Raw genomic sequence first — 72,089 nt, 5'->3', positions numbered from 1 at the left:
ATCTTCTCCAAATTGGATTTCACGACAGATGGGTTCACTGGGTATTACAATGTATTTCAACAGTCTCCTTAAGTGTAAAATTCAATGGTGAAGCTCTACCTCATTTTCATCCGTCATAGGGTCTGAGACAAGGAGATCCTCTATCACCTTACCTATTTGTACTGATGGCCAATGCCTTATCCTTGCTTATCAACCAGGCAGTGGCTATGGGGAGTCTCAAAGGTATCAAACTAAACCGATGGTGCCCTGTCATATCCCATTTATTTTTCACAGATGATGCTATCATCTTTCTAGCAGGAAAGACCCTAGAGTGCCAGAATTTAGCTAATGTGATAAATGAATACTGCTAAGCCACAGGACAAATAGTGAATCGCAACAAATCAGGTATGTTTTTTAGTAAGCTATGTCCTATTAGCTTGCAAGAGAATTTAGCCAGAGAACTTAGAGTCTCACTGCTAGCCAGAACTGGCAAGTATCTTGGTATACCTTCAGATTAGGGACAATCTAAAAAGGAAATGTTTGTGTGGATATTGAGTTGGGTGCAATCCAAGTTAGAAGGCTGGAAAGAGAGGTTGATATCAAAAGGGGGCAAGTAAGTTTTAATCAAGTCAATTGTGCAAGCAATTCCCAGTTATGCTATGTCCATTTTCAAAATCCCAATGTCAATTTGTAGAACAATTGAATAGAAAATATCCAGATTCTGGTGGAAATCTAGTAACAATAGATCTGGTATTCATTGGATGAAGTGGGAAGCACTTAAAAATAGAAAAGATGAGGGGGTTTAGGTTTTCGAGACCTTATTGCTTTCAATAAAGCCTTACTAGGCAAACAAGCATGGAGACTATCGTAGCAACCTTTATCTATGTCTACTAAAGTATTGAAAGGAATGTATTTTCCTTTTCAAGAATTCCAGAATGCATCGAAAGGTGCTCGACCCTCATGGACTTGGCAAAGCATACTAATAGGACGGGATTTGATTGTAGAACATATGCAATGGTCTATGGGGGATGGAACTCATATCAAAATTCGACAGGATAGATGGTTGGCCTCCGACATCATTGGGGGACTGCACCTAGTGGAGAACCAAAAACAATCGCAGATTTAATGGTTCATAACAGCAATGAGTGGAATACCCCTCTCCTAAGAAAGAATTTTGATAGTCATACAGTGGCAGAGATTACATCTATCTCAATTTGGCCACAACATACAAAGGATAGACTCATCTAGCAAGGCAAGCAAAACAGCTCTTTTACGGTACAAAGCAGCTATAATATTCTATGGAAGCAACAAGTCAATCATAACCAAAATCAAGCGCCGTCCTCTTTTCAGATACCTCGCAGACTATGGAATGAAATATGGAAAATGAACTCATCACCAAAAATATGTTCTTTCCTATGGTCAGTATGTCATAACGCTTTGCCTACTTGAGAAAACCTCCATCATCGACACATTATATAAGATCCCATATGCAATTTATGTGAAGATCAGGCTACTGAGACACTAGAACATTTGTTCTTGTTTTGCCATTGGACACAACAAATATGGGAACATCCAGAAATCAACATCAAACAACATCACAACAGTGGAGTATATCGGATAGAAGCATGGCTGGTCAAATTAACAAAACACAAAGCTGACTCACCTGACTTGGAAACGATCACATCCATCCTTTGGCACATTTGGAAGGCCCGCAATAACTTCATCTTTTGCCAGAAGCAACCCCAACCGGATCGAATAGTGCAAACAGCCATAGCCAGCGCTACAACAAATCGCAGCCCATCTCGGCAGAAACAGAGACAAAGAGGGCAGCAACCAGATCAAAACTCATTATGGCGTCCACCAGATCAAGGATAGATGAAACTAAATATTGACGCAGCTTACCAGCCTCATAAAGGAGAAGCATCGATCGCCTGTGTTTGCCGAAGCTCATTAGGCATTTTAATCGATGGCTTCACTCGATCGGTGGTCGTCTCCTCTGCCCTGCAAGTAGAGGCAATGGCGTTAAACTACACGTTCCACTTCTTGCTGCAGATGGGGAAAAACTCAGATCGGATGATCTTGGAAACCAATTGCTTAGCTCTTGTTGAGGCGATTCGTAATCCTGAACTATCGCTTTGGGAGATTAGATCTTTGATCGAAGACTACACGGTGTTGCTCAAGCGTTGCCCTAATCTCCGAATCGACCACTGCAAGAGGGAAATGAACAAGGTAGCGGATAGGGCCGCGAAGGCCCATCAAGCTGATTCACTCCTTTCGAATTGGGTTCTCAATCCTCCTTTGTTTTTGCGTGAAATGTTGTCCTTTGATATTATGCACAACGCTTCTTCTACTTTTCGGTAGTAATAATATTACCCTTTTCTGGCCCAAAAAAAAAAAAAAACTCGTACCCTGCAACACATTTAATTCAATCCAATTAAAAATTTAAAACAATCAAATTATCATTTCGTAACATATTCATTTTTCATTAATTTTATCACCCAAAAAATCTCAAATCTCTTCTTATCCGACTCGACATCCACACAAGATCTTTTTTTTTTTTTGAAGGAGTTGAAAGAAACATATCGTTCATTTACCAAAATAATAATCGATATGTACATAGAAAATTTTCAAGCTTAACAAATTTCAAATAATTGGGGAAAAATGCATAAGCCATAAAGCAAATTACAAAGCACAATTTGCAATTAGAAGCACACTCATTTTTCTCAAGAAAGCATCTGACGTAAATCAGCGATGGCCAATCACCAAATTTAGTAATGAGCACACACCAAAATCTCCCACTCTATTTGCATTGACTTATGACACACATCTACATTAAACGTCCTCATCATTTTTGCCACGTAGAGACACCAATATCAAACTGTTGAAAGAACATAGATCAAATACTTGTGAAGAGCTTCAGAATCCATATTTTGATCAAGTTCAAGAGAGTAAAACTCTTAAAACTTGACCTAAATCTAAATAGGAGAAAAAGTGGTCTAATTTTGGAGAGGTTATTGAGCCATGTTATGAACATCCTCCTTACTGACTATTAACTGGATGAAAGGCCAAATTGATATCCACGTTCACACAAGATCAGCTTAAAAAATTTATTCACACACAAACTCCAAGAGCAGATCATAGGAGAAAAGAAGGACAGAGCACTTCAAAAGAGAAAAGCGGAAGATAAAGAAATGCCTCTCTCTCTCTCTCTCTCTCAAGGACGGCGCTATAGAGAGGCGGCACCCTCCACATAACATATTGCTAATGGTGGGTAGATTTGGGTCAGAGATGTCAATTTAAAAATCTTCATAAAATAAAAATTAATTTAAAATAAATCTATTATGAGGCACTAATTTAATATTTTTTAAGGGAATTAATCTTATCCGTAAGAGAGGCCACAAGCTTTCTCCGACAATATTTTATGGAAGTACTACAAATTCCGTAATATATCTAATAACGATATTATTTTCATTCATATTTGACTCCAGATACAAAGGTCAATTGTATTTCCATCTTTTGGAAGTACCCTATACGACATTTAAGAGGTAAAAAGTGTATTTTTATCTTGTATTTAAATAAATAAAAACTCTTTTTATCCTTTACTGTTGTAAAAAATGAAAAATATAGAAAAGAAGAAAATATATTAACCAAGATATTAATAATAGAAAATAAAAAATTATTGACAATAAATTTAGAAAACTTGTTAAGTAAAAAGCCAAAATAATTCTGGGAGCAATCGTTTAAATTTTCTTTTTGGGAAGTTGCAAGAGCTGATATACGTGGGAGCCATTTTTTACTGTAATAAAAAAGTACAAAATAATTCTGGGAGCAATCGCGATTGTCCCTTCACTGACCACCCCTCCCATTCCATCATCTTGTACATGAGTTTTTCTTTTACGGCACTTCAAAAATTGTTTAATTAGTTTCTGTGTACATATAAATACGCATTCACATGTTAACTTTTTTTTTTTTTTTTTAAAAAGAGGTTTTTTATAGTTCTCAACTCTTCCAATTGTGATACGAGCTAGGTTTATTACAATAATTATGGAAGGGATGACATTATCGAAAACTTATATTTCTCAATTTTAAAATTTGTAGTAGAAGAGAGAAAAGTATAATATCACGTACACCATCAAAAGAAGAGTACAAGCCCTCTATATTACAGAGTTGAGGTGAACCACTATTAACCTAATCCTAATTCGTAATCTGAAATTTCAAGCGTTTGGTAAAGAAAAACTGCTAAAAGAACATAATTAACTTTTACAAAACTAAAATTACGCTAGCAATAGCTGAGTTCATAAATTATGACTACATATTATTGATTAATATATATGAGTCCTTTGTTTCGCTCGATATTTTTATGGATGTCTCAGTCTATCTTAACCATAGACTTTTGTCAACATTTACATGCATCAATGGTTGAAAATGGTCAAAGCAACGCACGATGCAGAAGAATAAACTATTATTCTGAGGCTTAATCCCTAGATGGTTAAGATATATTTAAATGGCGGGTATATCGGTTAATTAACTCCAAAAAAGGAGTTATCCAGATAAGCAAAAAGCTTATAAAAAGTTAGAAATTGTCTGCATCGTCCCGTTATTTTCGCCTCGTTACATCCACGGCAACATATGTCCTTATTTTAATAATTGAAAGAATATTTAAATATGGATCTATGTATTCAATAATAATGCGAAACTACGATTGGATCTAGCGGGCACGAACTTTGACTTTAGCCATTCACTATGCTAGTTTTCTCTTTTCTCACCTTATTTTGGAGTTTCTGCACCTACAAATTTGTAAAATTATATATATCGAACAAAGCCAAAATTTTATTGATTTAAGATATCAAACGGGTTAATATTATTCACTATGCTCGAGCTTACGACAATCACCTTTAATTTGCCTGGTGCTTTTATCATCATAGTATAAATTCAAAAAAGGATAATCTCACCAAAAATCATAAACTTTCGTATGGAAGACATCAATGCCTTAAAAAAATTTCATCTCATCAATACCTCAAGCTTGTAGTAGTAACATAACAATGCTGGCATTGCCCAAGCATGCTGCCATGTCAAATAATATTTAACACGGATCAGTGATGAAATGAATTTTTAGTCATTGGTACAAGTTTAGAGATTGATGAGACGAGAAAATGTTTCAAATATGGGTATTTCTCAAGGGGAAAATTTAGGGTTTATGAGATTTTTCTGAGCAAAAAATGGCTTGCAGAAAGTCCTTGATTTGCAATGTATCTATTGTCTCTACAACAAAATGCTCATATGCCTAGGCATGATCGGGTCCAAGGTGGATAGGGTCTAGACCTAGACCATGTACCCAACTATGTTATAACCGGTTTCCCTTTTTTGGATCCTATACCCGATCCTATTTGTATTTGTTGACACCTAAATTTTGACGATTTAATTAATTTATTTATTGCATATGAAATTATGGTTTAATTTTATTAATTGCATAGCATATAGATATAGGTTGCATTTATTTTTGTTATTTGCATTTTTTGAAGGCGGATGGTTTCAAATTAGTTGGACTAAGCCCATGAAACGAGCAGGTCGGCCCAAGCCCATATTTTTAATGATCGAAAATTATCTCGTGGGAAAATTAATTTTGAAATTTCAATCGGGATATGAATTTTTTAGATAGAGCAGACGGGTAAAAAATATTGCGAGTTGGCTTTGAAAGATTTGGATTTAGAGAAAATTTTTATCTTAATCTCGAATCCTTATCAATAAGGGATGAATTTTGTGAAAAATATTGCGGACGTTGATTCGAGGGATAATTTGAAAATCCAATTCCTTCCCTATAAAAGGCCATCCGCGTATGAGCGCAAGGGGGGGACTTCTCTGGAAAAAAAATTTCAGAAAAAGAAAAGAAAAAGAGAAGCTGCAGAAAGTAAATAGAGGGAAGAAAAAGAACGTGAGAGTGAGAGAGAGAAAGAGAGAGGAGAAAGGTGAAAAGGCAAAAGGTGATTTGACCCCTACTATTCATCATCTTCCTCAAGTCCGCTGCCCCTCCTCTGCAACTTCCATCCGCAGGGCTTCCACAGCCGTGCGTCCGCACCGCCACTGGTTCGCTCGCCTCGCCGACGCCGCGCCGCTGCGCCGTCCCCGCTCGCCCGTGCCGGCATCCGAGCCCCGACGTCCGTCAGCTGCACGCCGCTCCGCCTGCAACTTCTCGCTGACCTCCACCGCGAGCCCCGGTGCCTGAAGCTCGAGCCAGTCCCGTCAGCCGCAACCGCCGCGCCGCCCCGAGTCCCCGACGCCTGAGTCTTCCTCCGCCCGAGCCCACCGTGCCGCGCCGAGCCCTGCCCCTGCTCCGCTCGCGTCACTCCGCCCGTCCCCGGTGCCCAGCAGCCCGTCTCGCCTACAGCCCGCGCCTAGCCGTCTGCTGCTCGCGAATCTGTTCCCTCAACTGCGACGCCGAGCGACCCGCAGGAGCCCGCGCCACGATCCGCTTCTGTTCAGCCCCAACGACGACCCACGGCCTCCGACCTGTTTTTGCCTGCAGGTCACCGGAGTTCCCCGACGCCGCTCGGATCCGAATCCCCTGCTCGCAGCACCGCTCCAGATCTGGAGCCTGAGCCACCATACGCCCATCCGATGGAGCGACGTCCCCTGTAGCTCGCACCTCCGCGCCGGTCCGTGACCAGTCGCCGCTGCAGACCCGGTGGTCCGCTCGACGCCAGCAGGCCCCGAACCCGTCGCTGCTCTGCCTTTGCTCGACCTCCTAGCGATCCGACGCCCCTGTCCGCGAAGCCACCGCCAATTCACCTCCGCGCGCTCGCCCACCGCTGATTCACCTCTTCACCGCTTGCCGTCGCCGGTTCACCCTCGCCGGAGTTCCTCTTGCCGGCCCGACGACTCTCTCCCCTTGGAGATTCACGGCTGTGTGTGGAAAGGAAGAAAAAAAGAAAAAGAGAAAAAAAAAATCAGATTAGGTAGTTTCTCTTTTATTTTTTTTTTATTATTATTTCTTTAATATTCTGTTTTAGTGGAATTGTTCCTTAATGTATTAATATCTCGATATGAAAGTGCCCCTCAAGCAAGGGATTGACAGTCCGATTTTCGCGCCCGAAATCCGACTCGCAATCCTTATAAAATCGACAATCCGTCTCAAGCCCGAGATTTGATTCGCGATTTAAAAATTAAAATTGGTCAACCCGATCTCATGCGCGAGATATGGTTCGCCAATTTTGGATATCAATATTGTCTTGCTTGATTTGATATCGTGTGTTTGGATCAATTTTATTTTCATAAAAGAAAAAAATTCAAATTAGGATTAAGTATATTTTAGAATATTCTTAGTCTTAGGGTTAAAATCGCAATCTGATTTCGAGTTTTTTTAAATAAGAAAAAATCAAAAGGAAAAATCCGAGTAAGGACTAGGTTTGTTTTTGTTATCTTGCATATTAAGATTGCAATCTTATTATGAATTTTTTAATAAAAAATCCAAAAAAAGTGCATTCATTTAGGTTGTTAGTTTTTATTTGAATTGCATGTTAATTAGGTATTAATTTTAATTTCGAGATTAAAGAAAACCATAAAAAAAATCATTGTGCATATTAGATTAGAATTGCATGCTTCATTTTAAATTTAGATCATCTTTTTTAGATAAATGGCATTTTAGATTTAGATAATGTTTTAGTTTAAATTAGGAGTTAATATGACTTAATCCTAGTTTAAATTAGATAGAATCTTAATCTAGCTAGATCATTTGAAATTTCATAAAATTTGTCTTAGGATAAATTAGTTGCAATTTCTAGGATAGATTGCATTTTTTTAATAAAAAATGTCATATGCATATGTCATGTAGAATTAGGGCATTCTTTGCACGTCATTGCATGCTAAGATTGCATATTATAGGTTTAGATAATTTCTCCTAAATAGATTGCATGCTTATTAGGAAAATAAAAATCATGTGCACTTCATATAAAATTAGTTTCATACAATGCACGTCATTTAGTGATTTCTGTTAGGTGCATTTAATTAGAAATTGCCCGTCATTAGATTAATTTAGATTGCATATTTAAATGTTGCATTTCTTTAATTTCGAATCTCATAAAAAATACAAAAAAAAAATTATTTAGAATAAATCATCTCATGCTTAGGATAGACTACATGCTTAATTATGTCATATTGCTTAGGTCATATAGCTAAGTCATGTTGCCATGTCATATCATTTCATGTTAAATTAGTGGCATGCATTGCATATTGCATGATTTTCATTAATTAAGTGAAAACAAAACAAAAATTGCGTGTTAATTAGAAATCATATTTAGGACTGCTGATATGAATTCTAAACTAACAACGCAGATGCTTTTGTTGCTATGAGGTAAGTCCTGCAATTTATTCATTTGCTTTCTTGAGTGTTAAATTTGTGGTTTGCGCACCCGCATGATCGCCTCACATGTTAGGGAAATAATTTTAAAATCAATTCAAGCTGCCTGCAAAAACATTTTTTCATAATAAAAGAAATGGTACCGAAAGAGCGTTGGAGAAATCTAGCGTAATCAAGTCCCCGTACCCAAATCTACGGTTCGTAGAAGTAAAGTAAATCTCCCATTACTTTACTTGGTTTCTAATCGACCCACCAAAAATAGATTAGTGGCGACTCCTAATTAAAAATCATTTGCATGTTATAAACTTGAACTTAAGTCGCGAATTGGTATGGGCTTGGGAGAGCCCGAGTTAAGTCTAGGCTTAACAATCCATTAGTCAAACCATAGGTGGTTCACCCCTCGAAAAAATTGGTCGCGACAGTATTGAACCCTGTACCCGATCCTGTTTGTATTGGACCTTGTACCCGACCCACCCTCTTTTTCTAGTCTGGTTCCAAGGTCAATCATGTTTCCATTAGAACTTGTTTTGCAACCTCCCGATATCCTATACGATTTCAAATTTTACATTAATACACGAGAAAATAATATAATCCTCCTAATTTGTATTAAAGCATTAAGCACTTATAATAAATAAATATAAGAACTTTTTAACGAAACAAAAAAATTAAGGATCCACAGGGCTAATTATCATAAATAAAATTATAAGGCAAAGAAAAATCATAATATTGCATAAACATTAGCAACAAACCTAGGTCTAAATTAGTCTTATTCCCACAATTATTACATGAAGCTGTTCATTTATGCAAACATAACTCCTCCTACAAAAGAGAAGTTAGGCAAGTCAATCCACGTGGTACACAAGAATTTGGTGGCAATGAACGCCGTCCGTCCGTCGGATGGTACGAGAGGGAGCCATTGAGGGAGAGAAGTGAGTGAGGAAGAGGAACGACGAAGGAGGAGTGTCGTACGTGTCTAAGAGAGCTAAGAGGAAAAACGCCGTGTGATTATGAGAGTAAGAATAGAAATCAGAGGAAAAATAGGATTTTTTACCTTTATTTACAAAACCGGTTCGGGAACGGTTTTCAAGTGGGTGATCACTCGAAACCAGTTCCTTGACCAGTTTAAACCGATTTCAAAGTTTGAGAACCAATTCCCGAATTGGTTTAAATCGGTTTCGAATTTTCAAAACCGGTTCCCAATCCTGTTTTCCAGGTGAACCGGTTTGGTTTCCGGGTATATCCGGTCCGGTTGCACACTCCTACTGTTGATTTATTCTACATAAAACAAATGGGATTTAGAGATAATGTTTGGTGTACTATACTTGAGATCTTTTTGGAGAGAGTAGACGTGTGGTCTTGTGTAACCTAAACTAAATTTATTTGCACGTGTTTCAATTATCCGAAGGAATAGATTCTTTCCTTCGGCGTGATGTCATGATTATTGACAATCCTAGCAAGAATCTTTCGGAGGTTATGTTAGCATTCAACGCATTTGGGGTTCTTGAGACTAGTATTTAAATGAGATTTTCAATCAATTCATCTATCAAGGATCAGCCAAATTACTTTAATTAAGGAGATCAAATGAATTGCAGTAACTCTAGATTGTATTGAGAATTAATTTATAATTCTGTTCGCTTTGCGAAAAATAAATTATTTTTCAAATAATTTTCAAAAAATGATCGCTCCTATCATTTGAAGTAATTAGTAAATAAAAAATATTTTCATCATCAACAATAATTTATATTTAAATATTTTTATTATGTATTATTTACTTTTAAAATAATATCAGCAATTCATTCATTTTTTATAAAATAATTATATTTTATATTTTTATCGAGCATGAAAAAGAGGAAGTTTCTCTTGGAAATGACGTGATGGAGTGGAGAAAGATATAGTTGAAGACAAACGACACTGGCGGTCCACTTCCATTTATTTCATGATCATCCATCGATCTTCCCATCGCTCTCCCACCTTTTGGGCCCAAAAGATAATTTACTTTATAATTTACTTTTTGAACTTTGTCCATCTTTAAAAAAAAAAGGGGGGATTCCAGGGACCTTGAGGAAAGGTATAAATAAGTCGAAAATATAGTAAGCTCAAATCGAAAGAAGAATGACGAGGAAACGTTACGTACAAGTGAAAAATATCAGATATACAAATACTAACCCTAGTTTTCAATCCCCACCCATATAATAAAAAGGCCATGCTGTCCTAATTGTGAACAAAGTTTCATTTTCACCACCTCCACCGTTGGATAAGATGTTCTCACGTATAGATGATGTCGCGAGTTCTGGGAAAGTATAGCTATGTTGCACCAATAGGATCGGGGGAAGGTAGCATCTAGTGCCAAGAGATAATGGACAAACATAGACGATGAAGATTTCATTCCGGTAGCATCGATAGCCTCGCTTATGACATATGCTCTTTTCACAAGTGGTGATGCAGAACCCATGGCTCATTGTGAATGTACTGTAATAGATTTAATATTTGTTGATAATGCTTATGGAGATTAGTTAATGACAGTAATACGTTTGTCTCGTAAGGAAAACGATAGTAAAATGAACAAAATTTCATGTCGGGAGACAAAAGCTCACTCAATCCATTATATCAATAAATATGATCAAGAAATTGATGGAGCATACAAACTCTAGTGACATCAATTACTTCAAATAGGGGGAAAAAAAGAAAACGACATATTCACGATATGGTACCACAAAAAAGCCTTAAAAAACAGCTTATACCATAATTTCTTAGTTTTTTGTCTTTCTATCTCAACCAAATTTATTCGCTTTATTTTCCCCCACGAATTTCCAACTTCAACACGATCCCGACCGGCCCTTGTCGACGCTCGAAACCAAGACCCACCACACACGAATCTCTCCATCCAGGCTTCCGCTGAACACAGTGACGAGGCCGTCACCATCGGAGACGGAGGCCAGCGACTTCACGGGCTTCCGGTGGCCCTACAACACGACCAAGCAACAGTACTTGCCCTCCGCCCCCGCCGCAGATCCTCACCGTCCGGTCCGACCCGCCCGCTCAGCAGCGGGGACGACGACGCTGGTCAGCGAGAGGATGGCCTTGGCGTGGCCCCTTAGGGCCCCCGTCACCGCCATGTGGTTGGCGCTGTCCTCCTGCTCCCACACTAGTATCGAGCGGTCGCACACGCTGAAGAACAACATCGACTCGTCACCAGTCAACGCGAGCGCGTTGACTGCTGACCTGTTCTTCTCCAGCGTTGCCACCAGCGAGTGCCGCTCCTCGCCAGCCTGCCTCGCCCAGACCAGAATCCTCCCGTCCGTCGACCCGATGTAGACTGTCCCACTAGCGGCCACCACCACGGCGTTGACGACGTCGTGGTGGGCCTGGATGAACTCCAGGCAACGGAGGTCGGAGCCACTGTTGCCACCACCCAGCCATGACTTGAGGGCCTTGTCCCAGGAGACGAAGTAGACGACAATGTCGTTCATCGCAAGGGCAGAGACGACGTCGGCATGCTCAATCTAGAGCTGCTTCCAATGGCGGCGCACCGTAACTAGAGGTGGCAAAATTTTGCACCCCTATTTTTCACAAATGGGTCGAATGTGGGTTATGAAGTTGTAATGGGCCATAACCCACATTCAACCCATTTTAAGTTCAATTTTATATGAGTTGAAAATAGGTCACACTTCGACCCATTTTCAACCCATTTTTAAAACCTAAAAAACCCACATTCGCTGAGTTAGGACAGCCCTTCAACCTTCGTCCTCCGCCACTTGCCTCCGCCACTTGCAGCCGCGGCTCGCCTCGTCGCCCGCCTCCAAGGCTCACCTCTCCCGCTCCCTCAAAGGTCACCGACGAGGCTCGAGGTCGCGGCATCGAGGCAAGACTTGAGCTCACCGGCGTCAAGCGAGGCTCGATCTGGCCAGATCCGTCGAGGCTCGGCCTTGCCGACAACTAGCGAGGCTCAAGCTCACCGGCGTCGGGCAAGGCCTCGGCCTCGCCCAGATTGGCAAGATCGAGCCTCGCCCGACAACGGCAAGCTTGAGTCTCCCTAGATCCGGCGTGGCTCAGCCTCGCCGACAAGCGGCGAGGCTCGAGACACCCAGATCTAGTGAGGCTCAATCTCTCCGGCGTCGGGCGAGGCCTTCGCCTCATTGGATCGGCAAGATTGAGCCTTGCTCGACGCCGGCAAGCTCGATCTCGCCGTGGCTGGTTCGGTTGCCGGTTGTCGTCATGGCCGATGGTTGGCCGAAGAAAAAGAAAAAAAAAAAAAAAGAGAAAGAGAAAAATTAAAAATAATTATTAAAAATTAAAAATATTTTTAAAAAATAAAAATAATATATATATTTTAAAATAAAAATAATTAAAAATTATTTAAAAAATTAAAACTATATTTTAAAAAATTAAAAATTCGATTTTAAAAAAATATTTTAAAAAGAATTATAAAAATCTTCCATTAAATTTGTATTGCATTAAAATTGTTAAAAAATGTGTATTGCATAAAAATATTTTAACAATAAGTTTTAGCAATACGAGTCGGGTCGGATATGGGTCGGGTACGGGTCGGGTCAGGTATGGGTCATAAAATTTACACTCTGTTGACACCTCAATTTTAATTAGGTTAATTTTATTAAGTTTTTAATTTTATTTCGGATAAATAAGATAATTAATAAACAAAGCAAAAAAAAAAAAAAAAAAAAGCAAAGCAAAAGCCCAGCCCATCTTTTTCTCCTTTTCTTCTCCCTCCACGTGGCCCCTACGGCCCATCTTCCTTCACCCTCGGCCCGACCCCTTTCTCTCTTCTTCTTCCTCCTTGCCTTTCATTCGCCGCTGCAACTCACGCGCGCGAGGGAGGCCAACGCGCAACGGACGACCTACGGCCGAGTGTAGGGCGACGTCGGCTGGAGGGGATAAGATCGCAAGCGCCATTAATGTTGAGCAAGCTTCGCTGGAAAGCTCAATGGGACACCGGTTTAGCCGAGCGGAACCGGTGGGCAAGCCGGAGGCCGGCGACCGAGCCCTTCCGTCGACCGGATTTCCTTCGCCTATAAATAGGTGGCCGCAAGCATCGTCGGAGGGTGTGGTGAGCTCGGAGATCCTTCATTGAGAGACATCGGGAAGGGTTGAAGGGCGAGCGCGAGAGAGCTCAGTCGCGAGCTCAGCCCACCTTCCACCGAGAGACTTCGGGGAAGGCGCAGCGAGCGACTTCGAAGATCGGATCCAGCCGGTGGAGGCTCGGATCGCTTGAGTGAGAAGAAATCAAGGCCGAGGAAGGTCCAGCCGAGATCTACGCAGCAGATCTGGTTCTTTTTTGCTCTTTGTTGTTGCCGCCGAACGCCGTTCGCCTCGACCAAGTCCCGACGCCGTTGCCTCGAAGGGTTTGTTGTCATGTTCCCCCGCGGAGCCATCGCCGTGATCGATCCGCCGAAGCCGCGCCGGATCGGGAAGCCGAGTTGCCGCCGTCGTTGCCTAGTCTTGCCGTCACCGTCGTTGTTCACCGCGACCTCCACCATCGCGAACCGCCCCCGCCGTCGCCATTCCGTTTGAGAAAAGGTAAAAAAGGGCATCATCGTTCATCGTAGCCGTTTTCCGTTGACCTAGCTGTCGTCGCCGTCGCCGTTGTCACCTCCGTTGTCGCCGCCGTAGTCACCGTCGCCGCCAAGCACCTCGATTCCCCCCTTCGGCGCCACGGATTCGCAAACCCTAGGGTTTGCGATTTCTGGTCATCGAATCGGATCGAGTCTCGAAACCGAGTAGGGTTTCGCGAGATTCCGGGGCGGTGGGAAGCCGGGTCGCGAAGTCGGGTCGGACCCGGGTAGGGTTTCGTGGGGAGTCGGGTCGCGGAGCTAGGTATCGGGCCGGGCCGGGTGTCCCCGAAGGCCCGGCCACGTCGTCGTTTTAATAAAAAAAAAAAGAAAAAGAAAAAGATGGAAAATCAGTCGGGCCCGCAACGCGGCCCGTCCTCGTTCGGATCGCCGGCACAGGTCGGACCCAACCCGTGGATCCGGCTCGGGTTGGTTTTATTTTGTTATTTTAATAAAATAATTCTAATAAATAAAATATAAATATTTTATTTTCAAAAAAATCAAAAAAATCAAAAAGTGTTTTATCTTCAAAAATTATTAAAAAATGTTTTAATTTCCAGAAAATCGAAAAATATTAAAAAAAATGTCGAAAAATGTTTTATTTTCTAAAAAATCGAGAAAAATAAAAAATAATTTATTTTCCAAAAATATTTTAAAAATATTAAAAAATAATTTTTTTTTTTTTTGGTAAAGGTAAGTAATAAATTGATTTTGCAAGAAAGAAGACAAGAGGGAGGCCTGGCACCAACAAAACAGACACTCAAGAAGACAAAAGTCTAGAGCGAGTGTAAGGGTGCCATGGTTCCCAAAAAAAAGGAGCAACAACAACAAAAGGAAACAAAAGACAACAAAAACTAGAAAACCTCCATCAATAAAAAATAGAAGGATGGATGTTCCAGCTTCGTTGAAGTCTTCTATTCATGGGCACATCAGGAACATGCTTAAAGGTGATAGCCTTATCTTTGATAGCCTTCGAAGATGCATTTTCATCATTTGGAAGAAAGAGAGTCCGATTCGAAAAAGCACATTGTTCCGCTCTTTCCAAAAAATATTAAAAAATATTTTATTTTCCAAAAAATGCCAAAAATCCAAAAAAAAAAGCCAAAAATTCAGAAAAAGCCAAAAAGACTTGTATTTTTCCAAAAATACCAAAAATCCATTTTATGTCCAAAAAATGAGAAAAATACTCAACAAATGTTTTTCCTCCCAAAAATGCATGGAAAATCTCTCAAAATCCAAAAAGCCTTAGGGTTTAAACAAGATTAGGTATCGAAAGGGCATTAGTGATTAACTAGTGTAATCAAGTCCCCGATCCTAATTTCTTTGGTTGCGCAGGAGCGAGTATTTCTCCCGATACTTCGCTTGGGTTTCTAATCGACCCACCACAAACCGATTAGTGGTGACTCCGTTTTAAAATTAATTTACAGGTTAAAAATTTAGATTATTAAAGTCGTGAATTGGTGGACTTGGGAGAGTCCGGGCATAACTAATTTCAGCCGAGCCATTAGCCTCCTTTAGGTGCTCGTACTCGATTGCGGGCGCGGAAAAAAAAGAGGTCGCGACAACACTACAAAAATATGAGTCAAGACAAGTTAAATGGGTCGATCCATTTTTGACCCAACCCATACCCGACCCAACCCACCCATTTGCCAACCCTAACCGTAACGTAGTTCTTCGGGAGCATGAAGCGGTGGAGGCGGTCGCCTACGGTGGGTAGGGTTGCGACCAGCCCGTGCCGCCCCTCCGCCACCCCCACTTGCCAGACGCGAATCTTCAAGTCCTAGTGGGCGGTGAAGACCCGGCTGCCACAGAAGGCGATCGACTTGACGGAGCCTGAGGACGAGGCGCGGACGTTGAAGACATCAACATGGGAGATCTCTGATAATGCTAGTACGAGTACCTAGAGGGGGGTGAATAGGTTTATAAAGTTTTCTTGGAGATTGCACAATACTTAAACAGATAAAAAATCAATCGTAAGACTGAGTAACGGAAAGAGAGAATTAAACACGAGGTTTATAGTGGTTCGGCTTAATTCAAGCCTACGTCCACTCTTCTGCACCGACAGCCAATTGGCTGGATTCCACTATGAACAAAGAGATGTTACGGTGTTGATCTTCCTTGATTTCTCGATGTAGATGATCTACTACACTCGCTCAAGGTATCACCAAGTATAAACACTCTCGTGTGTACAATTTCGCTCGAACCGTATCGACTAACAATCAAGGTTTTCGAGACTCTGGAATTTTTCTATCAATCACACACTTAAAACAACTAGAACGTCTTCCTTTTATACTCCTTTATGCCATCATAGCCGTTGGCACTTACCAAAGGAATTCCTCCAATCTACCCGTTGGACGGAATCAATTAAGAAGATCATCCGAGCTATTTAAGGAATCGATGATAGCCCATCAATCCCTGTTCACCCATACAATCAGGATTTTGGTTTCCAAGAATAGAACATTCCAAGAATGTTTCGTCGACCATCGGATCTTCTATTGTTCTTAGATAAGAATCAAAAAATCTGAAGCGATTATCCAACCAAGGGATCTTTTCCAGAGGATTGGATCGAATCCCCAACCATATACTTCGGCCGGATATCCTTCGCTCTTTGGATTAGAAAGACGTCGGTGAGAATAATTTTGAGTCTTGAGTCTTGAGTCTTGAGATTACAAAGTCTTGAGACTATAAAGTCTTGAGACTTTAACTATCGATATCCAGACTTAGATCGATAGAAATGTTTTGTCGGCTTCAAAATATTCTGGAAAGATTTCTCCAACAATCTCCCCCTTTTTGATGGTGACAAAACTTTCTTGTAGATTTGAACAACTTTGACCTGCAAAAACATTTTTCAAGCAATATGGCTAACTCATAAAGATTAATAAACAACCAGACTCGCATCCACAGCAAATTGGTTAGTCTTTCATGAGTAATACCATATAACAATACTTGATATAAATGCAACCGGTCAAGCATCAAAATCCCTGACCAATTGAGTCTAACACTCAAGTTCAAGTTCTCAAGTCATACTCAAAAATAAACATAAACACAAAAGTCAAATAAAGTTTTAAAATAATGTTTGTTCAAATTGGTTCTCCCCCTTTTTGTCATCATTAAAAAGAGGGTGAGAAAGGAGTCATGTCTCGCTTGGGAATGCGCACGATCCGGAATTCTCCCATTGACCGGACTACGCCTTCCAGCCTCTTCAAGTCCTCCCTTAGATGAGCTACCTCCTCTCCTTTGGCATTGGCTTGAATTTGCGGAGCGAGGTCTTTCATCTTGTCCTCCAGCTGATCGAAGATGCTTGTCCAGCATTCTTCATTGCTTGAATTTCACATTCCGAGCATATATTTGGCCACGCATTTCCGAAGAATATCCATGATTCGATGAAAATCTGCAGAATTGTCGTACGTGCACCGGCATGAGCTTTTTCAGATGATGGCACTTCGTATAGTCTTGCAGATTTGGTGTCGACGTATCACCTTCTTCGGGCAATTGAGAAGCCTGAAATTCTTCTGGGTCTGCTGGAGAGTCTTGGACCTTCACTATCTGCGGCATGAGGTGTAGACCTTTCTTGCTCGCCAACTCCCCTGTCTCTAGGACATCCAAAGGGGAAGAATGATGATCATGCTCCAGATTTCCCTTCTCTCAGATTCAGCAAAGAGACTTTTCTTTCTCTTCTTCAGCTTCCTTCTCCTTCTCTCTCTCGTTCTTCTTCTTCTCTCTGGTTCTTCTGAAATTCTCTCGGCTGAGACACAGAACGTCTAGTTCTTATCAGTGCATGGATCGTAGGATCTTCATCCTTTTCATCTTCATCCTCCAGGATGAGAGTTCTTCTCTTCTTTTTTGATGAGGCTCCAATGGCCTCTTTTCCTTTTCTCTTTGAAGCGCATCGAACGGGGAGATTTCACTTTGAATTTCTCCATTGCCTTGGAAAGTTCTTGCAGACGCATCTTCGTTAACATCTTCAAACCTACCACCATCTTATCACACGGTTGAACACAAAGAGATTGAGGTGGTTCAATATTCATGTGTCTGAAGATCTTGGTCACCAGACCAGGATAAGGCAATTGTCCTTTGTCTTTCGACATTGCTCTGTACATATGAAAGAGAATAGTGTGCGGGAGAGAGAACTTAGATCTGTGTTGATTGCGTACATCAACTTTGCTTCAGAAAGAGACACAGAAGTCTTTGACGTAGACTTTGGTCTAATACAGTTGATCACAATCTTATGAAGCACAATGTTGATGGCATTCATCCTGGAATAGGTAACTTTCTTCTCTACATCCCTATCTTTGACCAGTTCCAGAGTAGTACGAGCAGGTGAGACTTTGATTGGTAGGTAGCGTCCTCGTTCAACTCCAACTATATCAGCCAACATATTCACATCTACCACGTAGACTTTGTCTCGAACACTAAATGATATTCTATTCGCATCCAGAAAGCTAAGATTGGAATAGAAATAAGCAGTCAAATGAGCATACCCGTCCGTAGAGTCAGAGCAAAAATTCTCAAGTTGAAACAAATTCAACTTTTCTCTTAAGTTTATGTTGATGGCGTCCGGAAGTCAAAATCGACACTTCTAGGGTTTATCACCCCTCTTTTCAACAGCACGGAATACACTTTTTCTTGATCTTTGGATTTGAACAAATCCATCCGATTTCCTTTCACCTTTGCTGCCACTCCCATTTTCGGTTGAAATTCAAGGAACATTCTGTCATCATCGTTCCCTTCAATTAAGTTTTGTCTGGCATACGAGGATCACTTGGAATGTTCGCAAGTGCTTCCTCCGCTTTTTCCTTTTGGGGCAATTCCCCATTCCTCCATTTTCTTCAGAAAAGATACTCATTCCCATAATTTTTGTCCTTAAGGAAGTCATCTATATAATTCAATGGAGTACCTGTGCTTTTCAATGCACGATAAAGTTTATACAAAAAGGAGGGCTTTTGAACTCTTACTAGGTCGGCATCCTCGATTATCTCTTCTTCCAGATTATGACTTGCACCTTGTGGGGCAGGAGGCGTTGAATGACGTGGATGAGAGCGAATCGGACTTTGTCGCTGACTTGTTAAGTCTTCTTCCTCGGTGAGATCGAAATGAGTCGGTCCCTTCTCCATTCTTTGTGGTCCCCGCTTGCGATTCTTGATGATTTCCTCGAAGAAGACATCTTTCTTTGTCGTTTGGAAGATTCCTTCACTTGCTTTCCCAAGAAAAATGACCACTTTCTCGACGACGAATAAACAAAAGAAACAAGATCGGGAGGAGAGTGCCTTTTAGGGTTTTGAAGATTGGGGAAAAGAAAAACTGTATATATATAACTCAGTTTTGAAAAAGGAAGTTCAATCGGTGCAAGGAAAGTGAACGATCACTTCTTTTCAAAATCAATAACTGCCAAAATTATTAAACGAAAGATCGTACCTTTTCGAGTTAATATAACTAAATGACAATTAGTACCTTTTAGATGAAATACAACTTACAGTCTATAGCCACGAATGTCTGAGTCTGAGGATTTAAAGTCTGAAAGATTAGAGTCTTAGAGTTGGTGAGTCTTTAGACTTTAACTTCTTCAGGCTTCAAAATGTTGAGTCTTGAACGGATAAAGTCGAATTGATTTTCTCCAAAGGCTTTGTGAATATATCCGCTAGTTGACTCTTTGAATCAACAAATTGAATCGAGATTTCTCCATTTTGAATATGATCTCTAATGAAGTGATGTCGAATCTCAATATGCTTTGCTCTTGAATGAAGGATTGGATTTTTGGTGAGATTAATCGCACCTTTGGTGTTGTCACATCTGATTTCGTGCATGAGTCTTCAATCCCAAAGTCTTGTAGCTGTTGTTTTATCCATAGAATTTGCGAACAGCAGCTTCCAAGAGCTACATACTCGCTGCACGTCGTTGAAAGAGCTACAGTGCTTTGCTTCCTCGAAAACCAAGACACCGTTCTATTTCCAAGTAGTTGACAAGTTCTAGAGGTGCTTTTTCTATCGATTCTGCAACCGGCTAGATCCGCATCTGAGTATCCTAGAAGATTAAAGTCTCCATTCTTGGGATACCAGAGACCGATGCTTGAAGATGAGGCAACATATTTGATAACACGTTTTACAGCACCGAGATGGGATTCTCTAGGATCCGATTGAAACCTAGCACAAATACAAACACTCAACAAAATATCAGGTCTAGAAACGTAAGATAAAGAAGTGAACCGATCATGCCCTGTACAGCTTTTGATCTACTTTCTTCCCTTCTTCATCCTTGTCTATCTTCTGAGAACATGACATTGGTATGTCGGTCTTTTTACACTTTTCCAATCCAAACCTTTTGACAAGATCATTCGCATATTTTTCTTGATGGATAAAAGTTCCTTCCTTCATTTGTTTCACTTGAAGTCCAAGAAAGAATGTTAACTCTCCCATCATACTCATTTCAAACTCATCCCGCATAGACTTAGAAAATTTCTTGCATAGACTTTCATTAGGTGATCCAAAAATAATATCGTCCACATATATTTGAACAAGTAAAAAGCTTTTGCTTTCCTTTTTGATAAACAAAGTAGTATCTACTTTACCTTTGACAAAACCATTCTGTAATAAGAACTTACTTAGTCTGTCGTACCAAGCTCGAGGTGCTTGCTTTAAACCATACAAGGCCTTTTCACCAAGACGAGTCTGGCTTCTTTGGGTCTTCAAACCCGGTGGTTGTTCCACATAAACTTCCTCATGGATGAATCCATTTAGGAATGCACTTTTGACGTCCATTTGGAATAACCTGAAATTTTTATAACAAGCAAACGCAAGTAATAGACGAATAGCTTCTAACCTTGCTCTTGGAGCGTAAGTCTCATCATAGTCTATTCCTTCTTGTTGCGTATATCCTTTGGCCACGAGTCTTGCTTTGTTTCGTACGACTTTTCCTTCTTCATTCATCTTGTTCCTGAATACCCATTTGGTTCCAATAACGGTTTTACCTTTTGGTTTAGATGTCAATTCCCAGACATCATTGATGTTGAATTGTCTGAGTTCTTCTTACATAGCTTCGATCCAGATTTCATCAGATAAAGCTTCTTCTATGCTTTTTGGTTCAATTTCAGAAATGAGAGCCACGGCACTAGATTCTTCATGCCTTTTTGATCTGGTGCGGATTCCTTCATTGATTTCGCCAATAATGAGATCTTTAGGATGACTGGATTTATGCTTCCAGTTACTGGTTGTTCTGCATGGTTGATGATCTCTTTCTTTGTTTGAATCTTCATGTGCTTCTTGATGTTGGACTTCCGAGACCGAGATGCTTCTTGAGTTGTAAGCATTGGAAGGTGGGTAGGTTCGGACTCTTCATACCGAGTCCGGCTGGATTCATCTTGCATAGAGTCTTGGAATTTAACATTCGTTGATTCCTCCACCGACCGGCTTTTCTTGTTATAGACTCTGTAGGCTTTGCTTGATGTAGAATATCCAAGGAAGATGCCTTCATCTGATCTTTCTTCAAACTTACCAACTCGATCATTTACATTTTTCAACATAAAGCATTTGCAACCAAACACATGAAAGTATGAAACAATAGGCTTTTTACCTTTGAACAATTCATAGGGGGTTTTCTCTAAAATAGGTCTTAAAAATACTCTATTTATAATATAGCATGCTGTTGAAACACTTCAGCCCAAAATCGTGAAGAGATTTTGCTTTCAATTAAAAGTGTTCTAGCCATTTCTTGAAGAGATCTATTCTTTCTTTCCACAACTCCATTTTGCTCTGGAGTATATGGAGAGGAAAACATATGATTAAAACCAGATTTATCACAAAATTTCGTAAAATCTTGATTTTCAAATTCACTTCCATGATCTGTTCTTATGCTTGAAATTGCACATCCTTTTTCATTTTGAACCTTTTTGGCAAATTTTTCAAAATACGAAAAGGTTTCTGACTTACTTGTAAGAAAGTATACCCAAGTAAAGCGAGAGTAATCATCCACAATTACTAGGCAATATTTCTTACCTCCAATGCTCTGGGTTCTAGTTGGTCCGAAGAGATCCATATGAAGCAATTGTAGTACATGATTAGTAGAGACATGGTTTATTTGCTTAAATGAATTTCTTACTTGCTTTCCCAGAATGCATGGAGTGCATGAATCAGACTTTTGGTATGGCAATTTAGGTAGACCTCGAACAAGCTTCTTTGATGAGATTTTGGCTAATTGCTTCATGTTGACATGGCCAAGCTTTCTGTGCCATAAGACTGCTTCATCTTGAATTGAGATTAGGCATTGTGCTTCATTTGGTTTTACATCAAGAAGGTAGATATTTCCATGCCTTCGACCCATGAAAGACTGAGTTGAGTCTTTGCTAATTCGAACATATGCCTTCTTGAAAGGAGATCTTGAAACCCAGTATCACACAATTGGCTAATACTTAGAAGATTGTAGTTGAGTCCTTCCACTAGAGAGACATTGCTTATTGTGAGATTTCCAATTTTCACAGTTCCAAATCCCACAATGCTTCCTTTGCTGTTTCCTCCAAATTAAAATTTTTCCACCATTCACTTGAACAAGCTTTATGAAGCATTTTAAGTCTCCTGTCATGTGTCTTGAACATCCGCTGTCAAGATACCACTTAATTTTCTTTTTGACAGAGACCTGCATTCAAAAGAGAGTCTCAAGCTTTCTTTGGTACCCAAATTTTCTTGGGTCCTTTGGCGTTAGTAGAATAAGCATTACTAGGCCATACTTTCTTAACAAGCTTCCAAACCATAGGACACTCTTTTTCAAAATGATCTGATTGTTACACTTTGAACACCTTAGAGCACTTCGACCTATAGACTTTACAAAGACTTTCTCGAAATGATTTTTGTAAGCCTCTTTTGTCGGTCTTTTCTTAATTCTTTCTTTTACTTTTGGAAAATCAATCAAGGAAATTGTTTCTGCTGTCATACCCAAACCAGACTTGTTAAAGTAAGGTCTTTGGACTGAAAGAACTTTTCAAGTTTTTCAGACCCTATTGAAAATTTCTTTGAAATATTTGATAAGTCAGTTTTTAAGAAAGCATTCTCTTTTGAAAGTTTATCTTCATTCTCCTTAAGAGTAGAAACATTCAAGTCTAAACTTTTCACTTTTTCTTCTAAAATATTTTCCTTTTGTTTTAAAACTGAGTTTTCCTTTTTAAGTTCGGAAATCCTTTTCGAGAAGTCTTAAGACTAAAACATAGTTCATCAATGTATTTAGAGACTTTGACAGGGATTTTATAATCACTTACCTCAAATTCACTGTCAGAGTCTGATCCAGAATCTGAGTCTGATTGTGCCATTAGACAAAGGTTGGCATATTCCTCATCACTTTCTTCACACTCTGTATCGCTCCAAGTTTCGGCTTTGAGAGCTTTACGAGACTTTTCAGCTTTTCCTCTTTTCTTCTTCGGGGAGAGGACAATTTGGTCGATGTGTCCCTTTTTCTTACATTCGAAACAAACTACATCTTTGTTTGGTTCCTCATTATCAACAAACTTGGTTTGCTGTTTCTGAAAACTTTGTTTCCTTGAGTTGAACCTTCTCCCTTTTCTATTCAGCTTTCTGAACCTTCTAATCATAAGAGCAAGCTCCTCATCGTCCAGATCTTCTTCAGAGTCTGTATCATCAGAATCATCGTTAGATTTTAATGCAATGGATTTCTTACCTCTTGGATCTTCGTCTTCATTAATTCGTTCCACTTCATAAGATCGAAGAGTTCCAATCAGCTCGTCTACAGATAATGGCATAATTCTTTGCGTCTCTCTTATTGAAGTCTTTATATGATTCCAATCCTTGGAGAGTCCACGCAGTAGCTTGTTCACCTTCATAGGATCAGAAATTTTCTGTCCTTGATTCTCAAGACCATTGACAATATCTCGTAAAACGGCTAAACATGTCGGTTATAGATTCTCCTTGTTTCATTTTGAAGGCTTCATATTGACCAAGGAGAATGTTAATTCTGGTCTCCTTCACTGGCCTGTCCCTTCATAAGTGATATGTAATCTGTCCCAGACTTCTTTTTCTGTATCACAAGAAGATATTCTGTTATATTCAGTTGGTGATAAAGCACAATATAAAGAGTAAATTGCTTTTGCATCAAGTGCTTGTCTCTTGAGACATTCCGCTGGTTTCAACGGTTTCTTTCCCTCTTTCGGATGCGATGCAGCAAAGTAGGAGTAATTCCTCTTTCCACCACATCCCATTCCAGAGGATCCTTTGATCGTAGAAAAGCTTTCATCTTGTTTTTCCAGATGTTGTAATCCTTTCCATCAAAGTAGGGTGGTCTGGTATTGCTTTGCCCTTCCACCAGCCCGGTGCTAGCATACTAGCCATGGATCTTTTACTCTGAAGTAAAACACTTCAAATAAAGTGAGAACACGGGCTCTGATACCAATTGATAATGCTAGTACGAGTACCTAGAGGGGGGTGAATAGGTTTATAAAGTTTTCTTGGAGATTGCACAATACTTAAACAGATAAAAATCAATCGTAAGACTGAGTAAAGGAAAGAGAGAATTAAACACGAGGTTTATAGTGGTTCGGCTTGATTCAAGCCTACGTCCACTCTTCTGCACTGACAGTCGATTGGCTGGATTCCACTATGAACAAAGAGATGTTACAGTGTTGATCTTCCTTGATTTCTCGATGTAGATGATCTACTACACTCGCTCAAGGTATCACCAAGTATAAACACTCTGTGTGTGTACAATTTCGCTCGAACTGTATCGACTAACAATCAAGGTTTTTCAGACTCTGGAATTTTTCTATCAATCACACACTTAAAACAACTAGAACGTCTTCCTTTTATACTCCTTTATGCCATCATAGCCGTTGGCACTTACCAAAGGAATTCCTCCAATCTACCCGTTGGACGGAATCAATTAAGAAGATCATCCGAGCTATTTAAGGAATCGATGATAGCCCATCAATCCGTTCGCCCATACAATCAGGATTTTGGTTTCAAGAATAGAACATTCCAAGAATGTTTCGTCGACCATCGGATCTTCTATTGTTCTTAGATAAGAATCAAAAAATCCGAAGTGATTATCCAACCAAGGGATCTTTTCCAGAGGATTGGATCGAATCCCCAACCATATACTTCGGCTTCGGATATCCTTCGCTACTGGATTAGAAAGACTGTCAGTGAGAATAATTTTGAGTCTTGAGTCTTGAGTCTTGAGATTACAAAGTCTTGAGACTATAAAGTCTTGAGACTTTAACTATCGATATCCAGACTTAGACTGATAGAAATGTTTTGTCGGCTTCAAAATATTCTGGAAAGATTTCTCCAACAATCTCACCGCCAACAGAGGCGTTGGAGGCGTCATAGACGTGGATCTCGTGGCCGCAGGTGGCGTAGAGGAGCTTGCCGTGGAGGAAGAGGGAGGCGACGGGGAGGAGGCAAGGAGGAGAGAGGGCGTGGAGGAGGTGGTGAGAGACAGAGAGGTTGAGGGAGTCGGCGGTTAGGGTTTGGAGGGAAGGGACGAAGGGTAGCATTTGGAGGGAGAGGTTGGATTCGATGCTGCTGTTGCTGCTGGTCGCGCGAGAGCTCAAGCTCGACAAGGAGGAGGACAATGACGATGGCGTGGCGCCGCCGAGAGAGTCGGAGGAGGGGCTCGTGTCGCCGTCAAACAAGTGGTAGATGGACAATGAGACGGTGGCGTCGGCAACGGTGGCGATGCTGGAGGAGGAGGAGCAGGTGGTGAGCCACGATTGGAGCTTCATGGCGGTCATCCTTGTCATGAGGGAGGGGGCGAGAGAGAGGAGAGGAGTCTAAGGATTGCGTAGATAGAAAGGAGCATGTGAGGGTGACTGAGGAAACGATATTTAGCGAAGCTACATAGACATGATCAACCGTAAAGAAATAAATTTTTGCAACTTGCATTATTTCTTTATTTATTATCTAGGGTGAACGTTTCTTTTTCGTAGAAAGTGTGATTGGAGACCAAAGACATCCTAAACGCGCTTGACGTCCGATAGGATTTGCGAGATTTTTTTAGTACCGACTAATTTTTATGAATGCTTAGTCATTTTCGTAAACTGTTTGTATTATTTGAATTATTAATCGATGAAAAATATTTGTATTATTGAATTAATTACAATATCTCATCATTTATGCGAAAAATGAAATTATTTTTCAATCATTTATTTTTGTAAGCGGTATAAGTAATATTTTTTTTGAGAAAATATTTTTCAAAACATAGAAATATTTAATGCAAGCATTTAAATTCGCGCATTGAACGAGGAGAACAAGTAGTGGTAAGTTGAGCCACCGGGAATGGAGGCACCGTTACTATAGTCTCAGTCAAGTGGAGGGCACGTGTTGCTCATTATTTTCGGCCGTTGGTTTGCATTTTATAAAAATTATTCCTATTTGAAAACCAGAAGGGCAAAACCACCATTGGAGCAGCTTCTTTCTCTTCGAACCCGTCACCCTGTTACCACCACCATCGCTGGACATGTCGCTACTTGCCACAACTTGCCCCGCCGCACGCCGCGGACGGAACCCCACCTTCCTCCGAGTGCCACGACGTCGTTGGCAACACAGTGCCTCCCCTCCGTCTCATGCAGGGAAACGAAGGTACCGTACGTGGGAACAATACCCTTGTGCCCAAGCAACCACAATCTCGAAGTTCACTTGGCTTAACGATTTCTAGGGTTGAACAGTTTCAATTTCCGTACATATTCTACCTGAAATCAAGAACCTACTTATTGATATAAATTTCTCATATTTTTGGAAATTAGAATCCACTCTACATACTCCGAATCCATAACTTATGTTTAGATACATGAAAAATATAAAATATTAACAAACAAAAGTCTTGGACATGAAATTTCATCATCAAGCGTTATGGAATACTACAAGATTTGACGAAGACATAAATAAAATAAAATAAAACACAAAAATTTATTACAGGTTCTACCAACCTAAAACCTGAAATATACCCATGAAATATATTTCTCAATTTTTAAAACCTGAAATCTATCTTACATATCTTCGAATATATTTTTAATGATCCGATTCTCAGGTTTTATATTTTATCTTGAAATCATACTCATTCTAAGCGATTCATTGTGAAGCCCAATGCCTACATGAATGGTCGGCCTTTGATTTAACTGGGAAGGTAGAGTTAGAGTCTAGCACATCAAAATTAGACCAGAAATACCCCCAAGATTGTCGTGCCAAGATGAGATAAGAAAAAGAGATCACCAATAATTACCATATTCCAGCAAGTGGGGGTGAGAGAGGACGTGAAAAGTGATGCGCTGGAAGATGATAGAAGGATAAAAAAGATGAAGGGGGACACGATTTGCTAGGACAATGCGTCCGAGGTTGTCAAAAGGACGAACCAAAGCATCTGGAATTGGTTGGCTCAGTGCGTTCCGGACGAGGCGTTGTGATGTTGAATTTAGTGATCATCTTATGTCATGTCATATGCTCTCCCTTGATGGTTTCATATATGTATGAACATGGGAGTCAAAAAAAAATAAGGCAAGATTCGGATTTAGAAGATTAGATCAAGGAGGGTGTTTAAGTACGTTTTGGATCAATGATCAGATCATTTAGTCCATTAATCACGTCTGATTTTCATGTGTCAACTCGAACTTGACCTAAACATATCAATTTTTACATGAGACGGCCCACAGAGTCACACGAACACATGGATAATAAATTGGTAAGTTGATAATTTTTTTTCTTGATCTCAAGGTAAGGTATAACTTATCTGAGCAAAAAGAAAAATATGCTGGTTAAAATGGAAGTTAATTGGTAGACAGGAAAGGACTCTTAATCAAAATGGGAAGTAAAAATAGCGCGGCTTAAAGATTAATTGTCAATCACCTAATGTTAGGTCGTAAATGATTATCTTGCAAAGCAAACAAGTCAAATATCTATCAGAGTGGCTACAAGAATGGAGAGCTTCCGTTCATCTTTTGAAGTCCTGGCATTTTGACAATTTCAACCATGATGAGATTTAGAAAATGATGAGAAAATGCGACGGTCCCGGCGTGGAGTCAGAGGCCGAGGGGGCTGGGCATGGCGATGGTCGCCCCGTGGAATCCAGCACTGGGCATGTCAAAGATGTTAGGGGTCGAGTGGCCGCTTGGCAAAGGCGAGGGGGAGGGGAGAGTGCACACGCACAAGATGCAAGGGTACAAATGAGAATATAAATAGTTTTGTGTGGGCAATATCGGAAGAAAAAAATTCATTAAATCCTGAAAATAGCATTTCCAAAGCTCAAAGCCCAATAAGATTTGCCTTGACCTTTGAGTATTTTCAAAACTCAATTTTATACTGAAGGGTCTTGAAATTGCGAGCCGCTTGGAAACGCCGCACCAATAGTGACCGACGAGGATGCAGAGCTTTTGTATTATTAATTGAATGATTATAGTGAATTATCGCATTTAATAACTATCACTTGATGCCACAATTCACTAACCGTTACTCATATTTAGACACACAAAATATATGAAATATTAACAAAATAAAAATCTCAATCATAAAATGAAAACTCAAGCTAATGTTTCTAGATTATACATTCACCATCAAAAGTCAAGAAATACCGCAAGATTTTACGAAGACGTAAATCAAGAAAAACACAAACTTATTCCAAGTTCCACCAATTTAGAATTTGAAATCTGCCTATTAAAATAAGTTTCTCAATTTTTGAAACCTGAAACTTACCTTATATATTTTGAATACAAGTTCTCACCAATCTAGTTCTCAAGTTCCAGGTTCTATCTTAGAATTATGCTCACTCCTAGTGATTTCTTGTAAATCCCAATCCCAACATGTATGGTGTGCCTTTGATTTAATTGGGAAGGTAGAGTTAGAGTTTAGCACGTCAAAATTAGACCAAAAATACCCCAAGATTGTCGTACCAAGATAAAAATAAGAAAAAGAGATTATCAATAATTACCATATTCCGGCAAGTGGGAAGAGAAAGGACGTGAAAAGTGACGCATTGTAAGATGACAGGAGGATAAAAAAGAGAAGCGAGACATGACAATGCATCCAAGGTTATCAAAAGGACAACCAGGGCATCTGAAGTTGGCTGGCTCAATGTGTTCCCAACGAGACGTTGAATTAGGCAAGCAGCTGTTGAATTTTAGTGATCATCTCAAATCATGTTATGTACTCTCCCTTAGTGATTTTATATGTGTATGAACATGGTAGTCAAAAAAATAAGGCAAGATGTGGTTTAGAAGATTAGGTGAAGGAGGGTTTTTTAGCACTTTTTAGGTCAATGATCGGACCATCTGACTGATTAATCTTCTATGATTTTCATGTATCAACTCAAACTTGATATCAATATACTGGTTTATGCAAGAATGCCCACAAAGCTTCTTTGACACATGGATAATAAATTGATAAGTCAACTCTTTTTTCTTTGATGTTGGAGCAAGCTATGATAACTTCTTCGAACTCAACTCTTGAGTTTGTTAAAACATACGATGGATTAAACCAAAGAGAAAACAAACTGGACAAAAAAAAAGAGTATGTCTTAATCGAAATGGGGAGTAAAAAGAGGGCCGCTTAAGGATTAATTGTCAATCGTCTAATGTTAGATGGTACATGATTATCACGCTTAAGGGTATTTTTCAGCTATGATAACTTCTCCGAGCTGTGGATTTACACGCTGCAGAGCGGGCTGGGGATCATGGGGTCTAATCTGTACTTGCAAGCCGGCGAGGTGGGGAAGCCGGTGAGCCTGGGTGAGTGCCAGGGCCCGTGCCCGACGGACCCCGGCATGAAATGGCATCCAAGTTGCACTTGTCGTCCAAGGCCAAAGACGGAAGCGCGGTCTGCCTGGACATGGGCGCCAACAACACCGTGGTGGTCGAGGCCTGCAAGTGCTTGGGCGGCGACAGCTCTTGCGATCTGGCAAGCCAGTGGTTCAAGCTGGCCGACACCAATCGGCTCTGGGAAAGCAAGCTCCAAGTTGGGCGGTACCTTCATCGCTAAGAAGAAAGCCTAGGTTTAAGAAAATAAAAGACATACAATTAGTTATCAGCAACGAGATGTAACGGAATTTTAATTTTACTTCAAAACGCATTTTCCAATAAAGTGTTTGAACTTTTAATTACCTAATCATATCCTTGAACTTACGTAAATTCATTAATCATGTTCTCCCGACACCAATCGATCCAATTTATCCAAGCTGGTGGGGCTGTTGGACAATGCCTCATTTTTCGTGGTAGCTTGTCGATGCAACAATGTAAAATTTTTCACGATGGCTCGTCCATGAAGGGACAACTTTTTCTCCGCATCATACCTCGACATAATCCAACAGCCACGTTAACTCTGAACCGATAAGAGTTGATGTCGGCGGGATTTGATTATGAATTAATCATGCATAGGACCCTACAATTAGGTCTTGACACCACATTCAATCATTTTTCATATAAAGATATTAGGCAAAAATTGTCCAAAAAATCCTAAACCCATTACACTCTTAATGATTCAGTTCTAAACATTTCAATTTTGGCAATTCAATCCTAAATCTTTTTATTTTTGTCAATTGAGTCCATCCGACCAATTTTAATAAGAAATTTATGACATGACCGGTCGGTGCTAATGCAACACTTTTTAATATTTTTAATGTTTTTTTTTTTTTTTTTTTTTCTTTTTTTCTTTTTTGGGGTTTGGGGTTAGGGCCGGTGATGGTTACCAGCCAACCGTCACCAGCCCTAGGCAAGGGTGTCGCCACCCTCGCCATCCTCACCAATTCTAGGCGAGGGCTTGTGACCCTCGCTTTCATCGGTGAGGGCGTCGCGAACCTTGCCTAGGGCTAGTGAGGGCAATGATGCCCTCGCCTAGGGCCGGCAAGGGTCGGTTGGCAACCCTCACCGACCCTAACCCCAACCTCCCCCTAAAAAAAAAAGAAAAAGAAAAGAAACTTTAAAAAAAAAATTCAAAATTCAAAACAAATTATTAAAAAGCACCACGTCGATCTTGGCCGACTACGTTAGCAATTTCTAACCAAAATTGGCTGAATGAATTCAATTAGCAATAAGTAAAAAAAATTAAAACAAAATTAATAAAAGTACAATAGATTTAGAAATTTTGGATAATTTTCCCAGAGATTATAGCCAAAAAGAATATATCAACAACATCCAATAAGTGATGTCGAAATTCATATACTTATGTGAGTATCAAATAAACAATCAAACTTGATCTTAAACTAGATTAAGAAATGATTGTGTGACGGTATTTAATGTAATGTGAGAATAACAATCTATTTTGAACTACAAAAAATCAAATCACATATAATTATAAATTATTGTGAGACCCACTTTTCAAGAATTTGTGGCTCACAATAGATTGTAATTTTCACAGTATCCCAATGATTGTTATGCTGGCAAAGCCCAACTGAATTTATCAAAGGAGGGAAAGAAATCTCTCTCTCTCTCTCTCTCTCTCTCTCTCATATTGAAATTTTTTTAACTCGGACTTATTAGCATGAGTTAAAAATAATGATATCAATTAAATAGAGTTAATAGTACATATAAAGTTCATAGGGTTAAAGGCAATATATCATACATGAGGCCATCTTGAGCTAGGTTGAATGGCTTCAATTAATAGCACGTGGGCAACAACTAAGTGAGAATTAAAACATATATTCAAGCTAAGGAGTGACAAATGGCATGATTTCGGTGAAAGAGATTGAGATATTAGGAAATTTTGAGTAGACCTTTGACATTGCAATAAATAAATAGGGAAAATCAATATTTGTTTGAAACGCTGGTAAATTAGAAAATTATTTTCAAACCACTATTATAAACAAAAGGTATATAATAATAAGGACACCTTAGTTAGTAATATGTTAATGCTTGAAAATCATTCGATACATGTTTTGAAGCATATCAGTCATCCTTGACAATTACTATACCAATTATAATTCCTTCAATAACTCTCATTAACTTAATATCTTAAATATTATCAACTACGAAGCAAATTTTGGATGTCACGTATCTACCTCTGGTGAAATTAGGGTTATATTGAAAAATTCTGATATCACATATATCTGTCCATTAACCAATCCTATATTAAAAAGGGTTTCAACGGCTAGTGCCGAACTTACAATCTGACCATGTTAGTAACAATTTTTTTAATATAACAATAACGGAACCATTCCTAGCTACATGAGGCATGAGCACATCGTGCTTCCACTTATGGGAAATGGTTGTGCACAATTGTCTCATGGCCCATGCACTTCCCATGCATTGCGCATTTATAGCACTTAAATGACCATATTCGGCATACCCATGATACATGGAAATTTCAGCAAGCCAAGGAAAAGAGTGTGTAGCCGAAGTGCATAGTGAGGCCATGCTCAAATGGGCTAAATTTTAGGAATTCAATTAGGGAAGAGCCCAATTTGAATGAAATTCACAAAATCAAATAAATTTAAAATTCAATATAAACAAGAGGTTTCTAAATAAGAATGTTCCTAATTTCTAAGTTTAGGAGAACGCAGTAAAGATTGAGAATTCAATGTTAATATTTTTGTTCAATAATCAAATTATGTCAATATCAACAAGTTTGATATCCAATTTTCTTGTAAAATTGGTGAGAAGTTTACGACCGAAACACTTAGGCGTCAACAATGAAAATGCGTGGCCTGAGTCTTTTAAGTTCTAGTTTCACTAATAATACCCATGGAGCTAAAAATCCCAATATTTCCACGAAAGGCAAGTAAAATCAAGATATCCGCATAACGCATGAGACGAGTAAAAAAAGTATATCATTCAATAAATTCACCAAAGTCATAAGATATTATTTTAACTTGAAAAACTTTAAAGAATGCCCTTACTATATACTTGTGAAAACTAAGTAAATATGCCTGAATGTACAAATTGTTAGTAATATGCCCTAAAGCAACCATGTAATAGTTACATGTTAGGGATTTTAGTTGTATTGTCAAATTAATGGCAAAAACGTATTCATTTATTTGTCCAATTATCTATATGAATGTTTCCATATGATCAGTTGTGACTGGATTTATTCTTGAGATGTTAAGAATATTCACGATGGATTAATAATTAGACTGAAAATTTTAAACCATTCTCGGTCAATGGATCATTGAGTGGATATTAATGATCCTATTGAGACCGGTGTGTTCTTAGATTCTCCATTAAGTATTGGATGCTTAAGGTAATGATGAGTCATGAGTCATTGGGTATTATGATACTCGAGTTAGAACACGGGTGCTTGTAGCAGACAAGTTCACTAAAGGTGACACACATAGAACGATTAGCAATATGGAAGCTTTAAGTGGGGTCAATGACTAATTATCCATGCTCTGGTCTTGTGTAAATAAGCCTTAGACCTAAAGCACCATGTTAACTTGTGTGCTGGACAACTATGGTTCATGGGTATGCATATTGGTGGCTCATTGATCCGATAATGTACCCAAAGGTCATAACTCATTCACATACGAAGTTACATGTGTGCGCAACATGGAATCTGTCTCTTTGTTATATGCAAGGTATAGTAATGATGTCCCATATGATCTAATTGTGACACTACATTGAAATCCTCGACCAAGGTTGTAACCAAGAATGAATTGTTTATATCTCGTATAAAATGCAAGTCAATTAGGTTTGTGCATATGATCAAATTGGTGACTTGACAAATATTCCATGGTCTTTGTTCAATCGAGACATGGTAAGATAAAGGGATTGAATTACACTGTAGTTAGAGTTGACATGTTCATTATGTTTTTAAAGCATTCACACTGTCTGAATAGTCATGACATATTATTAGATGTCAATCATGGCTTGTAGGACCAAGAGATTGATCGAGACAATTAATTTTCTTTGGAGTACCAATGTATTAGTGCAAGTCTTGCTACCAGCTCAGTGATGAACCTAGGAATGTCACACACCATAACCAACTCACTCGATTGGATACAGCCCACTCACGAGAGCTGTTCTCTTGCTCACTTAGTTTCTAGAGAAAGTAGTCAATAACTTATTTGAGAAGTTAAAGACTGACTTCTGGAAAGCATTTGGAAAAAGTAGCCAATAACTTCTTTGAAAGGTTAAAGACTAGCTTCTAAAAGAAGTTAAATGTTGACTTCACTAATGTGTTAGTGAATTAATTGTTTATATCTCGTATAAAATGCAGGTCAATTAGGTTTGTGCATATGATCGAATTGGTGACTTGACAAATATTCCATGATCTTTGTTCGATCGGGACATAGTAAAATAGAGGGATTGAATTACACTATAGCTAGAGCTGATAGGTTCATTATATTTTTAAAGCATTCACACTATCTGGGTAGTCATGACATATTGCTAAATGTCAATCATAGCTTGTAGGACCTAAAGATTGATTGTAACAATCGATTCTCTTTGGAGTACTAATGTGTTAATGCAAGTCTTACTACTAGCTTAGTGATAAACCTAGGAATATCACACACCATAACAAATTCACTTGATCGGATACAGCCCACTCACAAGAGCTGTTATCTTGCTCACTTAGTTTCTATAGAAAGTAGTCAATAACTTATTTGAGAAGTTAAAGACTAGCTTTTGGAAAACGTCTGGAAAAAGTAGCCAATAACTTCTTTGAAATGTTAAAGACTAACTTCTAAAAGAAGTTAAATGTTGACTTCACTAGGACATTATATATATAAAGCAGAAAGAAGGTAAGTGGGTTAAGAAAGAAAAAGAGAGAGAGAGAGAACTACATGGTTAGCAACCGTTGCTAACCATGTGTAGAGGATTGTCTCCACAAGATTGCTAGCACAATTATAGTGGCAATTACCGGCGAGCTCTTTTTCAGTCAAGATGCCTTGGTGAGTGTTTGAACTAAAGGTTCGACGTTTGTGGGGCTCGAACTGAAGAACATATGATTCGACTCGTTTAAAGTGTGTTTCAAGAGGTAATCCGTATAATCTCCTTTGATATTCTAATTTTTTAGTATAACGCACAAAAAATGCTTTTGGAGATACATGTATAGTAGAATTTTACATTTGCTTCCATTGCGTTTATGTTTATTTAGCCTATACTTGTTCCATAAAATCCCAACACAAATTTCCTAGATGCAAGCACTCCTCATGAAATATGTATTTTTCTGATTTGGAAGTGATCCAAGAAGTATTCTTACTCTGTTTATCATATGAACTGGCATTTGAAGGCCTTTTGTTTGATACGATTTGCTTAACTTTACAGAGTTCACCTTCAAATTAATGATCCTTAATCATACTTCCCTATATATACAATATACTTTAATCGTCCTTGAAATCATACGATGCTGTCGGTTAATTAAGATGCATTAAACACAATGAAATCAATTTAACTTCAAAGTGTACAACTACCCCATAGGACGAAAGGGGTTGCTTGTGTTTTCAATTTTTCAAGTACATTTATTGTGTGTAGTTAAGCTAATGGCCTCGCAATTGACTAGCTATTAATTAGGTACGGTTGTCTGTTGCTGACGAAATTGCAATTAATAAACAAAGAGCATTCACTAAAGGGCATTGACCAATTGAAAAAGGCATAAAATCACACAACCAGTCTTCAATCTTCAGAGTAAAATCACGCGATGTGCACCAGAGTTTGAAAAATTCAAAATATTTAAAATATAAATATTTTATTAAACTACTCAAAATCATGGTCTTTATACTGAGTGCAATATATTCTTTTTTTATTGAAACAAAAGCCACAATTTCTGTACAAAATATTTGAGTTTGGTTTGAGGGTCACACGTTTCATTCTTGCAAGTTACTTATTAGGAAATGCTAATAGTATGATTTTGAATGGGCGCACCCCCGTTCAGACTTCCGGCGTGGATGTGATTTGTTTAGATTAAGATAGAACTAAGATCACCCATCCTAATATATCTAACATTTATTTCCTAGCATTGCACTGCTGTGGGGCTGCAACAACGAGCTCATAATTCTGGGAAATATTTATCCCTCAAATGGAACGTCATGTCATCAACACAGGACTCTTGTATCTTAAATTGCCAATATTTATCCTTCATTCGCCCACTCCTCACTTACAGAAAGAAGAAAGAAAGATTCTATCAACGACTATCGTAGGGACATTTTTAGTTTTCGATGCACCAATTTTGTTCTTGTTATGCACAATCAATGCTTAAAACATAAGTTATCTAAATAACATACATAATAAGTGATTTGAAGGCACTCATTAACGATACTCAGGGAAAAAAAAAAAGACATTGGATATTCTAAACCAAAAATGTGCAAATTTGGAAGTAAACAGCTAACCAAACCATCCATCAAACTCCATCCCACCCTATGATTTCTCTCCTTCAAACACATTTCTAAGTTTTCCTGACTTCCTTTCCTCCATGTTTGATAGCTGTTACTCGTTAGTGTCCCAAATGAATAGAGCATCCTCTTTCAAGATATAGAAAGACGCCCGAGTTTGCTATTCTTGAAGACTTTTTGGCTCGACTCTATTTAGTATTATACGGTTTATGTTGCATTAATGACTATCGTCCAAAGGAACGAATGACACCCTCTATATAAGCACACCTTACCATTCAATTGACTTCATTCACATTATACACACTCTTTCTTTTTCCTTGCAGGGAAGGTTCAAAAAGAGCAAAGACCCATCATGGGAACGCTTCCGAAGTTGCATTTCCTTCTCCTAATTTCGACAGTGCTCTTCTTTTCCATGGCCCAACTCAAGCCTGTGGTCGCTCAGCAACTTTATGCCGATTCCCGGTGGATTGTGGACGGTGATGGGAGACGGGTAAAGCTCGCTTGTGTGAACTGGCCGGCGCACCTCCAGCCGCTGCTGGCTGAGGGGCTGAGCAAGCTACCGGCCGACACGATTGCCAGGAAGATTAGAGAGATGGGGTTCAATTGCGTGAGGCTCACATGGGCACTCGAGTTGCCTATGAATGAAACACTCGCTTCTCTTACAGTGACCCAATCGTTCCAGAACCTCGGATTGTTTGAATCTCTAGCCGGCATTAAATCCAACAACCCTTCCCTTATTAATCTTCCTTTAATGGAAGCCTACAAGGTAACATTAGTTTTTGTCTCTTCTAATTTTAAGGACAAACGCATTGCCCAATTTGCGTCCTATGGATATGAAATTTTTAATATGATGCGAGACGAGTAATAGTTGCTAGAGCTTGTGAAGTCATATCATAAGTAATATAATAGTTCGAGGATTCAGGGGAGGGAATGTCGAATTTTTATCATGGTACTAGTAACTACATTCAATACTACCAAGACCATTATGTATTAATGCATGTCCTTTCCGGAAATCTCTTGTCTCAGTCCGTGATGACAAGCCTTAGAAACAACCAAGTGATGGTGATACTCGACAATCACATAACCACGCCGGGTTGGTGCTGCAGTGGAGAGGACGGCAACGGCTTTTTTGGTGATAAGTACTTCGACCCACAAGTTTGGATGCAAGGTTTGCACAAGATGGCGACCATGGCTACCGGCTTTAGCAATGTGATTGGCATGAGCTTGAGGAACGAGCTTCGCGGTCCCAGACAAAATGTCGATGATTGGTACAAGTATGTCGCATCGCTCTTTATTATATATCTTCGAGTTGGAAGTGATTTTTTCAGAAACCTATTTGATTGGCATTGGTTGGTAAGAAGTCAATGTGCTCATAAATCTCAAGACGTACAATAACAACCGCTAATACTGCACCGGTTTTGATTCGATGGGGGTGCTGTGTATAGGTATATGCAACAAGGTGCGGAATCCGTGCACGCGGCAAACCCTGATGTCCTCGTCATCCTTTCCGGCCTCCATTACGACAAAATCCTTTCGTTTCTCCAGAACAGACCGGTCAGCCTCTCTTTCACGAAGAAACTGGTGTTCGAGATGCACTGGTACGGGTTCACCGACGGGGAGGCGTGGCAATCCGGAAACCCAAACGATGTGTGCAAAGCAGTGTCGAACGAGGTAATGAGCTAGTCCGTATTCCTGCTGGAACAAGGGTATCCTCTGTTCGTGAGCGAGTTCGGTGCTGATGAACGAGGAACCAATGTGAACGATAATAGGTACATGAATTGCTTCATGGCCATGGCCGCTGAATTTGACTGGGACTTTGCATTGTGGACCCTTCAAGGGAGTTACTACTTGAGGCAAGGAGTGGTAGGGATGGAGGAGTTCTACGGATTGTTCAACTACGATTGGTCAGGCATTCGAAACTCGAGCTACTTACGTAGGATATCGGTCCTTCAATTACCTTTCCAAGGTATGAAATATTTCAACTAGAACTGATTACATATTTCGGCTACCTCACGGAATAAAATCTTTCCGATCGTACTACTTTCTGAAAATCTTCTTCTGTTTCAGGGCCAGGAGGGCTACAAACAGTCGCTCACAAGGTCATATTCCACCCCTTGACTGGCCTCTGCATATTGAGGAGAAGACGGCCGACGAGGCTCGTTTTGGGTCCGTGCATATACTCGGAGCCGTGGAGTTACACGCCACAGAACGCGCTGTGGGTCATGGGGTTGCCTCTGTACTTGCGAGCCATCGGGCTAGGGAGGCCGGCGAGGCTGGGCACGAGCCCAACAGAACCTGGCACGAAGTGGGAGATGATATCGGCCTCCGAGATGCACCTATCGTCCAAGGCCGAAGATGGAAGCACCGTTTGCTTGGACGTGAACGCTCACAACACCGTGATGGTCGAGGCCTGCAAGTGCTTGAGCAGTGAAAGCTCTTGCGATCCGGCGAGCCAGTGGTTCAGGCTGGTCGACAGAACCCGGCTCTGAAAATAACAATTTCCAAATTTGGTTAATTCTACTGTGCAAGAGGAATAAAATGTTCTTTGGTATTTTCTGACAGAAAAGGAGGAGGAAGGAGGAGGAAAGAGAACTTTGAAGAATTTCTGTCTTCACCGTATATCGTTATGTGTTCTTTACGTATATTTATATTACAAGATGTAAACATTAAAAGCAAAAGATACGAAGATATGAAATCATTATGAATCATCAATCGATATCAATCTGAGCCTTGGATTGATTTAAGAATCTTCAATGAAATCAATTTGCGCAAAAACATATCTCCAACATTTTCTTCTTGTTTTATTGTGTAATCTATGTGGTGGCTCCTGCTTTTTGTGGACCTTGAACATCTTTAAAGGATACGCTAGTTGGTGGGAGTTAGCGGATTGAGGTTGTCCCATTCTGAATTAGACATTTAGCTTGTCCTCTTTATCATTGATCTTCTTCTTTTTGACTCGATACAAAGGAGATCCCTAAATATATTGTAGCTTAGATAAGTATTTACACTAAGAGTATCATACCTTTATTGCTAAGAGGAAGCCTAAGTTTATACAATAAGTCAGGAAACATTACCAAGGAAGTCCTTAAATTTCTTATACTTTTGCGAATCCAGTCTTAAAAATTTTAATTATGCCAGTTGAGTCATAAACTCCTTCACATTTGCCAATTGAATCCATTAGGCCAATTGTGGCTCGACTGACATGGACGCCGGTTGTCCTATATGGCATGACTAACAGTGGCATAGACATTTTTTAATAACTTGAATCTTTTATGATTTTTTTTCCTCTTCTTTACTTTATTTTTGGAGTGAAGGCTAGCAACCCTCATCAATATTGGGCAAGGGCATTTCAGTCCTGGCTAGGGCGGCCAAGCCTTCACCTAGCCAGCCCTTGTTGTGGCCAAGTGAGGGCTTGGTAGCCGTTGCCAACCAAAGAGAGGGAGCACGAGCCCTCGCCCGGAGCCGATGAGGGCCGCTAATCCTTTGCCTAGCCCAAATTTAGTGAGGGCATTGCGACTCTTGCAAGGTCCTCCATAGCCACAATGAGGGCTTCGTAGCCCTCGTAAGATTTGGGTGAGGGTCGCAACATTCTAACCAGCCCCTACTCAAAAAGACAATAAAAAAAATAAAGAAAATGAGAGAAAAAATATTTAAAAAAGTCCACATTAGCACCAACGATGCCAAGTAAGATTGACGATATCCATATTAGCAATTTGTGCTAAAATTGATCAGATATACTTAATTAGCAAAATGTAAAAAAGTTTAAGACTCAATTGACATAATTAAAAGGTTTAAGACTGAATTGGTAAAAGTACAATAAATGTAAGACTTTTTTTGGTGATTTAACCCAATGGATGCATTGAGATCAAATTCTATCGAACTTGGCACTATATCAATCAAGTCCTTGAAGATTTGATTTACTTAAGCAAATCCTTGAACTTAAGTAAATTTTCTAATCATGTTTTTCCAGCACCAATTAATCCAATTATCAGGACCTGTGTGGCCGTTGGGCAATGTTAGTGGATTACATAGGAAAAAAAAACATTCCGCGGTGGCTTGTCGATGAAAGGAGGTAACGCTTTTCACGATCGCTTGCCCACGGAGGGAAGTATCGCATTACCGGTCGTTTTCCGCGGTGGCTTGTCATGAAGGCAAAAGTTTTCCGCACGTCATGCTTCGGCATGATTCAACAGCCATGTCAACTTGAACCGGCAGGAATTGGCACCGGAGGTATTTGATTTAGAAAATGTACGCGATTTGGGTTTTGTTTTTCTATTTTTGTTTTTCTCCTATGTGCGCCATGTCAACACCACATCAACACTGCATAAGCTAAAAACCATAAAAAGAAAAAAAAAATGCCATATTGGATCTCCAGCGTGGCACATTAGCAAATATGGCCAATAACTTGTGACAAGAATCAGATTGCAACCAATAAAAATGTTTAAGACTTGGTTGCAATGTTTTAAACGTTTAGGTTACATTTGATCATCCAGATTTTTTATCATGATAGGATTGAATAGGATGTGATATGAAATTCAAAGATTTTGTTATATCCTATTAACCGTTTGATGATTACAGTAATAGAGTTGGATATATTCATATCATAATATATATTGTTTGGTATAAAAAGTATATTAGTATAAATGAACCAAAAATTTTACAAACAAAAATGATAAAAATTTCTCATGACACTATTGCCTACTTTATTTTTATTTGCTTATTTTTTATTTTCCTTTTTTAATTAATTTTTCCTATCTTTCCCCTTCCATCATTCTCTAATAAAATTTTGTGATATATTGTTATGTATGTATATTGAATTTATATTATAAAATATAATTAAATTCAAATTAAAAGATTCAATTAATATACCTAATTTTTTTGTTATTTTGAATTATTATATTCAAATTCAAATATTGTTTTTGTTGAAGTATAATTTTAATTGTGTTAATTTAAGAAGTTTGTTATTTAAGAAAAATAACATTCATATTTTAAATGTTAAAAATCCTATTCATCTTTATCCATCTCTCCCGTATTTTATCTGATCTATATCTCCCTTATATCTAACTTTATTTTATCTTGAGAATGCACTAAACGTAGGATACGATAATTTTTATTCTATTCTAAATTTTATCTTAACTATCAAATGCAGCTTCAAATTTTTATAAAGCATTGGGCCAAGCATTTAGGACTTCAATGCGGTTTCCCAAAGCATAAAATCTTAACAAGCAACTACAGGCAATGAAATTTTTATAAGAAAAGGAAGAAAAAATGTGAGTAATCCTACTATGAAATTAAATCAATGGAATTCTAGATATAAGAAATGCCACGAATTCATATTTTCTCAAGATATCCAACAATTCTCTTCATGATACATTATTGTGGATGATGAGATATCCATCAAATCTTGTTAAAACAAAGGATAGACATTAAATAGTTTTGAAAAAAAAAAAAAAAAAAAGTAACTTTGTAGAAAAGAAAGCTAAAATATGCTGAATTGAAAGATGATTTTTAAAAAATCACCCCGAATTCTCTATAACAAAGTGTAGCAAATGGAGACTATAGATAAAATTATGTACAAGAAAAATGCTCGTTTTCTCCCCCACCAAGTCAACGGCACAAAGTTAAATATTTCGACAAATATAACAAATATAATCTTAGGCTTGAGCAAGTGAAAATTAACAATTCAATTTAAACCTATTTTACGGGTATTAGTTCAATTCTAAATTTATTAATTTTGTCATTATTATCCTAAACATTTACATGAAATTCTTATGTAATTATTCTAGCCAATTGCCACTATTTCCGACACAATGATTCTCATTAGACAACATTTTGAATGAAAACTGTCCAAGTCAACGTGCCACGTAAGACGGCCGACAATTCCAAATGCCACATCAGTAATTTCCAATGGCAAATGGCCAAAAGAACTATATTGTCAAAATTAAAAAGTTGAGAATTGAATTAGTATCCGTACAATAAATTTAGGATTAATATGGTAATTTTTCCTATCGAGCGAGGCACGGATATTTCTGGAGCTTAACAAAATTTACATGGACACCATAAGCATCCGACAAGCAGGAGCTTGGGCTCGATGCTCCGCATCTCTCTTTCTTTTCGGAGTAACTATGCGGTGTGGTTTCGAGGCGCGAAACGTGCTCTGTGCGACCTTGACCTCTCTATGTTTAGGAAAATGTCAATCCACGGCAGTCGGCGACTTTTGATTTCGTCGTTCTTGCGTGCGAAACCAACATTGACTTTTGTTTCCGAGAAGGTCGTTCGAGACTTGGCTCGTTTTCTTCTGTTCCAACCTTCGATCCGATTTTTCCAACCCTTGACGCAGTCCCTTTTCGGGTGTCGTGGCTCTTGAGGCAGTACAGTTCTAACCGATGTCTGTATCGTGTTCGAAAATCAGCAGCAGCAAGCGGATATCTGAACAGTTTCAAAGCACGTTTTCAAGACAACCCCGCTCGGTTTCATGCACTACTTCAGCTCCGTCGCCTGCTCTTGGTTCTCTCTCTTCCCTTGAATCCTCGCTAGTTTGAAAGCAATCCCGATAGAGAAAACTCGCCATCGCCATGAGACGACGTCCCTCCTACTTGTGTTTCATCGCCCTCTGGGCTCTAGTGGCCTCTCGACACGCCGAGCCCGCGAAGGCCTCGTGGCGCCTTCACACCGAATCAAGGTGGATCGTCGATAAGCAGGGGCGTCGGGTGAAGCTGGCGTGCGTCAACTGGGCGTCGCACCTCGAGCCCATGGTCGCGGAAGGGCTCGACAAGAAACCCGTTGACTGGATCTCGAAGCAGATTGCGTCGATGGGATTCAACTGCGTCAGGCTCACCTGGCCGCTCTTCATGGTCACCAACGACTCGCTGGGTTCGATGTCGGTGGCGCAATCGTTCCGGGATCTCGGGTTGGTTGATTATATCGGAGGCATTCGACAGAACAATCCGTCTCTTCTGGATGTTTCTGTTCTCGCTGCTTTCGGGTACGATTTGTACTTTGCATTTTCGCAATTCATCATCATAGATTGACACCAGTCAGTGAGTTAGATTAATCTGAATGCTACAGGCGGTTGTTACAAGCCTTGGAGACAATAATGTAATGGTCATACTAGACAATCACATTAGCAAGCCCGGTTGGTGTTGCAGCAACCGTGACGGTAACGGGTTCTTTGGCGACCCGTACTTCGACCCGAACCTTTGGATCAAGGGCCTCACTCGGATGGCCACATTGTTCCACCGCGTTGGTAATGTGGTCGGTATGAGCTTGAGGAACGAGCTCCGAGGTCCTAAAGAAAATCTGCGAGACTGGCTCAGGTACTCCATGTAAATTTGTCAGAAAAGTTGCGGATTTAGCTTCAGTGCGAAATTTTTTTTCTTCTGAACTGACTCTGTTGCTATTACAGTAGGTCATTATTCAATTGAAGGAACACATGTTGAGCGTCGCAAAATGAGGCAAAACATGAGATATTTAAGGGACGAGTTGATAAACTACATCGACTAATTATGTTAGGGTTTTGGATCGCTGGGAGGTATTTGACCTAATATGATCGTCCGGTTTGACCTTCAATTTCGGTCCTAAAATGAACTCCAGGTACATGGAGAGCGGAGCCGAAGCGGTGCATTTGGCGAACCTGCATGTGCTTGTCATAGCCTCCGGCCTCTATTGCGACACCGACCTATGGTTCCTTGGCCACATACCGATGAAGGTGAGCTTCGCCAGAAAGCTAGTTTTCGAGCTGCATTGGTACGCATCCTCGAGCGGGACAGTCTGGGAGGACGGCAACGCCAACGAGCGATGCAAGGACGCGACAGACAAGGTGATGAGCAAGGCAGGGTTCATACTAAACCAGGGAATGCCGCTCTTCGTGAGCGAATTTGGAGGAGAACTGAGCGGACAAAACGTGAATGACGACCGGTACTTCAACTGCTTCTTCGGAGTCGCGGCCAAGCTCGACTTCGATTGGGCCTTGTGGACGATTGTGGGGAGCTACTACTTGAGAAAAGGGATCGTAGGGATGGAGGAGACGTTCGGGGTGCTGAACAAGGACTTCTCTGGGCCTAGAAATGCCAGCTTCTTGCAAAGGATCTCTGCCCTTCAAGCCCCTTTTCAAGGTATAATAACACTACACGCTCCTAATTTTGTTCATCTTTTTTTTATGGTTCAATCATCAAAACCCAAAGATTTCCTTAGTGACGATATCTACTGAAAATCGAAAGACCGAATCAAACACGAGTCCCTCTTCAAATGGAACTCGACTAATCAACACTTCGATCATGTCGTAAATCACATCTTTTATCTTTCTTGTGTCCATGACATTGCAGGTGCAACTTCATCAAGTCCTACGCGCAGAATTCTTTTTCATCCGCTCACGGGTCTCTGCATCCAAAGGAAACGAGAGCAGGAACAGCTGCAGCTAGGCGCATGCAACGAGTCCGAAGCTTGGACCCACACGAGCCACCACACGATCCGGATGAGAGGAACGGATTTGTGTATGCAAGCGGATCGGCTGGAGAAACCGGTGAAGCTCAGCACAAATTGCGCGGACCACGGATCTAGATGGAAGACCATTTCGGAGTCCAAACTGCATTTTTCATCCAACATCGTTGGCAGTAATGTCACCGTTTGCTTGGACATAGATTTTAGTACTAAGACCGTCATCGCGAGTCCTTGCAAATGCTTGAGAGAAGATGCTACCTGCAACCCGGCGAGCCAGTGGTTCGAGTTGGTAAACATGACGCGTTCAACGTAGACGAGACGGTGATCATTTTTCCTCTTTTATTTTTTTTTCCCCCTTCTAGGAGCTCTTAGTTTGCCAGGATTTACCGTTTTCTACTTATTGTGGCACAAAAGTTTGCTTTGAACTTCTCTTAATTCTGGCAGTTTTAAGTGCAAATGAATGAGCGGTATAGCAATTTTGTAAGCACTATCAACAATCAGCTTTTTAGGAAATATTTTACAAATCATTCATTTTTCATGAAATTAACGTGCCTAAGAGTGCCCAATTTTATGCTGGTAGTGTTTATAGTAAATCCTTTGAATGAGCAACATTAGTGCTGGATTTCTACTTTCTGAAAGCAAATTTCAAAAATGGGTTTTTGCTTGTGTGAAACGGAACATGGAACAGAAGACCGATAATTTAAGGGAAAATCCGAATAAGGGTCTGCTTGAAGTGAATCTTGTGTCAAATAAGGACATAAAGTGGCTATGACAATTTTAAGTAAGGGCATGATCTCGCCAATCACCAGGCAACTAAATTTTCCAACTAGTCAAAGGAATTTTTCGTTGAAAGAAAATTTTAGTTTTATATTCTTTTTCTTTTCTTTTCTTTTTCTTTTCAACAAGTATCGGCGAGGGTCAAGCGACCCTTGCCTATCACTGGTAAGGGTTGCCTCGCCCAAGCCCTTGCGACTACAGTGAGGTGACCCTCACCTAGCTTTGGCAAGGGCTGGCCTCACTGTGGTCGGCATGATGGCTTCACTTAGGGGAGACCATCCCTCGCTAAATTGAGGGAAGGCAACCCTCGTCCAATCCTCTTAGTGCACGTTGGTGGCTAGCCACCGATGAAGAAGAAAGAGAAAACTAGAAAATTTAAAATAAAAAAAAAAAAAGAAAAAGGAAAAATAGAAAATAGAAAGAAAAACTCAAAAAAAAAAAAGGATGAACATGTCTTTATTTAAAGTTGGGTCAGTTAATTGAAACCGACATAGCCACTTCAAACCCTTATTTAAGAAAATAGTGGCACTTCAAGCCCTTATTTGAAATAATATCATCTTCATATTCTTATTTGAGAAAATAAAAACACTTCAAACCCTTATTTAGAATTTTTCCCATAGTTTAATAACTCTACTTAAATGATGACATAAAATTCTCTAACAGTGTTTTACTCTTTTTAGCATTGTATGAATATTTTTCTCAAAAGCAAATACAAAATGAACATCTTACAAAATTTTCAATAATTTAAGAAAACATTTATTCAAAAAATTTTAAAAGAAAAGAAAGAAGATAAAATCGGTTGTTGCACTTATGGTACAATTGACGAATTTCACTTATTGCCCATTTTAGTGGAAAATGGGTAGGTAATTTCTTGCTTTTACCTCTCTTTTTTTCCTTTTTCTTTGGCGAATTTTTTTTTCCTTTTTAACACTTAATTTTTCACAACATTATAATAATATGTAGATGAACCATTCCAGGAGCAGTTCTTCACATGAGAAGATAACTATGAGTCTCTTCGCAATTAAGACTCCTTAAATATGTTGCCAATTTTGTCTAATCCTCCGCTACGATGTTTGGTAATATGTGGTAGAAAAGTGTACCGTCATCTCAACCGCTCTCCTACGCTAATCTAAAAGTGATGATATCCTTCATTAATTGAGTCGTATTGATCGTTGAGTTTAGGTAGGTCTAATTAACTAGTGTATCGACTGAATTTAGCAAACTCAAAATAACTTAAGTAACGTTAATTATAGAGCACCATTCTACCTACTTTATATTAAAATTGTTACAGAACACAAATTTTTTCCCATATTGATGTCTCGGTCGATTCCCGACTATTAGTTGCGATATATATTGGCACACCAATAAGATAAACGCGCAGGTTAAAGAAATCTCGACTATCAATATTTAGGACCTCTATAACGAATTTCGACAGGGCTAAAATTCACAACTTCACACGGAATTCTCATGGGCGGCATCCTATCTCAACCACTGATGCATATTTACTTACGACGATGGTTGAGAATTCATTAAGATACCAAGGAAAGTATCGCACGGGGTTAAGGATCTTCCTTCAAATTGTATCATATTGCATAGTTCCTCGTGTTCTACTTCACTTGAGACAGCGAAGTTATTCTGCCGACCAAGAATAATGTGATTTGGCCTTATATCGTGTCTATCGTCAGCAAAATAATTTATTTAGGTAAGAGATGTGATGGTTTTATTAGTAATGGGCTTAAGGCCCATCCGCCCAAGTTGGGCCGAAAAAGCCCGGTCCACGGGAATACGGCCCGTGGATGGGGGGACATATAAAAGGGAGGAGAGAGAGAGAAGACACTGGTTGGAAGAAAACAGAAATCAACATACGTCTTCTCCTCTCCCGCGCACTCTCTCTCTCCAAAGAAAAATAGTAAGCTCCGGCAACATTTTTCCTTCCCTTCAAGGCGTCATCGGATCGAACAGGACCAAGTTTCTCTTCCTCTATCGGCGCCGGTGTTTAATCTGTGGCTTAAAAGGTACACTCGAATCCGTGGTGTGCTTTAGGATCAGTGATACGTGTTGTTTTCCCGGGCTCGTCTTCCGCATTGATTTAGGGGTTCGATTTAGTGTCGAATTCGCTTTTCGGGGATCCGTTATTCCCAACATTGGTATCAGAGCCCTAGTTCACATTTTTCCCAACCTGTTTGATGTTTTTTGATTGATTTTTCGCGAAAGTAATTCGGCCGTACGGATCAGGGTGAGAAATCCCAACACCCGAGCGCTATTCGCCCATTTTTCCGAGTTTTCGTAAGTCAAAATCAAATTATGATAGCATAGGGAGAAAGGGGTCGTCGAGACGAGTCTGGTGGTATGTCGCACGCCACTGGGAGACGCCGCACGCGCCCACACGCGCGGCCAAAAGCTGCTGCGCGTGGGCGCGACACGCCCGGAAGCGCTGGCTTGCCTAGCGCGTGCGCCACACGCACCGGTGGCGAACCGGCACGCGCCGGTCGGTGGACCGACGCGTGCTGACATTAGCATGACGTCACCCAACGGTCAGTAACCGCTAGGGTGACATCATCGATGACGTCAGCACGACGACGGTTGGCTGGGCGGTCACCGGCCAGCGACCCGACCCGACCCGAACCGCGGACGCCCGGCACGCGCGCGGCACGTGACGTCATCCCGCGCACGCGCGCGGCACGTGCCGTCGGTTCGCCCGAACCGTCCGACCGGTCTATCCGGTCCGACCGATCCGACGACCGACGACCTGACCGTTGACCCGTTGACCGTTGACCCGTTGACCGTTGACTGACGATCGTTGACCGTTGACCGTTGACCCAAAAAACAAAAAGAGGAAAAGAATGTGTTTTTCTTCAATTAAGTCTATGTGAATTATATGTGATCCCTTATTTGTTCTGCATTTGTTGCGGGAACAGTCCGCATTTGTTGCACGAACAATGCCTCCCCCGAGGTTGCGCACACCTATTCGCGCGATTCTGGTGAACAAAAGGATAAGGTTTGTCTAAGTTGATAGCCGAGCCGTCGATCATCGATGGGAGAGTGGAGACTTAATTGATCATGTCCTTGAGGTCATGGGAAGATTTAACAGTCATATGGAATGGTCGTCCTATGCCTGATCGAAATGGTGCGATTTTTCATAAACACTCTTCCACCCGAATGGCAAGATGTGTTGAATCGCATATGGGATGTCAACGGAGCTGCTTCATATAAGAAAATTGTGATGGATTTTATAAATGAATATTACTGCATTGTTACAAGGGAAAAAATCAAGAAATTGAACAAAAAAGGATCTTTCCCAGTTCGTGTGCTGGCTTGGTGTTAGATGTATTAGCTGTTTTCTTAGTTAAGTGTGCTTTGTGGACATCTTATGTAATGCTTACTACCTGATTGTTGTTGATGTAGCCACCTATATGTTAGTTGTATTATATGAAAGCATTATTATATTGTATGTCAATTATCTGTTGCTTTTTGTTATTGCTAGTTGTTGTGGGTAGTTAGCTGTGGGTAGTTATAGAAGTTTTTGTAACTTCATAGAATTTATTTTGCATAAGACATTTATATTAATGATAGTTTTAAGTTAGGATTTTGGATGATGATTGGAAACATAGTGACCTTTTGATTCTGAAGCCTTACTTGAAATTATTCATTAATATGATGGGTCTATGCAAATAGGGATGTATAAATGATAGGCATTAATAATTCTTGCATATATGTCTGATGTGTTCAGATCAATGGCTTCAGCCACGAAGAGCATAGTTGCCGAGCTGAACAAAGGTGAAAAGCTCAATGGTGACAACTATGAGATATGGCACATGAAAATCAATATGTCCGGAAGAGCAAGAGGCACTTGAGGCTCTTAACCCGACCATGGTAGAACCCGAAAAAAGGAAATATTGCACAAAGACAAAAGAGATAAGGAAGCTTTTGCTGCATGGAAACGAAAGAACTCTCTTGCTCGCATCACGTTCTTCGAGCAGCATGGAAAATGACGTCATGCGAGAGTTTAGGCGTTTTGACAATGCCAAGGAAATGTGGGAGGCATTGGCAGCTAGATTTGGCCATACTTCGGTGACCAGACTGAGACAACTCACTATTAGGTTTGACTCCTATAAGAAGCCTCATGGTCAGACCATGAAGCAACATCTTAGAAAGATGTCAAATATGATAAATGAGCTGAAAGATGCTGGCCATGTCCTCACGAGATGAACAGCGAGGTGCAAAGCGGTGATTCGTTCCTTGCCTCGAGTTGGGAGCATATGAAGGTGCACGACCCATAATGAAAATATCAAATCTTTTGAGGATGCAAAGGCGCCATCTTGAGCCGGGAAGAGGACCGCCTCTTGGCGGCTAAGCCGGATGCGAGAACTCTATCATGCTAGTTCTAGCTCAAATGGAGCTTCGAGCTCCAAGTGCAAGCGCCCTAACTGGTTTGATAAAGGGAAAGGCAAGGAAGAAGGTCCTTCAGGGAAGAAACCCAAGTTTAACCAACATGGAAGAGGAAAGCGTCCTCGCATGAAGAAGCTTGCAAGGGTGAAATGCTACAACTGTGACAAGAAGGGTCACTATGCTCGCAACTATCGTGAGCCAAAGAAGGTATGCACCCTTGTACTTTTCAGAACTTTACTTTTGTGTCGAGTTCTGTGTTCTTAACCGAGTCTAATCCTTTGTGGACTGTGGATTCGGGAGCGACGGACCATGTAGCGAAGGATAGAGGATCCTTCGTGGAATTCGACGAGTACCAACTGGAACTAAGTGGATCTATGTGGGAAACAACTCCAAAGCTGAAGTGAAAGGAATTGGCACATGCCAACCGAATATGCGTGGTGGACGCACTTTGTTCCTACATGATGTGTTGTATGCTCAGGAGATTCGTCGGAATTTAGTGTCCGTATTAGTGTTGGTTAAATTAGGTTTTAATATGAACTTCTATAGTAGATGTGTGAATTTGTTTTTGGATACAAATTACTATGATTGTGGTTATTTTCTGGATGGTTTCATTGTATTAGATATTTATTATGTTAATGCAAATGTTTGTTATTCCCTTCTCACGTCTCCTAATACATATGATAATGATGTGAATGTGTGGCATGCTAGACTTGGTCACATTGACCAACAGCGTATGAATAGACTAGCCAAAGAGGGCTTGTTGGGCAACATTGAAAAAGTCGATTTGCCCATATGTAAGCATTGCCTAAAAGGGAAAACGACGAGGAAACCATTTGGGAAAGGTAAAAGAGCTGAATTTCCTCTGCATTTAATCCATTCTGATGTCTGTGGTCCAATGAATGTGAAAGGAAGGCATGGGGCTGTTTATTTCATCACATTTATTGATGATTATACTCGATTCAGATATGTCTATTTGATTTCTCATAAATTTGAAGTAATAAGTTGTTTCAAAAGGTTTATGAACCTGGTAGAGAATCAATTAGACAAGAAAATAAAAGCATTGAGATCCAATCGAGGTCGAGAATATTTATCTGATGAATTCAGAAAATTATGTGATAAAAAAGGAATAGAAAGACAGTTGTCTATTCCATATACTCCTCAACAAAATGGTGTTGCGGGGAGAAGAAACAGAACCCTACTGGAAATGGTTAGGTCCATGATGGCGCATGCTAACTTATCTATTACATTTTGGAGTGATGCATTGTTAACTGCTACCTATATACTTAACCATGTGCCTTCCAAATCAGTTACTTCCACTCCATATGAGTTATGAACAGGTAGAAAACCGGACTTAAGTTTTCTTAAGCCATGGGGTTGTGCCGCCTATACACATGAGTCCTCTCACAAATTTGGGAAATTGGGTCCCAGAGGAAAGAAGAGTATTTTCATAAGGTACTCAGAACACTCAAAAGGATATGTGTTCATAGGTGAGCAGGAAAGTGGGAGTATAAGCGAGTTTGAATCACGAGATGTCACATTCTTAAAGGATGAATTTCCTAAGAATGGCGAAATAGGGGAAGATTGTTCCCTATTTGAGACCTTGGATCAGGATAATGATGTTAGTGGAGTTCGTCCAAGTGGGAGTAATATGAGAAGTGATGAATTGAATTCAACTCATTCTCAAATACAACCACATGATGAGACGACATCATCATTACCTAATCCAAGTGGGAGCATGATGGGGGATGATGTGCAAAGTGTACAATCTCCCATACGGCGAACAAGTCGCCAAAGTATTCCCCGTCGACGTTTTGACATTGAAGGGGAAACTTTTATGGTTGCTCCATAAGATGAGGATGAGCCAAGAAATATTAATGAGGCTCTGAATTGCCCTAGTAAGGAAAAATGGATTAATGCAATAGAAGAGGAAATTGAGTCAATGAAATCAAACCAAGTCTGGGAACTGGTTAATCTTCCAAAAGGACGCAGAGCTATTGGGAACAAGTGGGTTCTCAAAATAAAGCGAAAGGCCGATGGCTCGATTGAAAAGCATAAGGCTCGCCTTGTGGCGAAGGGGTATAATCAACAGGAAGGAATTGATTATGAAGATACGTTTTCTCCCTGTAGTGAAATTTACCTCGATTCGCATTATTCGGCAATAGTGGCTAGTCACGGATCTTGAGTTACATCAAATGGATGTAAAGACTGCTTTCCTCAATGGAGAATTAGAGGAAGAAATATATATATGGAACAACCTGCTGGTTTCATAGTGAAAGGCCAAGAAGAAAAAGTATGTGGACTTTTGAGATCGATATATGGTCTTAAGCAGTCATCAAGACAATGGTATATACGTTTTCATAATGCCATAATGGCATATGATTTTACGATGATTGATGAGGATCATTGTGTATATATCAAAAGATCCAATGATCAATTTGTGATCATATCATTATATGTTGATGATATACTAATTGCCGGAAGCAATATGGAGTTTGTTAAGACTGTCAAGAGTCGGTTGTCTTCCAACTTTGAGATGAAGGACATGGGTGAGGCTGCATACATTCTTGGAGTTAAGATTTCAAGAGATCGTTCGAAGAGATCGTTGTCTTTTTCGTAAGAAACATATATAAATAAGGTTCTTGAACGATTTCGTATGCAAGATTGTAAACCCATAGACACTCCCATTGCAAAAGGTGAAGGATTGAGCCATAGACTGTGTCCAAGGACTCCACAAGAGAAGGAACAAATGAAACATGTTCCTTATGCTAGTCTTTGTTGGGAGCTTGATGTACGCTATGATGTGTACAAGACCCGACATATGTTTTGCAGTTGGAATGGTGAGTAGATACCAATCCAATCCAGGTCCAGCACATTGGAATGCCGTTAAGAGAATACTAAGGTATCTGAAGGGAACTGCTGATTACAAGTTGAATTACCAAGGAAAGAATCTGCGACTTGAAGGCTATTCGATGCTGATTGAGGAGGAGATTTAGATGAAAGGAAATCTACCTCGGATTTGCTTTCTTACCGAGCAATGGCGCCATATCATGGAGTAGTAAGAAGCAAACGTGTATAGCCTTATTCACGATGGAAGCTGAGTTCGTGGCATTATCAGCAGCAGTACAAGAAGGAGTTTGGCTTAAGAGATTTTTGGATCATTTAGGTGTTATTGAGAAAGCTGCAAATCCATTATTGGTTTATTGTGATAGCCAAGCAGCTATAGCGTACACCAAATATCCAAAATATCATGGCAAGACCAAACATATAGATACCAAGTATAACTTTGTCAAGGATATGGTTGCACGAAAGGATGTGAACTTACAGTACATATCTACGCATAGAATGGTAGCAGATCCTATGACAAAGCCTGATATTGCTAGTATAAACACCTAGAGGGGGGTGAATAGGCGCACATACAATTTGTCGATATACGGAAGCAATTCTTAACAAATTGAAATACGATCAAGGTAGGAAGAGAGAAATTGGAACACAGGATTTATAGTGGTTCAGCTTTTCCAAGCCTACGTCCACTCTTCCGCACTGACAGCCCACCGGCTGGATTTCACTATGATCAAAGAGTAGTTACAGCACAGCTTTGCCTTGATTCCACAGTGTAGATGTCTTTGCCACACCTCCTCAAGGTCTCTCACAAATATAGACTCTCTTTTGTATACAAGTATTCGCTCAAAGGATTTATCTAAACAAATAGGAGCTTCGAGACTTTGGAATTTTTCTATCGCGCACTTCCTCGAACAACTAAGGACGTCTTCCTTATATACTCCTTTATGCCATCATACCCGTTGGCACTTACCAAAGGAATTCCTCCAATCTACCCGTTGGACGGAATCAATTAGGAAGATCATTCGAGCTATTAAAAGAACGTGTTGATAGCCCATCAATCTGTTCGCCCATACAATCGGGATCTCGGTTTCCATAAGTAGAACCTTCCAATAATATTTAGACAATCATCGAATCTTCAGTCATTGAATCAAATTTGATCAATCAAAGGATTCCGATACGTCTTCTCCAGCCATGAGATCTTCTCCAGATGATAAGGTTAAATCCCGAACAAAACATTCAGTTCGGGATAACTTTTTTCAACGGATCGTTGATGTCAATGAGGATAGACTTTGAGTCTTGAGTCTCGGGCTGTCCGGAAGTCTTCGACTTTAACTAACGAGTCCGCAGACCTTCGAGACTAGGCGACGGAAACGTTTTGTCAACTTCAAAACTCTTCACGAGGATTTCTCCAACAATCTCCCCCTTTTTGATGGTGACAAAACCTTCCTGCAGATTTGGATAACTTTGACCGCAAAACATTTCTCAACCACATATGCATATCTTATAGAAATAAATGGCTAATAGAATAACACTAGAATCTCGCAAACACGGAAAATAGGTTAGTCCAATATATGATTAAGCCATTCATAAGATATCAATATTGATTAATAAAAGCAGTAAAGTCAAGTCCAAGTCTAGGCGTTCTTATCCATACACAAAACAAAGTCAAAGTCTGTCAAAAACAAATGATGCGGTTTAAACACAATCCAACAAACAGTTAAAAAAGATTGAAAGTTTTCAAATCATGCATCTCTCCCCTTTTTGTCATCATTTAAAAAGGATGAGATGAAATCAAGATTGCTTGGGAACGCGGACAAGCTGGAAATCTTCCATAGATCGAACAATGCCTTCCGGCCTTTTAAAGTCTTCCTTGGTGCATAACCTCCTCACTCTTGGCATTGGCCTGATTCGAATAGAGAGGGCTTGCATCTTTTCATTTAATGAACAGGAAGAAGCTTGACCTTCATTCTTCAAGCTTTGAACTTCGCATCCCAAGGCATAAATCTGACCTTTCATCTCCAAGAGAATATCCATGATTCTCAAAAATCTGCTCCATTATCGCCCGAGTACTTGCTTCGGCTCGATCGGAGTATAGCGCAGCGATGGTGGATCAAAGCATAATCTCGCAGGTTTGGCGATGAAGCTTCATGACCTTCCTCGGGAAATTGAGATGCATAAACATCTTCCGGGTCCGCAGCCAGCGACCGACTCCTTCACTTGCATCCGGATATGAAGACGTCAATCCTTTCTCCCGATCTCCCCGTTTCCATGCCTACGGTGGAGAAGAGATTTCCTCGGGTTCTCCTTCTTCTCTTCTTTCTTCTTCGGATCTTTCTTCTCTCGCTTCTTGCTCGCTTCTCTTTCTCCTTCTTCCTTCTCCTCTCGCTTCTTTCGTCTTTTGTTCTGATTCTTTCTATGGAACAGGACGACCTAAATTCCTCAAAGTCATTGCAGAGATTGTGATGTCTTCGTCATCATCTTCATCCTCAACGAAGAGAGCTCTTCTTTTCTTTGATGAAGCAGCCATGGGCTCCTTCCCTTTTCTCTTAGCAGCAGAAGAGAATTGATGAGATTTGGTAGGAGTCTTCTCCTTGAATTTCTCCAATTCCTTGCTCGGTTCCTTCGACGCATTTTGGTTACCATTTTCAGTCCTACCACCATATGATCACATGATCGAACACAAAAGATTTATGGAGGCTGAATATTCAGATGTCCGAATAACTCAGTAACAAGGCTTGGGTAAGGGAGTTGACCTCTATCCTTCATCACTCGCTCTATACATGTGAAACATAACAAGATGAGGGAGAGAAAACTTCTTACCACAGAGGATGGCATACATCAACTTTGCCTCAGAACTTGACACATCAGTTTTGGAAGTTGATTTCGGCCGAAGGCAATTGATCACAATTTTGTGAAGCAAGATGTTGAATGCATTCATCCGTGAGTAGGTGATCTTCTCATCCGTTCTCCCGTCCTTCACCGGTTCAAGTGTAGCCCAAGCAATGGAAACTTTGATTGGTTGATATCGCCTCTCTCAACTTCTAACACATGGGGTCCGCATCCTCGATGATTTCTTCCCGATGCCGATCAACAACGCCTTGAGGACTAGATGGTGGAGAATGACGCTGCTGAGAATGTTGTGGGCTCGGTTGCTGATTTGGAGTAACTTCATCTTCAGTAAGATCGAAGTGCGTAGGCCCCTCACTCATTCTCTATGGTCCCCTGCTTGCGATTCTTGACGACTTTTCAAGATAAGATTGGAGAGAGAAAGACTTACAGTCTGAAGGTCGAGCCAAGATAGTAGATAAAGTCTTGTAAGCCTGAGTCTGAAAGTCTTTAGACTTTGATATCCTCATACCTCAAAATGTTGAGTCTGGACCGTATAGACTCAAATTGATTTTTCTCCAAAGGCTTTGTGAGTATATCCGCCAGTTGATTCTTTGAGTCAACAAATTGAATTGAAACGTCTCCATTTTGAACATGATCTCTAATAAAGTGATGTCGAATCTCTATATGCTTCGCTCTTGAGTGGAGAATTGGATTTTTGGTGAGGTTGATAGCGCTGGTGTTGTCGCAATTAATCTCTGTGCATGAGTCTTCGATTTCAAAATCTCTTAGCTGTTGTTTTATCCATAGAATTTGCGAACAGCAGCTTCCAATAGCTATATACTCGCTTCGTTGTTGAAAGAGACACGATTACTTTGTTTCCTTGAAAACCAAGACACGTTTCGCTTCCAAGCAATCGGCAAGTTCCTGAAGTGCTCTTTCTATCAACTCGCAACCGGCTAGATCTGCCTCGAATATCCCAGAAGTTTAAAGTCTCCCTTCTTAGGATACCAAAGACCGATGCTTGATGATGAAGTAACGTATTTTATGATGCGTTTGGCAGCACCGAGATGGGATTCTCTAGGATCCGATTGAAACCTAGCACAGATGCAAACACTCAACAAAATATCGTGTCTAGAGGTTAAAGTAAGATAAAGAAGTGATCCAATAATGCTCTGTACAGCTTTTGATCAATTTTCTTCCCTTCTTCATCTTTATCTATCTTTAAAGAACTTGACATCGGTATGTCGTTTTTTGCAATTCTCCAGTCCAAACCTTTTGACAAGATCATTAACATATTTTTCTTGATAAATAAAAGTTCCTTCCTTCAATTGTTTTATTTGAAGACCAAGAAAGAATGTTAATTCTCCCATCATACTCATTTCAAACTCATCGCATAGACCTTGAAAATTTCTTGCACGACTTTCATTAGAGGATCCAAAAATAATATCATCCACATATATTTGAACAAGTAAGAAACTTTTGTTTACCTTCTTGATAAATAAAGTCGTATCCACTTTACCTTTGACAAAACCATTTTGTATTAGGAACTTACTTAATCTGTCGTACCAAGCCCGAGGTGCTTGCTTTAAACCATACAAAGCCCTTTTCGGTCCCAAGACCGAGTCGGCTTCTTTGAGTCTTCAAACCCCGGTGGTTGTTCCACATATACTTCCTCATGGATAAATCCATTTAGGAAGGCGCTTTTGACGTCCATTTGGAATAACTGAAATTCTTATAAATGAGCAAACGCAAGTAAAAGTCGAATAACTTCTAACCTTGCCACTTTGGAGCGTAAGTCTCATCATAGTCTATTCCCTCTTCTTGCGTATATATCCCTTGGCTACGAGTCTTGCTTTATTTCGTACGACTTTTCCTTTCTCGTTCATTTTGTTTCTGAATACCCATTTAGCTCCAATAACAGTTTTACCTTTTGGTTGGGATGTCAATTCCCAAACATCATTTATGCTGAACTGTCTGAGCTCTTCTTGCATAGCTTCAATCCAGCTTTCATCAGATAAAGCTTCTTATATGCTTTTTGGTTCAATTTCAAACGAGTGCCACAAAGACTAGACTCTTCTCGCCTTTTGGATCTTGTGCGAATTCCTTCATTAATTTCGCCAATTATAAGATCTTTGGGATGACTGGACTTATGCTTCCAGTTACTCGTTGATTTGTCTGGTAGATGATCTCTTTCTTTATTTGGATCTTCACTAACAACCTGATGCTGGTTTTCCAGAGTCTGAGATGCTTCTTGAGTTGTAGACTTTGGAGGGTCTGGAGCAGGTTCAGACTCTTCTTGATGAGTCTGACTTGACTCATCTTGCGTTGAGTCTTGAAATTTGACATTCATTGACTCCTCTACAGACTGGCTCTTCTTGTTATAGACTCTGTAAGCTTTGCTTAAAGTAGAATATCCAAGAAAGATATCTTCATCTGATCTTTCTTCAAACTTACCAACTCGATCTTTTGCATTTTTCAATATAAAACATTTACAACCAAATACATGAAAGTATGAAACAATAGGCTTCTTTTCTTTGAATAACTCATAAGGGGTTTTCGAAGAATAGATCTTAAGAAGACTCTATTGATGATATAGCAAGCTGTTGAAACAGCTTCTCCGCCCAAAATCGAGAATAAATTTTACTTTCAATTAAAAGAGTTCTAGCCATTTCTTGAAGAGTTCTGTTCTTTCTTTCCACAACTCCATTTTGCCGAGGAGTATACGGAGAGGAAAACATATGCTTACAAGCCGATTCATCACAGAATTTTGTAAAATCTTGATTTTCAAATTCACCTCCATGATCTGTTCTTATACTAGAGATAACACAACCTTTTTCATTTTGAACCTTTTTAGCAAATTTTTCAAAATACGAAAAGGTTTGGACTTACTTGATAGGAAATATACCCAAGTAAAACGAGTAATCATCAACAATTACTAGGCAATACTTCTTACCCCCAATACTCGAAGTTCTGGTTGGTCCGAAGAGATCCATATGCAGCAACTGTAGAACATAATTAGTAGAGACATAATTTATTGGCTTAAAAGAATTTCTTACCTGCTTTCCCAGAATGCATGGAGTGCATGAATCAGTCTTTTGGTATGGTAATTTTGGTAGACCTCGAACAAGCTGCTTTGATGAGATTTTGGGTAATTGCTTCATGTTGACATGACCAAGCTTTTTGTGCCATAAGCATGCTTCGTCTTGAATTGAGATAAGACACTGCGATTCATTTGGTTTCACATCCGTAAGATAGATATTTCCATGTCTTCGACCCATGAAAGATCGAGTAGTGTCTTTACCGATTCCGTAACATGTTCCTTCTTGAAAGAAGATCTTGAAACCAAGTATCACACAATTGACTAATGCTGAGAAGATTGTAATTGAGTCCTTCCACTAGGAGACATTACTTATTGTGAGAGTACCAATTTTCACGGTTCCAAATCCCACAATACTTCCTTTGCTATTTCCTCCAAATGAAACTTTTCCACCATTTACTTGAGCAAGCTTTATAAAACAATTTGAGTCTCCTGTCATGTGTCTTGAGCATCCGCTGTCAAGATACCACTTTACCCGTTTCTTGACAGAGACCCGCATTTAAAATAAAGTCTCAAGCTTTCTTTGGTACCCAAACTTTCTTGGGTCCTTTGGTGTTAGTAATATAAACAATATTAGCCCATACTTTCTTAACAGGTTTCCATACCATAGGACACTCTTTTTCAAAGTGATCCGGACTATTACACTTTGAACATTTGAGAGCATTTCTTCCTACGGGTTTAACAAAAACTCTTTTGAAGTGATTTTTGTAAACTTCACTCGAAAACCTTTTCTTGATTCTTTCTTTTACTTTAGGAAAATCAATCAAGGGAATTGTTTCTTGTCATACCTAGACCAGACTTATTGAAGTAAGGTCTTTGCACCGAAAGAATTTTCTCAAGTTTTTCAGACCCCATAGAAAATTTCTTTGATATATTAGATAAGTCTGTTTTTAAAAAGCATTTTCTTTTAAAAGATTGGAAACAGACATGTCTAGACTTTTAACTCTTTCTTCTAAAACATTTTCTTTTTGTTTTAGAGCTGAGTTTTCTTTTTTCAGTTTGGAAATTCTTTTGAGAGAAATCTTAAGACTAAAGCATAGTTCATCAATATATTTAGAAACTTTGACAGGAATTTTAAAATTACTTGCCTCAAATTCACCTGCTCCGAGTCGATCCGAGTCGATCCAGTCCTGAGTCGATTGTGCCATCAGACATAGATTGGCATATTCATTATCACTTTCTTCACACTCGGTATCACTCCAGGTTTCAGCTTTGAGAGCTTTTCGAAATTTTCAGCTTTTCCTTTCTTCTTCTTCAAAAGAGGGGTTGGGTCCGATGTGTCCATTTTTCTTGCATTCAAAGCAGACTACATCTTTATTTGGTTCCTCATTATCAACCGTAGACTTGGTCTGCTGTCTTTGAAAGCCTTGTTTCTTTGAGTTGAACCTTCTTCCTTTTCTGTTTAGTTTTCTGAATCTTCTTATCATGAGAGCAAGCTCCTCATCGTCCATATCATCTTCAGAATCTGTATCATCATAATCATCATTTGATTTTAATGCAATGGATTTCTTACCTTTTGGATCTTCATCTTCATTGATCCTTTCCACTTCATAGGACTGAAGAGTTCCAATCAGCTCGTCGACAGATAGTGGCATAATTCTCTGCGTCTCTCTTATCGAAGTCTTTATGTGATTCCAATCCCTTTAGAGTCCACGCAGTAGCTTGTTTACCTTCATGGGATCAGAAGTTGATTGACATTGATTTTCAAGACCATTCACAATATCTCAGAAACGACTAAACATGTCGATATTGATTCTCTTGGTTTCATTCAAGGCTTCGTATTGACTAAGAAGAATGTTGATTCTTGTTTCCTTCACTCGATCTGTTCCTTCATAGGTGATATGCACTGTCCCAAACTTCTTTTGTTGTACAACAAGAAGATATTCTATTATATTCAGTTGGTGATAAAGCACAATATAAGGAGTAAATTGCTTTTGCATCGAGTGTCCTCTTGGTTATTTCTTCCGAGACATTCCGCTAGATTCTTCGTTTCTTTTCCTCTTTCGAGACCGATGTAGTGGTAGGAGTAATTCCTTTTTCTACAACGTCCCATTCCAGAGGATCCTTTGATCGTAGGAAAGCTTTCATTTTGTTCTTCCAGATGTTGTAATCCTTTCCATCAAAGTAGGGTGGTCTGGTATTGCTTTGCCCTTCCATCAGCCATGGTGCTAACATACTAGCCATGGATCTTTTACTATGAAGTAAAACACTTCAAATAAAGTAAGTACACGAGCTCTGATACCAATTGATATTGCTAGTATAAACACCTAGAGGGGGGGTGAATAGGCGCACAAACAATTTGTCGATATACGGAAGCAATTCTTAACAAATTGAAATACGATCAAGGTAGGAAGAGAGAAATTGGAACACAGGATTTATAGTGGTTCAGCTTTTCCAAGCCTACGTCCACTCTTCCGCACCGACCCCCACCGGGCCGGATTTCACTATGATCAAAAGAGTAGTTACAGCACAGCTTTGCCTTGATTCCACAGTGTAGATGTACCGCCACACCTCCTCAAGGTCTCTCACAAATATAGACTCTCTTTTTATACAAGTATTCGCTCAAAGGATTTATCTAAACAAATAGGAGCTTCAGACTTTGGAATTTTTCTATCGCGCACTTCCTCGAACAACTAAGGACGTCTTCCTTATATGCTCCTTTATGCCATCATACCCGTTGGCACTTACCAAAGGAATTCCTCCAATCTACCCGTTGGACGGAATCAATTAGGAAGATCATTCGAGCTATTAAAGGAACGTGTTGATAGCCCATCAATCCTGTTCGCCCATACAATCAGGATCTCGGTTTCCATAAGTAGAACCTTCCAATAATATTTAGACAATCATCGAATCTTCAGTCATTGAATCAAATTTGATCAATCAAAGGATTCTGATACGTCTTCTCCAACCATGAGATCTTCTCCAGATGATAAGGTTAAATCCTGAGCAAAACATTCAGTTCGGGATAACCTTTCTTCAACGGATCGTGATGTCAATGAGGATAGACTTTGAGTCTTGAGTCGCTGTCCAGGAAGTCTTCGACTTTAACTAACGAGTCTGCAGACCTTCAGACTAGACTGACGGAAACGTTTTGTCAACTTCAAAACTCTTCACGAGGATTTCTCCAACAAAGCCAATACCTAGAGATGTGTTTTGTGATCATGTAAAATCTCTAGGATTGCGTAGAGTCTGATGTACTTGATTGTAATTTCCCTGAGTTGTTCAAATTTATGAACTAGTGTTGTTTCATTATTAATGCCTATGAATCTTTGTTTGATCTTTATGCATCTTAATACTCAGTGTATTATTTTAAGTTGAGGAAGTATGTCGGACAGATAAAAGATTAGCCTACTCACACGGGTAATCGCATCTATTTACTGTGTGATAAATAAAGATGAGACTGTTTTTAAGCTTATTATCTATGTGATAATCGAGAGCTCAAACTTAAAATACGTATGTCGCATTAACTGAGTGTTAAGATGAGGACATAATACTTACTATGTCCGAAAGTAAAATACCCCACATATTTTACTTTATCTGTCTAAGATGCCAGATGTGAGTTCTGATGAATTTTGTAAATGAGTAGATACGTGAACTCAAGTTAAACATTGGGTATGTCTGAACTATCATCTGTACGGTATTGAAAGGTGTAGACATACGCTCCATGGGAAAGGAGTTAATACCGTAATACGTATTTCATACTACGTATGCATGAGCCGACCAATAAGAGTGGCAAAAAAAGTTTGATCTCAACTTTTATGACATGTGAGACTCTTGAGGAAAAGAGTTCCTCAATTTTAGTGCTCTCATGACTTTTACTTATTCTCAAGGTTTCTATTTAGTGTTTGCTATCTTAGGTTGTTGCCAATGGTCATGAGTTGATTCGATCTAATGGGACATTTCTAGAAAAGCAAGCTGAACTGAAATTGAGAGTTTGAAGGAAAGAGGAAGATCGATTTTGGGGAATCACATTATAGTTTTGTATTCACTGGTCGATCAATTATGATTGTTTTTGTGATAATTATAATTGTGAATACAATATATATATCATGTTTAAAAGATATCAAGAGAGATATAAAATGTGATCGATCGATCTAGGGTACTGCATACTAAATCTACTCAAAGCGTGACGCCCATTATGAGCTACTATATATTCCTAACAGATGTATAGTAATGAGCTCTCAAAGTATGCTGGTCGCACGGATTATTCACCGGTATGAATGTTGAAGATAGGTAAAGAGAATCCTATTCGGCCCACCATGTGCAAGTGGGAGATGATGGTTTTATTAGTAATGGGCTTAAGGCCCATCCGCCCAAGTTGGGCCGAAAAAGCCCGGTCCACGGGAATATGGCCCGTGGATGGGGGGACATATAAAAGGGAGGAGAGAAAGAGAGAAGGTACCTGTTGGAAAAACAAAAAGTAAAACGTACGTCTTTTTCTTCTTACGCTCCCTCTCTCTCCAAAGAAAGAAAAGGAAAAAAAAAACAGTAAGCTCCGGCAACATTTTTCCTTCCCTTTAAGGCGTCATCGGATCGAACAAGACCAAGTTTCTCTTCCTCTATCGGCGTCGGTGTTTAATATGTGGCTTAAAAGGTACGCTCGAATCCGTGGTGTGCTTTAGGATTGGTGATACGTGTTGTTTTCCCGGGCTCGTCTTCCGCATTGATTTAGGGGTTCGATTTAGTGTCGAATTCGCTTTTCGGGGATCCGTTATTCCCAACAAGATGTTAAGATGGTCTTGTATAGGCTGTAATTTATTTGATAGATGCGCATGCATATTTGTTCCCCTTAAATGATCGATAAAATAAATAATCATGTAATGTACCATGACACACCATGCATATAAAAAGAAAAGGAAAAAAAAACGCTTCTTGAAAGATTTATTGTCCACTCTTTTACTATGTTTGCGACATAAGTAGACAAAGTAATCAATGAAAGATGACTTGACGAGTGTTTTCTTCACGCATGTCTTTAAGCTGCTACATACCGAATAAATCCCTCATCACCAACTATGGCCCCTACAAAATTTACTCTTCATTGCCACAAGCGTGCCGGAATCGTTACTCGGAACTTCCTGGCCTGGCCACCCTCGGTCGGAGAGTCACTAGCAGCCCGTGCTTCATGTAGAGGGTGGTGGTGACCTTGGGCACCGCCTTGTGGCCCTCTGCCACCACCACCGAGTACCTCCACAGCACTGATGCTGCTACCATCTTCATCTGCATGTACGTGAACTTCTTCCCCATGCACAGCCTCGGACCGGCATTGAACACCACGTACTTGAACTGGCTCTCGCACACCATCCGCTGCCCATCCTCCCTCAACCACCTCTACGGCCTGAACTCCTCGCAATCCCTCCCCCACACCACCTCCACACACGCCATCGAGAAAATGCAGTACATGACTCGGTCACCCCGTTTCAGCTCAGTGCCGTCGGGAAGCATGTCGTCGTCTTGGACCTCCTTCATCTCCATTGCCGGGTATAGCCTAGGGACTTTGATAGTGCGGCTTGCAAATACACCATGTCGGTCAACTCCTCCTATGTGAATACCGCGTCCTGACGCGCTTCCCAAGCCGGCGTAGGGCGTCGCCATAGAATAATCCGGTTGATCTCGCTAAGCACTTTGGCTTCTACTTCCGAGTGCTTGTATATCAACCAGAATAACTAGGCCAACGCAACAGAGCTGGTGTCACGGTCGGCTAAGATGAAGCTCACACAAAAATCCCCGAGGAACTTGTCGGAGAAGTCGTGGTTCTTGTTCTCCATGAGCCGGGACAGGATATCGGACCTATCACTCAAGCTCCCAAGCTTGCACATCTCCATCCGGCGGTCTGACACCGTTTTGTCGACGAACTCTTGCACAATCCTTACAGCTTCCTTGAGCCTCCTCTCTAGTTCCTGCCTAAGCTGTGGTGTTTTTGGCCACACTTGCTCGGCACCTCTTGCCATGGTTCCGACTAATATTACGGGTCAACAAGACCCCAAGTTGCTAGTTCCATTTCGGTTCAAGACTTAGGAGAGAGGAAGGATACGCCTCAGCAAGCATCTGTGCCTGTTGTGGGTAGTTCGGATGAGAGACAGAAGCAAGCGGTGCCTTTGGCCGTGCCTGAAGCCCTTGCCCCTATTCTCCATCATGGGTCATCATCTCAGCATCCTCCTGGAGCAAGAGCGGGGTGGAAACAAGTAAAAGGTAAAAAGAAGAAGGCTGATATGCCAAAAGCTGATCTTTCCGGTTTGCCTCCCTCTGGTGGAGCTACTCAGTCCTTGAAGTCGAAGGACCCTCTTCCTGCTGAGCCTGTGAAGGTGATTCCTCCTACTGCTGATGCAAAATCACAACGACCTTTGAATGCCCCAAAAAAGAGTAATGGCCATCCTATTCCTTTGGCGGGCAAGGCAGCTCCTCTAGCTGCGTCATCCACTAGGGTGAGTTCAAGTGAGGTGGCTGGTAGCTCTAAATATAGCTCCTCAAAAGACAATAGCCCTCTAATCCCGGCCGTTCCTCCTGACCTGAAGAAGCCTACCTTTCAAGACCAGCTCCTCTTATTATGCCCGGATCTCCCTTCTGCTCAGCCTGCATCGACTCCGAATTGTCATGGGCTTAGCAAGAAGAGGTAACTCTTCTCCCTATACCTCTTGTTTTTTGGATGCTGCTTGGTTTTTGGAATGTTCGGGGACTTATGGGCCCCTTTAAGGCGGGCTAAAATTAGAAGTTTAGTCTCTTCCAATAATCTTTGTTTTGTTGGTCTCTTGGAGACTAAGATCCCGGAGCCCCTCTTTTAGTCTATTTCTACTACCATTTTGCCGGGATGGATCTGGATTGCTAATTATGATAGTGCTCCCCGTGGGAGGATTTTGGTGGGTTGGAACCCAACTCTGGTTAGTTTTGATGTTTCCTCCCAAAATGCTCAGGCAATTCATGGTAGCCTGACTTCCATTTTGACTGGTATTTCTTGTTGTATCTCTGTGATTTATGGGGAGCATACTTTCCTCCGCCGTCGTCCCCTTTGGACAGATCTCGTCCAAATGAATAATTTGCTACAGGATTCAGCCTGGCTGTGGCTGGCAATTTCAATGCCATCAATGACTCATCGGATCGTTTCGGTGGCTCTGATACCTGGATTCCCTATTTTGATGATTTCAGCAACTGTTTGGATCAGACGGACGTTGAGGACTTAAGGTATGTTGGACTTCGGTTTACTTGGTCCACTTCTTCGAAGAAAATCGTAAGCGAGAGAAAAATTGATCATGTGTTGGTGAATTCGAAGTGGAGATTTGACTATTCCTTCTCGAAGCTTCTTTCTTGAATCCGGGGATCTCCGACCATACTCCCATGGTGGTTAGAGTATTACCCCAGGTTCACTCAAGGAAACCTTTTAAGTTCTTCGATTTTTGGATGGAGTACCCTAAGTTCGACTCCATTGTTAAACATGTTTGGGATAGCCCCGGAGTTGGCGTATCTATGTATAAGCTTGTTAGCAAGTTGAAGACTCTAAAGGGCCGTCTCAAGCTGTTAAATAAAGAGTCATTCTCGGATATTTCTACAAGAACGGCTGAAGCGATGAATGCCTTGAGGATTACCCAACATGCCTTGCATCAAGACCCGACCAATATCACTTTTGCTGAGTTGGAGAAGGTTCAGCATCGGTGCTTTATGGATTTAAAAAGCCAAGAGGAATCCTTTTACAGACAGAAATCCAGGATTAGATGGCTCCAGGAAGGTGATAGAAACACGAAGTTTTTTCATCACTCTGTTAGTAGAAGACAGCTTCGCAATAGAATTCTCTCGATCAAGGATTCTTCAGGCACACTGATCATGAATCCGATTGGAGTGCAGCAAGTCTTTATTTCTTATTTTACCAACCTCCTTACATCACAAGTTGTCCTCACGAAGCCTTCGATGCAGGAGGTGCAGGCGCTCATCAGAAGTCCACTTTCAACGGAGCATATCAGGTTTCTTTCTCAACCTGTGCTAGATGCTGAGATTTGGGATACTGTCTTCTCCCTCCCTAGAGGCAAGGCCCCTGGACCTGATGGTTTTACTGCTAAATTCTTCAAGAGTTGCTAAGAGACTGTTGGCCCGTCAGTCCTTGAGGCGATTAAAGATTTTTTTGCTTCGAGCAAGCTTTTACGTGAGGTAAATAACACTATCCTAGCTTTGGTTCCCAAGGTTCCCAATGCTTGTGCTGTAGCCAACTTTCAACCTATAACTTGTTGCAACACCTTATATAAAGTCATTACCAAGATACTTGCTAATCGGCTAGCTTCCGTGCTTCGGGATTTAGTGAGTCCATCCCAAAATGCATTCGTCAAAAGTAGGAGAATAAATGACAACATTCTTTTGATCCTAGAACTTTTTGCGGGCTTCCACTTGGTCCCTCATTTGCCCAAGTGTGCAATCAAGGTAGATTTCAAGAAGGCTTATGATACGGTTGACTGTGACTTTCTTGAGTTAACCCTTCTGGCTTTTGGATTTCCTGCCTGGATTACTCACCTTGTGATGATATGTGTTCTTACCCCCAAATACTCCATCTCGATTATGGGGAGTTACATGGCTTTTTCCCTAGTGGCCGAGGCCTTCGACAGAGGGATCCCATGTCTCCATATCTTTTAACTTTGGTGATGGAGGTTTTTTCAGGGATGCTTAGCTCTCGCGCCTCGCATCCGAACTTCAAGTTTTACTAGAAGTGCAAAGCGTTGAAGTTATCCCACCTATTCTTTACATATGACGTTTTCTTATTTTGTCAGGTGGATTGGACCTCAATTTCCTTATTAAAAAAAGGCCTGGACACTTTCTCCTCTTGGAGTGGTTTATTGCCAAATACTTCGAAAAGTGAAGTCTTTCTTGCAGGTGGATCCCCTTCTCTTCGAAACTATATTCAGCTGGCCCTTGGTTTCTAGGAAGGGAAGCTTCATGTGAGGTATTTAGGGGTAACAATTATCACTTCGAGACTTGGCAAAACAGACTGTATCTCCTTAGTTGATCAAATCACAGTTAAGGTCCAATCTTAGGCCCAGCGGTTCCTCTCCTTCGCTAGCAGACTTCAATTGATAAGGTTAGTTCTTCACTCCATTCAAAGTTATTAGGCCGGTGTATTTATACTTCCATGTTCGGTGCTTGACCACATTGAACAAATATTGAGGCAATTTCTTTGGAAATAGCCCACTCTTGGCCTCGGCAGGGTTAAGGTCTCCTGGGAGGAAGTACGTCTTCCCAAGGCGGAGGGAGATTTGGGCATTCGCAAGCTGCGGGATTGTAATAAGGCTGCAATGCTCAAGTATGTTTGGATTCTTTTTATTAACAAAGAGTCGTTGTGGTGCAAGTGGATTCACACGACCTTCTTAAGGAAGAAATACTTTTGGGTCTCCAATATTCCTTCTGTTTGTTCGTGGGCTTAGAGGAAGATCATGCAGCTAAGGAGGGAATTTCAACTATCATTCCTTTGGGAAGTTGGAGATGGCTTTTCTGTTTCCCTTTGGTTTGATCATTGGTACCAGAGAGGCCCGCTAAGCTTAATTTTCTCAGATTCTTTCATTGATAGCTCAAGCTTTTTCAGACAAGTCACAGTAGCGGATCTCTTCTCCCCTTATGGTGGCACCCTCAGGACTCTCTTGGAAGATGGGGGTTACTCTCTTTTGGTCCTTTCCCAATCTGCTGATCGACTCACCTGGCTTGGAAGCCCTTCTCACGCCTTCTTGGTGGCCTTAGCGTGGGATATCATTAAGAGGAAGAAGGATCGTGTTTCATGGGCATCGCTTATTTGGAACCATTTGATTGCTCCTAGATTTCAATTCAACCTGTGGTTGATCATCAAAAACCGCTTACCCACCGTGGTTCTTCTTCTTTCTTATGGTAGAATTGATAGTGGCCTGTGTGCTTTTTGTAATTCCAGACAGGACTCTATTGATCATCTATTCTTCGACTGTCACATCTCTTCTAGTCTTGCTTTCTTTTGGGCTACAAGATGTAACATGTTGTGGAGAAATAGATCCTGGTCGGAGAATCTACTTTGGGCCCTCAAATTCCTCCCGGGCAAGGATTTTCATCATAGCATTGCCCGGTATTCATTTGGTGCCATGTGCCACTTGATTTGGAAAAAGTGAAATGCCATTATTTTCTAGGGGGGAGACCTTGGACTTGCCAGCTTTGAAGAACCACCTCATCAAGACGGTTAGGGACAAGGCGCTCACCTTCAGCAATGAGATTGACAACCCAAGAAATAGGAGGCTCCAACGTTGTTGGGGCTTTGACTCCTGTATCTTCGATGGTTTTTCTGATTCCTAGCCTCGTGTCCTCTCGGCTCTTGGAGGTCCTTCTCTCTTCTATTTTGCTGCGGGCTTTGTCGGGCTACTTCCGCGTCTATGCAGCTCCCTGTTACTGGTTGCTTTATCCGCTCGGCTATTTGCTCGGCTATTTACTAACCGCCTTAAAGACTTCTGGTTTCGGTGCTCTTTCTGTCTTGGCCAGTGTGGCTTTAGTTAGTCCGCCTTTTGGTTTTCTTTTTCTTGCCCCTCCTGTTAGGGTGTTTCTTTCTCACATCAGCTCCCATTCACTCATTCAATTGTTGTCTCTTTGAGTGAAAGTTTTGGTGCCGATCTTGTGTACTTTGGTTCATAGCTATTTATATATTCTTACCTTTACCCAAAAAAAAAAAAAAAGAGTTAATTCTTATTCCCGGGAACAAATCTAATAATCAAGTCTTCTTCCCTTTTCTCTTCTTCTTGTTCTCTTTTCTTCTTCTTCATCTACTGCTATCCCGCGGTTGCTGTATGTCGCCGCCGTCCGCCATCTGCAGGTTGCCTACAACCGGTCCGGTGAGCTCGCTAGAAGCTCGCCAAGCTAGGGCAAGGTCGGCGAGCTCACCGGTGGCTAGGTAGGCCTCACCCAGCCCTGGCGAGGCTGAGCCTCGGTGGGGCTGGGCGAGCCTTGCTGGTGGCCAAGCGAGCCTCGCCTAGAGTCTCGTCGAGGCTGGGCGAGCCTTGCCCAGCTGCCGACAAGGCTTAGTCGACAAGGGTCGGCCTCGCCAAGGGCCGGCAATGCCCGGTGAGGTCGTCGACCCTCGTCGGCTAATCGCCCTGCCCGGCGACCGGCCACTTAAAGAAGAAAAAGAATAGGAGAAAAGGAAAAAAATTAAAATAAATTGATTTGGAATAGAATCAATGAGTACGGTGCCAAACGCAATTCTATTCCAGAATCAGAAAATTTAAACAGTTACTAAACAATCTAAAATGTTTAAAAATTGTTCCCGGGAACATATCAAAAAGAATCATTTCTGATCAGAATCTATTCCCGGGAACAGAATCATTACCAAACACACCCTTAGTTTCTGGTTCTTGTTTCTTGTTGGGTGGGGGTTATTTTTCTTATGAATACTTGAGTGGTTCTAGATTACAAAGACGATAAAATTTAATAAATGATGTAGAAAATTAAAATGTACACCTTCAGTTGAAATATCCACGTTCAATTTGATGGCCAATAAGATGGTGTAAATAGTACGATTAATTGACGGGTGTATGTATATTTAAATATCTATTTATATGTCGCATGTAACTAGATCATCTAAAACTATGCGGATGTTTTGACATGAAGTGTGGAGCGAATTGGGTAGGAGACGTCCAGATGAGGACGACATCATTTCGTTGGGGATCAAGGTTTTAAATATGTGGTATTTCCGAAACAAGAAGATACTGAAGGACTCCTCGCAATGTTCGTGGCGTAACAAGGAGAGCACTGTGCATGCAGTTCCATCCATCATGATCGCATTGCTTAGAAGGCTGGATAGCTCTAAAGTGAGTCAGCAGCCCGTTTGGCAACTCGATACCATCTACGGACGGGCACTCACGTTGGCGTCTGTTAATGATAGATCCGATTGGCGTCATCGAGGAAAATTCTCTAGAAAATTCTAACCATATTATATGACAATCAATTCATTTTTGAACTTTTTGAAAATTTATTAATTTAGTCATAAATTCTTTTACAATTTATCAATTGAGTTCTAAACCTTTCAATTATATAAGATTCTCTTTAACCCAATATTAAACCTGAACATCTTGAGTTTTATATGAGATTCTCTTTAAGCCCTGCACGAATTTCAATTTTTTATTCAGGGCAACTTGAGGTTTTGTGTAATAAATTGTCATCCAATCATAAATGTTGACTTTGGACCCAGAGTCAATTCACTTGGCCCCAGCATTTGGAGGCATAGTAGGACCCGCTTCGATCCTGAAAAGCCAGGATTGAATAGCCAACTTGATTGGAGTAGTGGGTGCGAGTGGATTGAATACGAAATCATCCGTGAAGAATTCAGTTATCTATGGAATTCCAAAGTGGTGGGCCTTGGCTGGTGTTTATCTTCTTGAAAACGTGGGCAAATGGCAAAACCCTAGTTCATGAGTCAAAGCCATGACAAGCAAAAGGCCCACGTCCGTCACTGATGCTGCTGCAAATCTCAGCTGCCACAAAAGAATGGAAGTTCTAGCGACGAAAGGTCCACAGAACATATTGAGAACTGCGAATGGTCGTCCTCTACGGTCACTTCTGATCTGTATACGACATGCCCGCATGATCTTGATGCTGACGATGTGAGGGTTTGGAAGCTTGGCGGCTGGACAAATGATTCGCGTGCAAAACAACGTGTGGTTGTAACGTGAAGCCGTAGCTTCGCTTTTGAATCATATTGCGAGTAGCGGCCCGTATACACAATGCCCTTATCGGGTGTGCAGGTCTAGAGTACCACGTCGAGTCCACAAAATCAATTGACGCGATGGCTCGTGCTTTCATCAGATCAGGTGCATATTTTCACTCTTTCTTTCTGGAGCATTCTGAATATGCCAAAGTCTGAAATAGACTTGTGTCTGCTTTTTCACTTCTTTTCTTGGAGTAGCATGGATGTTTCATTGGACTCGACCAATTTAGTTCACTTGTGGAGGATCCATTGTCTATCTATGTAGACCAATTGAAACAACTCTCTGGCGAAAGAAATGATTAGATCGGCGCATGCTAGCAGGGGAACGGGTTAGGACCTGTCCGACCGTTCAGTGTTGATACAAAAGAAATAATTAGATCAGCATATCCTAGCAAGGGAACAGGTTAAGGCCGTTCTTATACTCGTTAATTTGTAAGATCTCTCTCTCTCTCTCTCTCTCTCTCTCTCTCTCTCAACTTCGTCAGAGCAAGTCCTTTTCTATTTCAACTAGACCTATCTAGCCAAAACTTGCGTAGCTAGTTCAGCGCCGAAGTCCTTCCAATAGATATGGCAGGGGTGGGCCAAGCTTACACACCACGGCCCGCATACATAGTTTTCGTTTTTCAGCTCAACCTACTTTAAGTAATTTAAAAAAAAAAAGTTGTAAAAGTATCTAGATAAAACAAAAATGAAATAATTGCAGATTGCAAAGGTAAATAAATTTGATTTTTCTAAAGTACAAATTTCCTTCCTTTTTATGTAAAACTAGTGTTAAGACAAGTGCTACACTTAATCGGAATTTGAATGATAAAGAAATCGGTAGTTGTCTCTGAAGTGGAGGTTGTAGGTAGTTTTAATGTCGTTCGGTAATATGACCCTACTCTTATTTTTTGACTTCCT

General features: G+C 40.4%; 2 protein-coding genes, 1 non-coding gene and 1 pseudogene across 3 annotated transcripts; 3 read left to right on the top strand and 1 right to left on the bottom strand.

Annotated features, from left to right (window-relative positions):
* The first annotated feature begins 34,589 nt into the window (after positions 1–34,589).
* LOC104416965 lies at positions 34,590–38,812 on the top strand. The gene is made up of 5 exons (XR_005545198.1): positions 34,590–34,781; positions 36,459–36,901; positions 37,162–37,409; positions 37,581–38,101; positions 38,203–38,812. It is a non-coding gene; the product is annotated as a glycosyl hydrolase 5 family protein (transcript).
* A 3,898-nt stretch (positions 38,813–42,710) lies between these two features.
* On the top strand, positions 42,711–44,887 carry LOC104416971 (glycosyl hydrolase 5 family protein-like). Its single transcript, XM_039299882.1, has 4 exons — positions 42,711–43,129; positions 43,284–43,451; positions 43,729–44,249; positions 44,460–44,887. Exons 1-4 carry the CDS (start codon positions 42,711–42,713, stop codon positions 44,885–44,887), a joined length of 1,536 nt encoding a protein of 511 aa, XP_039155816.1.
* Positions 44,888–63,568: 18,681 nt separating this feature from the next.
* LOC120287176 lies at positions 63,569–64,455 on the bottom strand (annotated as a pseudogene).
* Positions 64,456–64,716: 261 nt separating this feature from the next.
* Positions 64,717–66,571, top strand: LOC120287175. The gene is made up of 4 exons (XM_039299881.1): positions 64,717–65,117; positions 65,340–65,449; positions 65,548–65,683; positions 65,848–66,571. The coding sequence occupies exons 1-4, from the start codon at positions 64,717–64,719 to the stop codon at positions 66,569–66,571; spliced, it is 1,371 nt and encodes a 456-aa protein (XP_039155815.1).
* The last annotated feature ends 5,518 nt before the right edge of the window (positions 66,572–72,089 follow it).

This window comes from Eucalyptus grandis, chromosome 8 (assembly GCF_016545825.1).
Source record: "Eucalyptus grandis isolate ANBG69807.140 chromosome 8, ASM1654582v1, whole genome shotgun sequence".
Taxonomy (NCBI): Eukaryota; Viridiplantae; Streptophyta; class Magnoliopsida; order Myrtales; family Myrtaceae; genus Eucalyptus; species Eucalyptus grandis.
Note: the sequence above shows the minus strand (reverse complement) of the source record. Positions and strands in the feature narration are given on the sequence as shown.

Coding starts and splice junctions, on each gene's coding strand:
- LOC104416971 (XM_039299882.1), top strand. CDS start 42,711: ATGAGACGACGTCCCTCCTACTTGTGTTTCATCGCCCTCTGGGCTCTA. Junction 43,130..43,283: donor GCTGCTTTCGGGTACGATTT/GTACTTTGCATT, acceptor TTGGTGTTGCAG/CAACCGTGACGGTAACGGGT. Junction 43,452..43,728: donor AATCTGCGAGACTGGCTCAG/GTACTCCATGTA, acceptor AATGAACTCCAG/GTACATGGAGAGCGGAGCCG.
- LOC120287175 (XM_039299881.1), top strand. CDS start 64,717: ATGCCAAAAGCTGATCTTTCCGGTTTGCCTCCCTCTGGTGGAGCTACT. Junction 65,450..65,547: donor CCTGACTTCCATTTTGACTG/GTATTTCTTGTT, acceptor AATTTGCTACAG/GATTCAGCCTGGCTGTGGCT. Junction 65,684..65,847: donor ACGGACGTTGAGGACTTAAG/GTATGTTGGACT, acceptor CATGGTGGTTAG/AGTATTACCCCAGGTTCACT.